The following is a 72,089-nucleotide window of genomic DNA, read 5'->3' as shown; positions in this document are numbered from 1 at the left end:
GAGTGAGAGGACTAGTTAGCTGACTCATAACTAATTGACGGATGAACGTGTGAGCGCCCGGATCGAAGCTGTTCCCGCAGACATGACTCTCATCCCGCCTATAATGAGAGCGGGGTTACCGTGGAGGAGGGGCGGGCTTTGCCTGGGAATATCATCATTCAGGCAGGACGTGCCGGCCGGTCGTGATTAGCCGCCAATTTATTCTGCCGGGCGCGATTGAGAGGAAGCGGCCCTGAAATGGTAATGTGTTTAAATGTCAGAGAAAAGGTAAGGTTCTCATCAACCTTTGGTCACCCGTCCGCTTTGAATATTCTTATTGCCATCATGTATTAGTAATGAGAGTTGAAAAGTAAGTAAAATTTAACCTTCGCTGTACCTGAGGAAACTATGAATATTAACGAGGCCTATTATGTGTACCTGATCTGAAAGAATTTTAACCCCGCTCCCAGCTGCCTCGCTGCCTCTTCTCTCGTCCTGCTTTCTCTCCGTGCCCCCGTCTCTGCTGTCCTTTTTCTCCATTTTCTCCCCTCTTCAGCCATCGCTCTGTCCCCGTCTTCCTCCTTCATCCACCCTCTCTCCCGTCCAATTATGTCCATCTTGCCTTCGTCTGTTTTGTCCTTTGTGCCTGTTGTTCCACCCACTTTTTATATCCATGCGCCTCTCTTCTGTCTTGTGTTGAATTAGGGAAAAACACCCCAGTAAAGGAAACACAACGATGTACCAGCATAAACAAGGTAACTTTGGCTTTATTTGTTCTTCAGCTGGACCAGGATCATTCTGAAACACCAAACTTGATTTCAACTAAAGCTGAATTCCATCATGGACTTTAAAAGGTGCTGTGGATTGACGCTTCTTCCATATTCTAACAAGCCGGGAGATCAATGCTCACATGCAAGATGCATTTACAGTATTGAACACTGCTGCCAATAAAAACTGTGGAAAACACAGTTAAATATACAACATGTGAGGTCAAGACGTCTCGCGGTCGCTCCACTCTTTCATCAGTCGCTTTTGAATCTGCTTCGAGGGAAAAAGCTGCCGATGGACGTTTTTCATGGAAAACACATAAAACAAGCATGAAAGAGATTTTAGAAAGCATCATTTTCTTTATTCTTTCCCATGTTTCAGTCTAAAAGCCGTTTTACACAGGTTAGGTCACGGATCTGGATCGGATCCGCAGCAGAAGCTACAAGCATAGATATAGAGATACTCCTGCTGGCATCAGCCCCCACTGTCATAAACAGCTTTATATCTGCTCCGGAGGTTTCCCATCTCCACCAGGTCAATATTCATTGTGCAGTGCAAGGGGGGAACTTTTATTTTGAAAAACAGGCATCCAGCCGTCATCTTTCGTCCGGTCCCCGGCGTGTCGGCAGCTCTGCTGCAGCTGCAGGGTGCGTCAAGCCACAAGCAGAAAACAGCCGTTTATTTCCATGCACATCCTATAGCGACCGCCGCAGCTTGTGACGCCAGCCTCCAGCGCTCGGTTTCTTTTTGAGGAAAACGCGCAGCTTTCTGGGAGTCTGTTCACACGACAATGGTACTCAGAATCACTGGAAATGCAACTTTTTGAAAATACTCCAACTCTGTGTCCTTCTCAGCAGAAGAGAATGAAAATGCAACTTTTTGAAAACTGCAGACAGACAGTGAGAACAATGTTTGCCTCCAGAGTATCGGGCCTCCCAGTCCAGATCCTCCTGGGACTTGGTGGTTTCACAGCTGACATTACACTCTCGCTCACTCTACATTCTCCACGGATTATCAGATTCTCATTCTGCAGAAAGGAATCGAAATGTGAAATGTTTTAAAGTTAATTGAAGGCGAATAAACACTCTTCTCTTGCTCATCTGCTGTCTTCCTGTGACAGTCGCTCCACACCATCCTCTAATTTCTCTCCGGCACGAGACGGGAGCGCGGGCTGTTTACCATGAGGAGATGGTGTTTGCATAGATCAGGCCGAACTGGGACGTGTGTGTGTGTGTGTGTGTGTGTGTGTGTGTGTGTGTGTGTTGTAGCGGGGGTGTTATTCCCAGGATTAAGGCTTGATCAAGGCACCATCAATGCACACACTCCCATTCACACTTCCCCCCCGAGAGTCTGGGTTTTTTTGGGAGGGGGAGCGGGGTCGACACATCTTTCTGCCTGCAATGGACAACAAAGACGGAGGATATGGCTGCAGAAAAAAACAAGACTCCTTCCATCCTCTCCCTCTCTCGGGCTGTCACTTGTAATCAGTACATGTTGCATCAGAGAGCTGAGATGACTGTGCCTCCTCACACACACACACACACACACACACACACACACACTGACACGTCCAATCATCTGTGTTTACTGCATGCACATGTGTGCACAGATGCAGCATTTCATGCACTGGTTCTGCATAATAACAGAAGTGGCGGGTTGTGTGCGCTGCGCTCATGTAAAAGCGGCTGTTGGACGATGTGAGGAGTCCTGCTCCGTCCAGCCGTCCCCCGAGTCTCTCTCACCTGGCGTACTGTCCGCCAGCCCGGCCCGTCCTCTGGAAAAGCCCCGCCCCTTGCGCCCGCTGTGATCTCGGGGTAAGCCGCTAACCGCCCGGCTCTTATTAGCTCTCTTTATTGATTTGGAAAAGGGATTCCGAGCTGAGCCGCTCTCATTAGCACTGGATAAAGTCATAATCCACCAGCCGACACTACCAGACTCGCTCTGATTTCTCCACCTCGACGCTCGGCCAGCTCCTCAATCACAGCTCTGAATTCACAATGAAGGAGCGGAGAGGAGCCACTCGGCTCCACTTGTTAAATGATAATGAAACATTTTCACAGTAACAATGATGAAACACAGAGTTTAGTCTGGATTGCTGAATGAATGGGCAGAAATCAGTTTGCAGAGCTGCTTCTTATAAAATGCAGCTTGCAAATGATCACCGGCTGATCAGAAAGACGGATAACAGCACCGCCGAATTTATTCCTGACGCCAGAACTGAACGTCTGGTGTCAGTCATGTTTCATTTCCGTCACTTCAGGTTGAAGTGTGTTTTATCTGAGCTCTCTGGAAGCGATTGAATCAGGTCAGCTGGACCAGGTCGTCAGTCCTGGACGATGTTTCGTCCTTCATCCAGACCCTCTGTCCTGCACTGAGATGTTTTAGTCGGACATAGAATTTAAATAACCTCAAGTAACTGTTGAAGTGGCATTAAAACAACACTCCTGGTTTTGTTTCCCAGAGCGTTTTGTCATGTGTCACACTGTTTTCTTCAGCTGGTGGTCTTGCAGTACTGGTTTTCACCACATGATGGTGTATTGAGTTACTCCACTCTGCAGAAGGAGGAGAGGAACAGCGAAAACGGAAATCTGTCCGAGCATTTTGAGGGTCTGCTTACATGACGACGGAGCTGCTGAAAACACAACTTTTTCAAAATAAGACGACTGTGTCTCCATGGAAACGGAGGAAAACGCAGCTCTTCTGAAAGGTTTCCGCTGGCCTGGTCTTTGTAAACGGTAGTTCTGCTCATGCTCAGTAGATGATCGATAGGAGCGACGTTTGCCTCCAGAGGGTGTTGTTCTCTGTGCGAACTGTAAACCTAATGAGAAGAATCAGAACTCTGAAAGTCACAGACAGGACGGCCTGGGCGACAGTGACTCAACACTGCCACCAAATGGACAACAGAGGCATGACTGAAAACCTCACAGTTCATTCAGACCATGAGAAAAGGGATTGAAGCGTAGCTGTACTTCATATTTCAGATGAATCGTCTAAAGTTGAGAGGAAATAGTTGAGGAACTGAATTGAGAGTTTCTGGAGGGCGGAGTCGTGGTTCATCATCCGTCTCCAAACACCAGACGGCCTTTTGAGACGCCATCTTGATTCACAAATGTGTTTCTGAACAATGCTGTATGTTGATTCTGTCAGGAAGAACTTTGACTGTTTTAGGCCCGTCAATCACTTCCTTTATGACTCTTCCTGAGGAAACCGTGCTCTCCTCCTCCTCCACTTCCTCCTCCTTCTCCTCGTCCTCCTCCCAGCTCTCCACAGCCGGCCCGCTCCGAGCTGGGAGTTATCGATCCGCCGGCGTGATAGAGGTGGGAGGTGCGTTCACAATGCAGCGGGGGTCTGGCTGCCCGGGCTGCATCTTTCAGAGGGCCAATCGATACCCACTGCTTTTCTCCCCTTCAAAGCCCCTCATTCATACAGACAAACAGAGAGAGCGAGACGTGAGGAGCAGGAGGAGAGTGACTGACGGGAGAGTCATTTTCTTCCCCGGCTTTCTTCTCTCCCCCTCGCCTCTCTTTTATCCTCTCTGGACTCGCTGCTTGGCCTCGGGGTCAAACCCGGGAGAGCGACGAGCCGAGGAAGGGGAGTCGAAAGAGAAGTGAGCGGGCAGGTGAAAGACATGAAAAGTCACACAGGAGGGAACAAAGACGAGCCTGCAGGAGGCGCCGTAAGACAGGCACTATTCTGTCAGTACATTCAAACGTGAAGTGCTCAGGTTCAGCTGTTGGGGAGAGACTTAATGTTCTACATGGGCACTCATCTGTGGAGGACATGATAATAGACGATAGATGGACGGAGGGACGGACAGCTCTGTTGTTTTGGTTGGTTTTGTCAGTTGGGCTGGAGATTAGTTTAAGTTCCGTTACATTACGTTACGTTATGCTAGGCTACATCGCGTCTTTTTTGTGGCGTAGCTTTGGGTAGCTCATGCCCTGTTTAAACGGCTCACTGACGATAAAGCTTTTCAAAAAGTGCTTCCAGAGTGTAATGTCTTTCCACGGCGCTCGTCTCCTTCGGTACGTAAACGGTGCCAGTCAGGAGCTTTTACTGCTGGTGTGATGGACGATAATGTTCTGGAACATTCAGAGTGTCTGTGCTGTTCTCTCGCTCGTTTCCTACATCCATATTCAACTCTATACGACCAAGAAAGACCAGATAAAGGATCATTCGCTCACAATCAGATGGCTTTGACTCCTGTTTCCGCCTCAACTGAGAAAAACACATTAAGATCAGACTTTATCCGTCCATCAACAATCCAAGGTTTTAGCCCACAAGTCCCTTTTTATGAGGTTTTCATTAAGTTGTAATAGTTTGGCTTTCTGTTATGTTTCCATTTACCCTGATTGGCAAATTATGTTTATCTTTATGTCAAACCAATGATCAAACCACCTGATTTCCACAGAAATGAGGAAACACCTGCCTCTTTTTCTAAGACCTGAAGTTAACTTTACTGCCAACTTGATTTCTTCCTCAGGCAGCATGCAGGGAGTTTTTCAGAGGTAAACAGAGCCGAGAGACCAAAGAGCTTCAAAGTGCTGCAAAGTTGGGAGCCGATTCTTTGTGATCAAACAGCTCTCAGACATCCCACGTGTGAGGCGGTGTTAACATGAAAAAACAACATCAACGACATTCATATTCTGGGTTTTCATCCTTCCTACAAAACCTGCTACGAAACTCTCAGAGAGCTGAATGCAGAGAATCCACCAGTCAACTTCACACTGAACACCACATTAATTAACTTATCGGTGAACTGTTTCAAAGGCTTCCAGTCTCAGTCAATTTAAGTCTTGCTGTGGTATCCATCTAGACTTGGTCCCAGTCCCTGAAAATCTTGGTCTGGTCTTGGTCTTGGGAAGCTCTTTTCTAGATCTTGGCCTCTTCAAGTCTTGGTCATGTCTTGGTTTTGAGATGCGTTGGTCTTGGTTTCCTAAAACCTTGGTCTGGTCTTGGTCTTGGGATGTTCTGTTCTTGGTCTTGACTTAATCTTGGCTCCTTAAAGTTTTGGTCAGGTCTTGGTCTGGAGATGCTCTGGTGTTGGTTTTGACTCCGTCTTGGCCCTGTTTTGGTCTGGTCTTGGTCCAGAGATGCTCTGGTCTTGGATGAGGTGGTCTAGACTACAACACTACCCAGTGGTCCTCTCTACCTGGTACTGACCTGTTGGTACAGGTATTCCTGGAGCTGTCAGTGGGGTCTCAGGGCTGCAGACTAAAAAGAGGGTCAAGTTTTGTTTTGTTCGGTGGAAATGGACCGAGAGATCCCTGAGCTCACCCACAGGAGGGGCCACGAGGTTCTGGTTGGCACATCTGAGTATCAAACAAGGTCTGACACACTTGGACAAAGTGTTGTGGAGGAGTTAGTGCACAGAGAAAAGGAATCAGATGCTTCATGATGAAATGCTTCATATGTTCTCATTCTCTTCAAATTCAATTTCAAAAAGTTACAAGTACCATCAATTATTCATGGTTCAGATCAGCTTCTCACTTTCTTCCTATCTAAATAAGGAAAACTACATTTCCACCCTGTATATGCGAGGTTGTGTGGAAGAAGAGAGAAGGACTGGGATTTGTAAGGTTAAATCCTCCCCATTAACAAACAGGAATAACAAAGCCTTGATTATTCAAACACAGACGCCACTGTAAGGCTCCTCTGGGACCGGGGATCCGGGCCATCAAAGACCCGCTCTGCTCGTCTGAAGACAACAACCGTCCTTCATCTCCTTCAATGGACGTCTTAAACTGTGACAGACGCTAAAACGACGAGACAGGATGAAGGAGAGCGGCTCACCTCGCCGAAGACAACGTCTGCCCAACATCAGGAAGTCTTCACACTGGGCGCTAAAACCACCAGTGTGTGTGTGTGTGTGTGTGTGTGTGTGTGTGTGTGTGTGTGTGTGTGTGTGTGTGTTTCCTTGAGAGCTTTTCCCGTGTCTCCGCTCGTAGCGTCCTCCGCGACTCGGGGCGTCAGAGACAATTACATTTTGGTGAAATCTCTTCCTTTCTTCGCCAGAGCTTCTCGCTAATTTGATGCTCTGGCGGAGGAAGATCGTTGGCTTTAATACAAATCATGTTTCAATCGTTACTTGAAGACCTTAAGCCCAACCCCGGATCTCCAGAGGACCACGGTAATGAGGCCTGCTGGGATTTCAATCATTTTTACATCTGTTGAAAAATAAGGAGAAAAGAGAAGAGGAAAATAACAGAGAAAAAAGAGAAAAATCAGCGTGCTCCCTCCCCTTTCCCTCCCCTCCCTTTGCTTCCCTCACTTCTTTCTCTGTGGAAAAAAAATGTTTGTTTTGGGGATTGATGAAAATTGAAGATATATATATGAAAGGCCTCTTTTTTCTCCACACTTCTGTTTCCTCATGTCTCCGGCCTTGGCTTTTCTCAGAGCAGCACCTCAATGCTTAAAGGAAAAAAAAGCCAACATTTTAAAGTCCTTTTCTCGCTTTTTCTTTGTCGGAAAATAAATAAATCCATGTGATATTTTATTTCAGACACCTCTTCCTCACATGATCTCAGTCCTCCTCCCATCATGCTCTCTGTTTCAGTGTCAGATGGTGTTTTTACATCAAAACAGACACACACCCAGTCCATCACATCCATTTACTTTTTGATTATTTTAGAACCAGAATCCAAGCTTCTCGTAGGAAAAGAACAATAGCTGAGCGGTTTTTATGGAGGACGCTCATTAACACGTTCTGCTGGATTCAACTCAGCAGCAGAAGTCAGAGCATGTTTACCAGACTAGAAGTTATTCAAACATCAGTTTTCTTTCACCTGATATAAGAAGCTATAAGAGGAATATTTTCTCAAAAACACCAAACAAGGATTCTGTTTATTTGTTTTAATGTACTTCTGCTTCCCTCCTTTTCTTCTCCTTCTTCTTCTCCTCTTGGTTTTGGAGTTGGTGGTGTTGTGTTGTGTTGTGCCGAGCGAACCAAGTTTTCCCAGTTTTTCCACCAGATGGAGCAACAGAACACCAGAGGGTCCATGCAGCCCAGTTCCGACCTGAGTGGTCAGACAGTAAATTAAAGGGTCTACATTTTCACAAAATCCAAAAGTTACTGCAGGAAACGACTCCAGTCTGCTGTCAGAACAGGAACTGTTCCATTATTCTACAACCACGATCAGGTAATCAGACAAATCTGTGATGGAATCAACAAAGGGACTAAAATTCAAATAACCAGTAGTTTTGATTACAAGCTAACAAACCGAGGGAGTAAAGGAAACATGAGGAACCAGGAGAACACGAGGAACAAGCAGAACATAAGGAACATTCGAAACAAGGAACAAGAAGAACATTTAGGGAAAAGAACTGGATGAGGAACCCCGGGGAGGAAGGTGAGGAACATGAGGAACCCAGACTGTAAACAGTGAAGCTGGTTCTGCTTCCTGGTTTTGACTCTTCAGGGGAGCAGAGGGAAGTTCAGTGAAGCCTCACTGCTTCTCCAGCTCCTCATCGTTACTCTGATACTCTGATACTGCCATCGTGTGGCCACTGTCGGAACTGCAGCTGTTTCCCTCCATTCAACGGTCTTTTCCTCTTTTGTTTCTGACCATCTCTCCCTCTTTACTGTACATTCTTCTTCATCTTCTTTTAAACCGTCTTCATCTGGTCATCACGATTCAACAATTCCAAGGCTTCAGGGCATAAAGATGAGAACATTTGACAGAGACTGACGTTTATACTAGGACCATTCAACGACATGGTGGTTTAGGGAATTTATTTCACAAATAATTAAAAAAGACTAACTTCAGAGTTCCCAGAAAAATAAAGAAAGAAAGAAAGAAAGAAATCAAGCATTTAACTGACCTATCACATTTAAAAAAAAATAAAACATTCTATAAATGTTGGTGAGATTTTCTTCACTTTTACATTATAATACTGAATTTATTAAAGGAATAATCTCAAATGCTATTCTTGATTATTTTAAAAAGTCCACAAGATGTAAAAATGTGTCAAAATATTCTTCTATAAAAATGCAGCAGCTGAAATGTTCATAGGTTTTAGTTGAGTTTTGGTGTGAAACAGAAATATAAATCATTTTTGCCCCCTTCAGTCCGTTGGATGTTTTATCACAAAAAATCTCACATGGAAGCCAGGAGACCAATCCAGTGCTACAACACTCTAAAAATGTTTGGACAAAATTTCACAAATTCTTAAAAATGTCACCTTACAAACAGCTCTACTCTTCACTTTGGAATAATCCGACCATTAAGGTTGGGGGTAAAATCATTGTTTGGGATTCCTGGCTGTCTAAGGGCATTACTAAAATAACAGATTTAGTTGATGATACAATGCTCAAATCGTATCAGGATCTTCAAAAACAGTTCAGCCTAAAAAAAACTGACTTCTGGAGATTTTTACAAATACAAAGTAGTTTGAGAAATGTCCTTAAGCAACTGCCTAAGCAGGACAATGTTGTGCAGACTTATTTTAAATTACCTAAAAAGTGTCAGTCAGCTTCTGTGTTTTATAAAATGGCATCTAGAGCAATGTCTGATAAAAGTGAGAGTTTGAGGCTTATTTGGCAAAAAGATCTAGAAGTGAACATAGAACAGGATTCTTGGTTTAAAATAATTTCCACTATGGGATGGTTTACTAGAGAAGCACGAGGAAAGCTCACACATTATAAAATACTTCACCAATTTTATTACACACCTTCACGTCTTTATAAAATGGGCATCCTTCAGAATAACCTTTGTTGGAAATGCAGTAGTCACGAAGGTACATTTCTTCATGCCATGTGGACTTGTCTGTAATTAAACCATCTTGGAAAAAAATAATCAAAACAATGGAACAATGGCTGGGAACATCTGTGCCAGAATCTGCACAGCTTTGTCTTTTAGGAGATAGATCATGTTTACACAATGTTTCAAAGGGTGCAGTGGCTTTGGCTTTAACGGGTTTCATCTTGGCTGCTCGAGTTATTCTTCATGTCTGGAGGAGTCAAGATGGACCTGAGTACCAAGAATGGGTGAAGTCCATGACTGATGTGACTTCCTATGAGTTATTGGTGGCAAAATTACAAAATCGGAGAGAGCAATATCTGGAGGTCTGGGATTTGTTTCGGTGTTATTTAAGGGGTCAAATGCATTAAGTCTTGTCTTTTATTCAATTTTTTTTTTTCTGACTGTCAGTGATTGTTGCAGTCTATAGTCGGTTTGTTTGGCCTGTGCTTTTCTTTTTCATTTCTTTTTCACTTTTGGTTCCTTTTTTTTTTGGGGGGGGGTGTTAGTTTAGATTAGTTTTGTTTTGTGAAAAATCAATAAAAAAAATTTTGAATAACAAAAAAGAAATATAAATCATTTTTATTAACTGTCATTTACTTAATAAAATGTGAAATTATGAATTTTCAGGAGCAATAGAAGATATTGTGTTGAATAGTCTTTGGCTTTATTGTGAATAACAAGTCAAATTCCAGAATTCTTCATTTCACACTGTTACCTTTAACCTTCAGTGAGTTTTATTGTCTGAAATCCAGCTTCTGTTCATGAAAATGGACATTATTACTGAACCGTTTTTTTATTGTTTCACCAAACATTTCTTCTTTAACATGATAGAGTTACATTTGTTTAAAAGAAAAAAAAACTTTTAGAGTTTGACACTTGAATGGACAGTTAATTTCTTTTTAATATGTTTAGAATGGCATTTTATGTCTCAGACATTTCTAATGAATTTATTCTAAAATGTAATAGAATGATTTTATTAAACATAGATGTTTTTAATGACATTAATTTAATAGAACGGAGTGATAATAACAATAAAATAATATATAACAACACTGTCACGTCAACAACAACACAACCTGACACACTAACAATAAGAAGAACACAACATGGTCCAGAGTCCTGCAGCTGATCGAACTGATCGACTTTATTCAATAGAAAAGTTTTCATACCAAGAACCGAGAGCCTGCAGGTTCTGCTCTGCTGCCTCATGTAGATCATTTCCTCCAGAGGCCAGTCTCTCCTCTGCTCAGTGTCGTTATGCGAGTGAACCACCAGGGGGCGCTACCAGCCCTCAGGACAAAACAAGGCTTTTGGTAAAACACTCAACTTTCTCCAGCACGAACCTGACATTAGGAGTGAAAATAGAATATTTTGGGGAGGAATGAATGAGTGAAGCTTTATTTCCAAACATGTAAAACCAAAATAAGCAGAAATGAAGAAAAGACAGAAAAAGAACGTGGAAATACATAAACAGTATAGAAGAGACAACACAGTCGTTTAGGTATAAAAATGTAGAATGACAGGCACATCTTCCAGCTGTCCGGCTCCGTCTCCTGATAACCAACCCTTCTCTCAGGAATAGACACACACATATTTCACTGGATAATCAGACCGATTGATACCCGGGAACATTTTCTCAGTGAAGCTGCTGCAGGTTTGGATCTCAGTGAAACCAGATTTCTACTGCAGGATTACTGACAGTGTTCCTGGTTTTAACAGTCAAAGACACAGAGATGGAACTGTTGTAAACGCCACAAAACAAATAAACTCAGCAGCAATGCCACGTTGGGTTTCCGGATGCTAAATGTATATTTTTTGCCAGTTTGTTGAGGTTATAAGTAGTTCTGGGCTTCCACAGCGATTCTCTCCTCTGCATGCATGTTACAAAGGACCAAGACTCAAATCTGTCAATCTGTCAATCTGTCTTCTACTAAATATCTAAATTAATCACAATTTGAAGATTTCTCATATATTAGCTCCAGACCTTGAGGGGAATTAAAGCTGTTTTACACTTTTTCTTTCAGTGGCTGCTGTTTTAAATGTCTCCTCAAAGTAAAATATGCAGTTTTAACTTTTACTGTCTGACTTTTGAGTTTATTGTGCTTAATAAATTATTTTAGGTGAATCTGTCGGTCCGTTTTAACGCTGTAAACTCTGCTAGCAGCCTGTAATCCATCCACACAGACACTGAAATGTTTTTCTTCCAACATTATTCCTTCCTAACTCACATGTTAATGCAGCGCCGCTGAGCCACCACACAAGTATTTCTGGATAAGAAGGAACTCGGAGCTCTTGAAGATGCAGTCTAATCTTAGTCTTTCCTGTAAACTCGCTTCTGTCACTTGTTTTTCATCGACGTCACGTTGACGGATGGCTCCTGCGATCCCATGCTTCCAACGCTCCCTCATTCCGATCCCGATGGACAGACCCCCTGGGGACGGCGTTCATAGATCTTCCTCAGACAGAGCCGTGTTTGTGTGTGTGTTTGCACTGCGACCCTTGCTTCCTGCGGCGGCGGTGGGCAGTCCGTTACCCAGAGTCCCCTGCGGGGCCAGCTGTCAGGGCCTCCGTCCAGCCGCTTCCAGCTCAGACTGTGGGAAAGCGGGAACCCCGGTTCGTCCCACAAGGCCCGCTAATATCTACCAGCCACCCTCCTTTCCCATCCGGCTTCCTGGACCGACGGGCTAAATATAAAGCCGGCGGCGCCGAGGACTTTCCCACTTCGAACCCAAATACCAGCTGACAGGCAGCCGTGCCCCCCCCCCCCCCCCCCCCCCCCAGTCTGTTCCCAAGCTGCTGCTCTCCGGCCGCTGATCCGGTCCGGACCGGATCCCTCCAGCGGCGCCGGCTCGGTCCGGGACGGGTGCAGCAGGGACTATATGTCCAACATCCAACCATCATCCATCTATCACCCATCCAACCAGCCATCATCCATCCAATCAGCCATAATCCATCCAACCAGCCATCATCCATCAACCAGCCATCATCCATCCAACCATCCAACCATCATCCATCTATCACCCATCCAACAAGCCATCATCCAATCAATCAGCCATCATCCATCCAACCTGCCATCATCCATCCAATCAGCCATCACCCATCCAACAAGCCATCATCCAATCAATCAGCCATCATCCATCCAACCAGCCATCATCCAATCAATCAGCCATCATCCATCCAACCTGCCATCATCCATCCAATCAGCCATCATCCATCCAACCATCCAACCATCATCCATCTATCACCCATCCAACCAGCCATCATCCGTCATCCATCCACCAATCCAACCATCATCCATCCACCAATCCAACCATCATCCATCCAACCATCATCCATCCAACCATCCATCATCCATCCAATCAGCCATCATCCATCCAACCATCCAACCATCATCCATCTATCACCCATCCAACCAGCCATCATCCGTCATCCATCCACCAATCCAACCATCATCCATCCACCAATCCAACCATCATCCATCCAACCATCATCCATCCAACCATCCATCCATCATCCATCCAACCAGCCATCATCCATCCAACCAGCCACCCATCATCCATCTATCACCCATCCAACCATCCATCTAACATCCAACCAACCATCATCCATCCAACCATCCATCATCCATCATCCATCCATCAATCCAACCATCATCCATCCAATCAGCCATCATCCATCCAACCATCTATCAACCATCATCCATCCATCAATCCAACCATCCATCATCCATCCAATCAGCCATCATCCATCATCCATCCATCAATCCAACCATCATCCATCCAATCAGCCATCATCCATCCAACCAGCCATCATCCATCAATCCAACCATCATCCATCCAACCATCCATCATCCGTCATCCATCCATCAATCCAACCATCATCCATCCAACCAGCCATCATCCATCCATCAATCCAACCATCATCCATCCATCATCCATCATCCATCCATCAATCCAACCATCCATCATCCATCCAACCATCCATCCAACCAGCCATCATCCATCATCCATTCATCAATCCAACCATCATCCATCCAATCAGTCATCATCTATCCAACCAGCTATCATCATCTAACCATCCATCCATCATCCAGCTATCACCCATCCAACCATCCATCTAACATCCAACCAACCATCATCGATCCAACTATCACCCATCCAACCAGCCATCTATCATCCAACCATCCATCATCCATCTCTCCATCATCCATCCAACCATCCAATATACAGCCATCCATCTATTATCCAGCCATCATCCATCATCCATCCATCCATCCATCCATCCACCCATCCACCCATCCACCCATCCATCAATCCAACCATCATCCATCTATTATCCAACCATCTCACAATACATCATCCATCCAACCATCTATCATTCAGCCAGCTGTCATTCATCCAACCATCCATCCATCTTACATGTCTCTATCATCCATCATCCATCATTCATCAATCCATCAAACCATCAAACCATCAAACCATCAAACCATCAAACCATCCATCATCCATCATCCATCATCCAACCATCCAACCATCCATCCATCTATCACTCCATCTATCTGTCCAAGCGATTCAGAGCGTTGCTCACACGGAGCGTCGAAGCGGCGCAGAGCGGTGCTCACTCGGAACATGGAGCGTCGGGGCACCCGGGGGGCCCGTGGGTTTTCATAACCCACCAACCCTACGTAAATTACGCCTGTGCCTTCCACCAAGTTCTGGGACTCCACCCAGGTAGACCAGGGACCCCAAGCTGGTCCTAATCCAAACCAGAGATCTAATCCCTGGAGCGAGTCCTGGGCTGAGTTTGATACCTCCACTCAGGTGGGGGCGCCTGGTAAACCATGGACTCAGATTTGAAGGCTCAGGTTATTTAATTCTGTAGCTACACGGGATGGGACGGGATCTCGTGTCACGAGATCTCGCGAGATCGAAATGCCACGAGATTTCTCGTCCACACTTTGAACGATATTGAGCACGTTCACATGCAGGCAATAACCCTTTCTGAACCGCAATATTGGCGGAATAAATCATTACATGGCGCACAGCCATGTAAGCACGTGCAAAACCCCGAATATTCATATTTAAAAACCCGGTCGAAAGGGACGTGAAATACTGTTCTGCGCATGTTCTATCCGCAAGGAATCTTGGTCTTTTGAGTACACAAACTACTTGTAATACAGTTTAATTGCTACAACGTAAATGAAATGTGCGGAAACGATCGTTCAGTTCTTCTCTTTTATTGAAAAAACGCTGCATCGAATCAATGAACATTTGACCACGTCTTACCGGCTCACACTGTTTTTCTAACAACATGCAGAGAGAGCCTGCAGCGGCCGTTCTTCCTCTGTGGTGTCTGTGTAAAATAAGGTTGAACATGCAAACAGCACACCTAGTGGCATGAAGTGAAAATGCAGTCATGGCGTCGTTTGTGCGAAGTGGATTGAATGGGGATCGTCAAAAATCTCGTCTTGTCTCGATCTCGTGGACTCAATCTTGTGAGACATCTCGTCTCATGGAATTTGTGTCTCGTCCCACTCCTAGTAGCTACACATGTTAGTGTGTGTGTCTGACTGTCCATCGCTCTGTCTGGAGTGGAGATTGCATGTTTTCTCACATAAAACATGTGAGTCCTGATCATGGTGAACCTAACCTTGCATCTTGTGTCATCTCCAATCCCCGTGACATTATCAAGAAAACATAATCAAACTGTTCAGCAGTACTGACTCCTTCCAAGGAGTGGAAAACTTTGAATATATTTGATAATTTCCCAGGTTCCATGCTTCACCCTGGTAAAGAAAGGCCACAGGATGGCTGGATGGACGGATGGATGACTGGCTGGTTGGCTGCGTGGCTCGCTGAGAACACACAGCACTTAACCCCATCGCTGAACACCACACCGCCATCAGCAGCAGGCCATTACTGTTCAGGAAATACGCTGAATTATTCAATCACTTCCTCCCTGCATTCTCCACAGGATGCAAAGTGTCACGAGAAAATCACTGAACGCGTGTGTGTGTGTGTGTGTGTGAGTGTGTGTGTGTGTATTCATGACCTACATTAGGTCTTGTGTTTCTATCAGAGTTACAGCAGAGTCAAACACAGAATCTGGTGAATATAAGTAAAAGTTAAACTGTGTGTCTATGTTATGTCTGTTTGTGTAAATGTTCTGCAGGGTGTGTATGAAAGACTAAACCTCTCATCAATACACCCTGAAGGCAAAGGAGTGAATATTTAGAGCTAGACTAGAGTCGTTCACTTGCAGGGATCTGACCCCCTCTCTGTAGACAGTCAGCCCTAAAAGGTTTGGGTTTACTGGATTAATTTGTGGAACTTAACATCATTTGTTATTTGGGAATTTCTACCATGTAATAGCTGAACCCTGGACTGGAGGGTCGCCTCACTGACAGCTTCATGCATCAGAACCGAGGAGACGAGTGAAAGTGGAGTGTGTTCTGTGCAGATGCAGCTGCTTTCCACCCACACACACCTGTGTTTCTGTGTGTCTGGGATCTTGAAGACACGTCGTGTTTCAGTATTTGTTTCACCGGACCAAACAAACAAAGACGAAAGTCTCAAACGTGTCTTCATAAAGTGGGTGGAAACACTAGCTGAATGGGACGGCTTGTCTCGAGCACAGCTGCGTTGATGAGCGGACTCCGCTGGGTCTTCAGCAAACATCTGGAAAACGAGCGAACGCCAGCTCTCCGCTGTCAGGCAGCGCTGGTCTGACTCCAGCTCCGATACCGCTCACTTTTCACACATCATGAACGTCTTCATCAGCGTGGCGGAGTCAGGATCGCACAGACTGATGAGAAATGTTGCTGCGACTGCAGGTTCAGGGAGAGGAGGCAGCGCCGGAACGGGGGATGAAAGAATGAGTGTGGGAGGAAGGGATGGATGTGAATTCCAGAGTTTGGTCATCCCAGCAGCAGAAACAGGAAGTGAGTTAAAACCTCTCTGCTGACCTGTTGACCGGTGCAGATAACATTCCCACCCTCCCCCGTCAGCGCAGCTGTGTGAAGCCCTCCCTCCGTCCAGACTCCTCACCATTCAGAGTCCGACGAAACACAACGAGAGCCTCGTCCCTTCAGGAACACACGATGTCCATTCAGACTGAGGGCTGTTCAAATTCAAAGAATCCAAAGAATACAGTTGCTAAAATGAAGAAAAGCACCAAACACTGAGCAGCCGATTGCCTGGAGTGTGATTATCTGAGCCGTCTCCCTTCACAGCGAGGCGGTGAACAGGACTGGAGACTGTCTGAGGACTCGTCTGAAGGACAACTCTCCAAGTGAGAAAGCACAGATTCAGAAAGGCTTCGTATTTACATGGCAACGCCTGGAAAAGGACGTCTGTTTCCACAGCAACAGCAGGAATGCCGAAAACAGTATAGTGTTCATGTTGGACCACTAGTTGGTGCTGTAGTTTGAAACCACACACACACACACACACACACACACACACACACACACACACACACACACACACGTACTGAAGCAGAGAACATATGAATAAACATGGATGGATGATGGATGGATGGATGAATAATAGTTGATGAATGATGCAATGGATCGATAATGGATGAGGAATGACGGATGGATGATTGATGGATGATTGATGGTTGGAGGATGGGTGGATGCATGATGGATGGATTGATGGATGATGGATGAATGGATGGATGATGGGTTGATGGATGGATTAGGGACGTTCACTTGCAGGGATGGTTGGATGATGATGATGGATGGATGGTTGGATGATGGTTGGATGGATGGGATGGGTGAGAGATGGATGGATGGTGGATGGATGAATGATGGATGGATGATGATGGATGATGGATGGACGGATAATGGATGGATGGATAGATGGATGAATGGATGGATGGATGGATGAGGGATGGACAGATGATGGATAGATGGTTGGATGATGGATGGATGGATGGATGGATGGATGGATGGATGGATGGATGATAGATGGTCAGATGGATGATGGGTGGATGGATGGATGAGGGATGGATGGTTGGATGACAAATGGATGGATGATGGATGCAATGATGGATGATGTATGGTTGGATGATTCATGATGGATGGATGGTTGGATGGATGGGTGAGAGATGGATGGATGATTGGTGGAGGAGGGATGGATGCTGGATGGATGGATGATGGATGCATGATGGATGATGTATGGTTGGATGATTCATGATGGATGGATGGTTGGATGGATGGGCGAGAGATGGATGGATGATGGATGGATGGATGATTGGTGGGGAGGGATGGATGCTGGATGGATGGATGATGGATGGATGGATGGATGATGGATGGATGGATGATGGATGGATGGACTCTCCGTATCTGAATTCAGCTCCATATGAAGGAGGATTTGACTCGGTGTCTCCTCCCTGTGAAGCAGTGCTGCAAAGATGCCTGCAGGACAGAGTCTCCTGGTGTCCCAGCAGCAGGACAGGACAGGACAGAGTCTCCTGGTGTCCCAGCAGCAGAACAGGACAGGACAGAGTCTCCTGGTGTCCCAGCAGGACAGGACAGAGTCTCCTGGTGTCCCAGCAGCAGGACAGGACAGGACAGGACAGAGTCTCCGGGTGTCCCAGCAGCAGGACAGGACAGGACAGAGTCTCCGGGTGTCCCAGCAGCAGGACAGGACAGGACAGAGTCTCCTGGTGTCCCAGCAGGACAGGACAGAGTCTCCGGGTGTCCCAGCAGCAGGACAGGACAGGACAGAGTCTCCTGGTGTCCCAGCAGCAGGACAGGACAGGACAGAGTCTCCTGGTGTCCCAGCAGCAGGACAGGACTGCCCAGATAGCGCTGCAGGATTCACTGAGAGTGAAACACCATCCTTCACTTTCTTCTGTCTTCATCTCTTCCTGTCTTTCACCCGGACAAGTCCCTGACTTCCTCCTCAAGCACTCTCTCGCACACACTCACACACACACACACACACACACACACACACACACACCCAGAAGAGCTCTGACCTCCTATCTGTAGCGCCCTGCCAGCTCCCGGCCCGCCGGGCGCCGTTGGCGTGTTGAGTGACTCCATCATGGATCCTGACAGTGATCAGACAGCGAGGGTTAAGTGGCGGCAAAGCGGCGGTGAAGCGGCGGTGAAGCGGCGGCGAAGCGGCGGCGCAGCAGCGCGGGACTCCAGTCCTCCTGGACCGTCTCCTGTGGCGGAGAGCGAGTCCGGCTCGGGATCGCTGGACCACCGCCTTCTTCAAAGAGTCACTGTGAGGTTGGAGAATGTCAGCAGCTTCTTAAGTGTCCTTGAAGAAGTGAGTGAACCCCCTCCAGGCCATCCTGACCTTTGACCCGCATTCATTCGCATCACTCCGCTCAGTGACAGCTACGAAGCGCAGCCCGGCGTCGGAGTGAGGTGCGGCGGCGGGGGCGTCCGTGTAAACAGTGAAGAATGGCCGGGCCGGTGATTGACGGCTGTATGGCGGCGTGACGGACAGGACGCTTTGTGGCCGGGGACACTCCCAGACTGCACCGGGGCAGGGACAACGAGGGCCACACTGGAGACGGGGCGAGGCGGGGGCGTCGGCAGGGGGGCGGGCCGCTCCTCACCTCTGGCCGCTTTACCAGCAGGGTCAGGAGTCAGGAGGGGAAGTGGCGTCACTCAGCAGCCGCCGTCAGGATCAGATCCTCCTGTCAGAAAACAGACCTGCGGCTGCAAACTGGGGTCATCCAGGAGTTTCTCTCTCTTCCTAACATCAGGAATTCCGTCAGCCCGTTTTCTTTAGTGAATAAGGCTGAAAGGCTTTATAAGAATTCAGATGAAGCGTTTCATATTTGAAGCTCTTTGAGCATCATTCATTACCAGGGCTGGGGAGTAATGGATTACATGTAACGGTGTTACGTAATTAGAATGAAAAAAAGTAACTGTAATCTGTTACAGTACATTAAAAAAAATGTAATCTCGTTACAGGAATATCTGATAAAAACACAGATTACTGAGCGGGACTGCTTTTGAAAATCAGACGGAATGTACCAGCATTATAACAGACACCTGCTGTACACACACAATGTGACACTTTACGGCACAAACCGCCACACCGCCATAGATCTATAAACAATAGACGCTGTAGATATATAAATGATAGACGCCGCATCGACCACGGTCTCGGAGCAGCCTCCCGCTCTTCTGTTATGTCTATCAGTGAATGAAAGGATTGGACTCCTGCTGCTGGAGTCACGGCTGCTCCAGAGAGGAACTCCTCCTCTGGATGGAAACTCAGACATCTTTTAGCATTTCAGTCAGATGAGAACAGAACTTCTCTGTACGATGTAAATTATTCCTCCAGCTGTGAAAATGGTCTCAACGTCCAGGGACTCATCATCAAAGCTGAAGACACATCCACAGGTATGAAACTCACCTGAACTCACAGTGAAGCTAAAGCTTTATTAGCCTGCTAGCCTGTCAGTAACCTGCTAACCTGCAGTAAGCTAACCTCAGACGGAACTGATCCTGAGTCAGAAAGAAAGAAAGTCAGCTTCTCAGCAGGTTAGAGGTTAAAGGTCATGATGTCGGTTTTAACTGGGGCTGAACGGAGTTCAGAACACTGAGAGCATTTAGTGCTAGCTGGTGTAGAGTCAATACGCTGTGAGGACGACACGCTGTGTAGTGGTTCAGCACGTCATTTAAATTCACCCCAAAACTACAAATACTGGAGTTATGGTCAAATCTGAAGACAGAAGAGTCAAGTTTGTCACACGATCAGCTGTTGATGCCTTGATTTCAGGCCTGTATCTGAATATTTCCCTTTCTGTCGTCCTGAAGCCTGAGCTGAGCCGCTGTGGTGTTCCTCTGTAATCCAGAGATAATCTGGATGAAACCTTCCCCTGAGTGCAGCGATACACACACTCTACACACACACACACACACCGAAACCTGGATCCCTGCTGCAGGTGAATGACAGCGGAGTGGAATCGAACCGGCAGCCGTCACGGTGGGGGGTCCCCGCGGTGTGTGTGGCTTCAGGGTCCAGACCGGCGCTCCAGAGCCCGGAGAGCACGGTGAACGGGTCTGTTGGTAAGAGCTGCTGGAGGGGAGTGTGCCTTCATCATTCATCTCCTCAATCACACTTTTATTACACACACACACACACACACACACACACACACACACACACACACACACACACACACACACACACACACGCACACACGTGTATTCACTGCTCTGGGAAGCCATTAGTGTGACCCAGCCTTGATTATTTATTTATGGGCCGAGCCGGGGGGGGGGGGGGGTTAGAGAAATGTTGTTTGACTTCAGCCACATCTTACCACAGATGATGTTATCATTTCCAACATCATCCATTCAGACAGATTTCAGATGGAGCCCAGACTGATTAATGAAGACGATGGAGTGATGCATGCTGGGGGATGAGCGCGTTCATTCTCACAACGCTGGAACACTGTTCAAGGCGGTTTGATGGGAATCATTAGGGATGCACCGATACCGCTTTAAGGACGGATACGAGTACCGACACCCAGTCCCGATCACTAGTATTTATCAAAATGATAAGTTACACTCTCCAGATGCAGAGGATTCCCGCTGCCACGTGTTCACGCCACGCTCACCTCCAACGCTCACCTGAAGCCTGATGTGTCCACATGCCGTCATTTCAGCAGCCACGCCCCCTCCATCAGAGGAGCAGGGCTGGAGGTGTGGTTCACAGAGAGGACTCACAGGCAGGAGGACGCCCCCCACAGGGGAGACGTGGCTCTGCTGGAGAACCTCTGGTCCCACACCAGCTCCAGGAAGTGGTCAGGCTTGAAACTCACCAGCTGCTTCGGGGCTGTTCAGCTCACGTCTCGTTTATGGATCATTTGCATGTTTATGTCACTTGTTCAAGAATGTTACTCACAATACACACAGTGCTGAACTTCAAATTCATTGTGTTTCCTTCAGCTGGTATCATACTGACCCTCACAGTCTCCAGACCACCTGTTCTGACCCCGATGAAGATCATTCAGACGAAAAACTGTGTTACGTCTTGATTCATGACCGGCGCCATTATCAGTGATCATGATTAAAAAACTGATTTCAGCTCATCAAAAGTTAGAAGTATTGTCAGAACCTCCATCCTGTAATGTAAAGACTATGACTAGCTCATTAAATATCTTCCAATATTTATGAGTTTTTGAAGTGTCTGGGTCAGTCCAGTGCATTTAGATGATTTTGATTTTTTTTTAAACGATTCAAGTATATTACTAAATATTTCGATCGCATTAAGCATGACTCCGCTGTATTGATTACTGGCTGCAGCAATGGAAATAAACCAGAAACTGTCCGTCCTGTGTCTGAATGTGTCTCTGTTATCTATAGGTGAGTGTTAAAGTCTGCATCAGGGGGGTAAAGATAGGGCCCGCAGACCAAAAAATGGCCTTTGGACATCAATGCAGCACTGAGGCGGCGCTACGAAAGCTAGCTAGCTAGCTAGTATTAGCCTCAAAGCCATGCTGTCAGGAGGGCGAGGAGTGAAAGCAGGAACCAGCTGGAGCAGAGGGTTTCTGCTCGCTCTCAATAAGGCGGCAGACGCGTCGGCTGTTTGGAAACTCCTTTTTATTGGTTCATCTTTAGCCAGGAGGGCAGCAGCAGCCACACCACACCGAGGGGAACAACGAAACCAACAGAAAAAGGACAAACCGCAACAACCGGGGTGAACGCCTGCTCTCCTCTGATCCCTGTAAAATAAATACCTGTCCCCGCCGTCCGCCCCGCCATCCTCTCCTCCGCCGCTGCAACAAATAAATACCCATGAAGCAGTAACCGCCATGAAACAGAACCTGTGTGTGAAATGCTTATTGTTCCATATATAATATATTCATTTTAGATAGATTTCTATACATATTTGTTCCATATACTCTCCTTAAATTCTTTTATAACATACAAGATGCCAATTTGTATTGAAAGCGATGCTTGCTAAGACACGAGAGGGGGAGTGTGGTTATAGTGGCAGCCTGCGTACGTACAGCGTCCTGACGGAGGGGCGGGCACACACACACACACACCACACACACACACACACACACACACACCACACACACACACACACACACACACGGCGTCGTCACGGAGGTGAGGCGCAAAGAAAGCGAGGGCGAGCCACGGCGAGGAGGAGTCCTGCCGACTGATGGCTGTGTCCTGAAGGGAACGAACCGTGAGACTGAGGAGTGTTAATGCTCCGTCTCCATGGAAACGCACGAAAACGGGACATTTTGAAAACTCTCCGGCTCCGTCTATGTGTGAACAGAAACAGCGAACGCCATCGCTTTCAGTGTTTCTGCTGTTTCCATGGAAACGCATCATTTTCAAAACGTCGTTGTGTGAAGGCGACGCTTTCCTGAAACGAACACGCGTTTGAAAACCCTGTCACTTCAACAAGCAGGCCAGATTTTAAATAATGTGGAAGTGCGAGGCTCTCTGAGCCACGAGCTCCTCTGGATGGGATCATCAAAGCATCCCGCTCACTTCCTGTTTCCTCACGGCGAAGTGAAGCCGGAGCCGATGGATGGATGAACTGCAGCATTGGTTCTACACTGCTGCTGTAAAGCGGAGTGTGTGTAGCGAGCAGAAAGCCCGTCTGGAGGAACCCGGTCCGGACGTGCGAGTGCAGGTCTGGGGACGAGCTTCTGGCGGTCGCTGTTTGCACCTCCTCCTCTGTGAGTGTCTGCATCTGCCAAACACTTCCGGGAGGATGTTAAAGCTACTCTGAACATAAACGTTCAAAACCAAATCTCAACACTGTCCTGCTCAGGTTAAAAATAAAAAAAAAAGAAAAGAAACGACCCCCCCATCCCCCCATCCCAGAAATAAATGCTCCTAAAGTCATCTCCACGAGCACCAGGAGCCGACCGAGCGGGTTCAGTCAGTCCGGAGGAGACGGCGTGCGCCATGTGAGGCCTCGTCCTCGCCCACGCCGCTGCACCAGGCCCCCCGGTGCTGCTATGCACCTCCGTAGCGTGGTCATTCCCAGCAGAGCTGCATGCAGGGTAGATACCAGACCGGACCTGGAGAGAAAGCCGAGGGGCCGGCGTCGGCGTGCACGGCGGGGTTTTGGTCGTCAGTGCTGCCGAGCATCAGCCATCACGTCGTGGGAAACGCCGCGGCGTTACAAAACAAGGCAGTGCGTCCTCCACACTGCCCAGAACCACGCCGCGATCGCAGAAACGTTTGGGGCAACGATCGCACAAGATCAACGGTCACGGTGCAGTGGATAGCACTCTCCCCTCACATTAGGAAGAGCTGGGTTTGACTCCAGGCCTGGGGGCCTTCACCTCAGTCTGCATCAAAGCATTTTGAGCATCGGTTCTTCAGCTCAGCCTTTACAGCCGCATAACTTAAAAATAAATGAAACTAATCCTGATTTCGTTGAAAGCTACTTTTTTACACGTTGCTCCAAAGTTGAGCGGTTCCAACATAAAGGATGCAGGGATGAATTAAAACTTAAATCTGAGTCCGCATTGCCCCAAAAGTTCCTGAATTGATCGCAAGTGGACAATAAATAGGTAAATGTTCACGATAATGAAAAAAACCACAGTGGTACTAATCTCATCATCTCATTAGAAAGAAAATAAAGCAGAATAAAAATAGTTATACAGTTAATAACAGCCCATATTTACATATAAAAATATAGCAAAGTAATGCAGAACTTGTCAGGTCAGTGTGTGTGTGTGTGTGCATACTGACACACTTCCACATGTATGCACACACTCCAAAAAGCCCATGTGCACCCAAACTAAACACACACACACACAGTGAGTGCTGTTTCTGTCCCCTCAGTGTCGCTCCGTTCATGTTGGACTTGACTTGTCTGCTTCCCTTTGATCTGTCTCTCCGTCGGGCCTCTCTCCTTCCCCTCATCCACCCTTCTCTGCCTCCCTCCACCCCTGGCCTGCCTCCGATGCCGTCCATCTGCCGCACACCGCAGCCCCGCTCATCCTTCCCTCCCACACTCCATTCTTCTCGGGCCCATTAAGAGCTATCATGAAGCTAATTGCCTGTTTGATCAACTCTCTGCGGACCGGAGCTGGAGGCTTTTAGCCGTCTGAGCGAAAGAGGAGAGAGGGATGAGGAAGGAGGGAGGTACAGTATGGGCGTGTGGGGAGAATACGCTGCTTTTCGGGTAGCTCAGTCAGGTTCTTCCTGTTTGTTTCAGGCCGATTTGAAAGAAGGGGCTAGAAAGAAGCTTCTGAGGAGGCGTAAAGTAACGCTGCAGGAAGATTCCTGGTGGCCGGAGAAACCTACGTCTCACCGGTTCTTCTGTTTTCACGGGCTAGCTCCTCATGCATGCTGCCATCTGTGCTCAACAACTTTTACTGCACCAACAGTAATCAGCTCAAACTGACAGAGAACTGTAACGCTGAGTCTCAAGCAAATTTTCCTTTAGAATTAACTTATTTTTTAATTTCTGGAAAAAAAAATGCTTTTGACACTGTTTCAGAGTGTCGAGTTTTAATGATTGTTCTTCTTGCTGTTGTTAAAGGTGCTGAATATATAATGATGTATAATTACAAAAGCTTAAAAAAAACTTGGATAATAATGGATAGATGATGATGGGTGGATGGATGGATGGATGGACAGATTAGTGAAATTCCAAACAAAACCTCAGCTTTGGACGAAGCAAACTACTTCTGTCTGGTTTTGGATTCATCATAAACTAATTCCAGCTACCGTTTGTTTCTTAGATCCTCTTGGATCAGTCGCATGACGGGTACGAAGAGCTGATGGTTCAGTGCAAACAGCCTTTGATTGGAGGATGGGAGGAGTGGAGCATGTGGGATGGCGGCCGGGTGGATGGCATGGGCGGGGCTGTAAAGGAGGTCGGTCAGAGGAGGAGGAGGAGGAGGAGGAGGAGGAGGAGGAGGCTGGCGACAGACTGACTTCGGGAGGAAACCCAACCAGACCCTCAGAGCTCTGCCGAAGCAGCGCAGCTAAAAATAAGACAAGGGAGGCTTCTTCTGCTGACAAAACAGCACACACACACACACACACACACACACACACACACACACACACACACACACACACACACACACACAGGCTATACATAACACAGGTTGTTGTACAGTAGGAGAACACACACATACAGACACACACGCTCGCTGCCCAGTCACAATGGATGCACCCTCCCTCTGGTTAAATAATCCCCCATTCAGCTCTTGGCCGGGGAAACATTGTCCATCTACCTCACAGTGCTTCTCTTCTCTTACAAATGAGCTCCACAGCTTGGAAATTCGCTCGGTTCGTACAGTGCATGGTCCCTTTTTGGTGCTGAACTGTTCTTGCTTGTGTTGCCTTGATTTTGTTCCCACTTGAAGCCATTGTACTTTGCTGAGACCCAGTCTGGGTTCCTCATTCATTCATCTGGAACATTTTGTGCTGTTTTTTTTTTTTTTTTGTTTTAACCTCAGTCTCTCCTTCGGAGCTTCTTTCCATAGAAAGGCTGTTGGCAAAGACCCTCCGCTTTGCCACGGGCATCTTTCCTCCCTGATTTGGTCCATTGCCCCTCTCTGTGCAAAGGGCGGGAAGGAAGGAGGTGAAACAATAAATAAATAGATCCCAACACGCCCAGACTACACCACAGAATGTGGAGAGAGGTGATTTCTTTTCTAGAAGTCTTGTTTAAGGTCGAAGGGCAGTCCAGCAAAGCATGACAGGGTCTTCTTCAAGATGACTTCAGTTCTTTGTGGTTGTTTTTTCAGGCATGAAGTCTTCAACATGAACAGGCACAGTAAAGCTTTGGTCCCTCCTGAGCTGGAGAAGAAGAAAATTCAAGGTACATTAGGTGAACAACACTTAACGGTCAGTCGGTGGTGGGTTGGTTGGTTGGGTGGTGGGTTGGTTGGTTGGTTGGTTGGGTGGTGGGTTGGTTGGTTGGTTGGGTGGTAAGTTGGTTAGTTGGTTGGTTGGGTGGTGGGTTGGTTGGTTGGTTGGTTGGTTGGTTGGTTGGTTGGTTGGTTGGTTTGTCGTGTGTAGGTAGGTGGGTCACGATGGCACTGTCGTCACGTCAGCTGTGGCACTGTGAACTGGCGACAGCGTTGCTTTGGCCACGGCTAAGAGGAAGGCGGCTTCACCTGGCCCTGGTCCAAGCCTGTCATAAGGGCTTCTCCAGGGCTTTGCTGCGGAGCGAGGGGGGGCCGGGGTTGGGATTGGAGGCGGAGATCTTGCGGCACACAGTGTTGGTGTTGCTGCACCTGCAGCCGGGCCGCGTGGCCCGATCGTGGGTGCACTGGCACAGGGCAAGGCACAGCCTGGCAGGGGGGTAGCAGCAGAGGCAGGGCAGACACAGCGCCAGCAGCCCCATGGTGCCCCACCGGGCACAGGCGTGGGCCGGGGCGCAGGAGCACGGCCTGTCGGCGCAGTTATCCTCGTCGTCCTGGGCCGAGCAGTGATAGAACAGGCCTTTAACGCAGCACAGGCACGTGCCGTACTCCACGGCGCTCTCCGCTGAGCACAGGCAGCGCTGTCCACAGGCCCAGCAGGAGGGCAGGCGGCGGGGGGCGCAGCACTCCTGACACTTGCAGCGACCGCACCGCTCGCAGATGAACTGGTGGAGGCCCAGCTCCGCCTCGCCTTCCGCCAGCCGTTTACCCAGCGAGGCGTCGGGCTTCAGCTCCCCTTTGGGCTGAGAGTGGACCACCGATCCCAGACCGGAGTGAGACGGCGTCAAGCCCGCCAGAAGCCGCTGATCCGAGGTGGCACTGGTCCGAGACATGGAAGAGCTTATCGTACTGGAGCGGCTCAGGTGGGACAGGTGAGCGTGCTGCTGCTGACTTTGGCTGCGGGACAGGGCGGAGGGAAAGGACGGCTGCGGGTGGTGGGAGTACACTCCGTGAGGGTATCGGTCATCGTGGGCATAAAAAAATCCAGACTGGGTTGCGGGTTCCAGCGCCACGGGCCTGTCCACATAGTCATTGTTGGCCCGGATGGCACGTATCTGGTCAAGCGACAGCACGGAGTCCAGCTCCATCCTCAGGGAGTGAGTCGGGTCCATCCTGGTGACGCTGGACGGCACCGGGGCTGGAGGCCGGGGCGGGGTCAGGGTGCTCACGGCACATCAGATAAACCTGCACAACAGACATAAAGGAGTGTGATTAGTAATGGAGGCGGTAACTTTGAACCCTCCACATGTTCAGCCATGAAGTCGACTTTAAGTAAACAAGAAAATGCACAGTTTGCAGGAGCGATTCTCAGAAGACAGCATGGCATGAAATACAGGACAGTCTCCATCATGGACGGGTTTGGCTGCAGAGCCGCCATCAGCCACGACCGCCGTGGCTCTCCTCCGTCAGGATAACACTGTTATTATCCTGCCACAAGCGGAGAGATGGGAGCGGGACGTCCACACTGTAATTTAGCATCTGTTGAACTCAGCAGCTGCTGTTGCCGCCATGGAGGAATCCCACCTGCACACAGTTTGAGTCTGAAGCTGACTGTTTGTCCGCATGCATGGCGAACTCGTTTCCAATGAATGAGCATACTGAAAATCAGAAAGAAGCTGTTTCAGTCAGGAAACCAGCTCAGTCAGACACAAGAACTAAAGATGTCAACCTGTTTTCAACTCGTCACTTCCTGTTAGCTAAAATCCTTTCAACGCTACAAATGGCAAACAATGAAAAAGTTTCACTTTCACTTTTGATTCAGTTATTCTCGGGTTGAATGTGTGTATTTGTGACGCTTCGAACAAAAATGGAGTGTTTTCATGTTTTCGTTTCAGAAAAGATTCAGAAAACAGTGGAAACAGTGAAAGTAACGTAGCTACCTGGGCTTTACTAGGGCCGGGGTGCGCATGCACAGTTGCAATATCAGAAAAGTTGCATTCTCCCCTGTTTCCATGGAAATGGAGTTGGACCATTTTTCTAAAAGTTGCGTTCTCAGTTGCTCCGAGCGCCATTGTTGTGTAGACAGACACTCTACAGGTGACAAAACTTTTCATTCTCACTTGAAAATGTCCTTAAAGTATTTGTGATTGGATTAAGAAAGAAAAAACTGTAGTCATTGCAACAAACCTATATTTGGAACGCAATACATTTTATTAATTTATTTTTTGGTAATACTAATTTTTTCTTGGTGTTTTTAAAGTCCTGATGAATACAAATTTAAGCTCGCATCGTAGTTTTTGTGTGTTTTTCCTAAATCTGTTGAGGTTAAAAACGAAACAAAAAATAAATCCAATGACCCTACACTATCAAATCTGCTCTCATTCAGCCAAGTCATCTGAGGATTCCTGCTGCAGCAACACATCCTCAGTCAGGTGAAATGGACCTGTCTCACCACGGTCTGAACCTGCTCTCATTGAAAATGTCACTTTCTGAGTTCAAACGCGACGGACACACTGCGGGCGCTTCAAGTCCGCTGACATCTGGATTCATGTGCAGCTGGTTTGGTTTGAGATGAAATCGGATGAAAAATGTATCCTTCTGTTATATTTCAATGTGTGATAATGACAGCATACACACACCCACACACACACACACAGCCCTGCCAAGTGGCCGAGGGGGGGCGGCTGGCTCGGTCCTCACGTGGGGCCGGTCCACCCGGAGTAATGAGGCCAAATGGAAATGCGTTTAAAGCAGCTCAGATCAGGAGATTAGATGGAGGAGGGAGGTAAGAGAGAAAACAGCAGCCAGTTTCCATCTTCAGCCACAGCTACAGGAGTCCAGACTCATTCACAAAAAAGAGGACAAGAAACCAGGCTGCGTCTGGTTATTCTGCATGGTTCTGTTTCAATATTCATTTTTGTATTTTGAACTTTTTGTTCTGCACATTCTAATATTGCATTATAAACAGTGAATTAATATTTTAATATACCAGACAGAATTCAGTGTTGCTCTACATTCCTGTGTGTTTTAACCCTTCTTCCTTTGGTTTCCAAGCTGTTGCAGCTTACTGTTCCAAACATGAATGGAAAGAGTCTAGGTATCAATAAAATGCAAAACAGGCTAGCTCTTTCTTCTTCTTGAGCACTTAATATGTTCAGCCGTTCAGTGCTTGATTAGTCCATATTTGTCTGTATTTGCTTACATGTCGTTTTGTGACCACGATGTTCCACCAGCTGACTTCGTTCGGGGTAATCAGAAACCCAGAGGGCAGAATTCATCATTTCCACCACAACCTGGGAATATAGTTCCTGCATGTAAAGCTGAGCAGTGCGTTGTGTGGACGGTTTGTCTTTCATAGTGAGTGAGAACTGAAGTAATTCTACGATAAAACTATGATCAGAGAAAATGAGAATTAGCAGCACAATGGGAGGAAGGCCGGTTTGGCAGACACACAGTTCAGTTTTTCTGAGAAACGTGCCCATGTGAGGAAACTACGGTGGCCTAGAAGGGTCAACGCCACAACAGCAGCAAAAAGCCACAGAGTGCAGCAGGCCGTTTCTGGGGGAAGATATTTTCTGACGGACTTTTTTTGATTACAGGAGAGTTCAACAAAGCTGAAGTGAAACGCTGCTGTTTGCTGATTGAGACCAATGTCGTCATGTTTTTGCAGAAGTCACCAATCTTGAAATGGTCAAACAGCTTGTACGTGGTATGTGTTCTGCTGTTCCGTCAGAAAAGGTTGTCCCCCCTGAAACAGAGACTGATTTTAGAGTGGCTGTCCATCTTCTGCGCTGCGACAGGCTGCCGTTAAACTGCGTCCAGTGTGAATACAGCCGTTCATTACCATGGCGGCTAACGCTAACGGCTGCTGCTGCAGGATGCGACGTTGCCCCCTCACTATGAAAACTCTTCCAGGCCACCGTAGGACACCACAGCGGCAGCCACCAGCTCCAGCAGACTTCAGAACGTCCCTCATCAGACTTTTCCCAGAACTGATCGAACTGCAGACAGATCTCTCCCCCAATGCCGGATCAGCCTGCATGTTTCACACCCTGTTCACAAGACGCTTCGAGTCACCACGGGAAACTTTGATTGCATTTTCATGTTTGTTTACATGACAGCAGCAATGCCAGAAACCAGTTAAACTGGAGGAGCCTAATTTTCCTGAGGTTTTTCCATCACGTCAGGTGGAATCAGCTGCTTCTCCCGTTTAATCCTAACATCAAAAAATGGCTGATTTCATCACTACCTCAGTGATGAATAGACAAAGATTTCAAGCAAGCACTGTTTGAACGAGAACAACAACCATCCTCAAGGAGAAAGTTTGGGATGAACAGAAAGGTGTGGAGCGCCGCGACTTCCCAGAGACGCAGAGGTCCGGCCATAAAGCAGCAGCAGCAGCCGCAGATAAGGAGGCCAGGTTGGTTAGATGAGGATGCATTTTCAAATTAGTCTGAGGAGAGAGGAGTGGTCCTGGTGACTAATCGCATCAGGCTGAGCGGTGGCTGCGGCTCACTTGTACTCTGCTCTCCTATCGGCCCATCTAATTGTTAAAAAGAAGAGGCCTGCCGTCCATTTCCATGACCTCATATTTACTTACTGTTACTGGAGGGCCGGGCTCCGCCCCGCCCCGACACCAGCACACTGCAAGTCATGTGGGAAGTTCAGACACTGTCCAACAACTCACACACCCTGGAGATCAACCGTTAACTCACACACCCTGGAGATGATGCTACATTCTGAAAATGATGCCAGTTTACACGGAAACGGCAGAAATGCTCAAAACTATGTAGTTTTCATGTTGGTCCAGTGACTGGTGCCACACACACACACACACGCGCACGCACGCATGCATGCACCCAGACACACACACACACACACACACACACACACACACACACACACGCTGCAGACACTAAACATTAACAGTGGAAAACACAGACACTGGTATGGACAGAGGACGGACTAATTGGATTGTTACTATGGTAACAGTCGACTCTAAAACTACCAGGACCAGGAGAATCTGCACTGGAACCAGAACCTGGACCAGGAGCATCTGGACTGGAACCAGAACCTGGACCAGGAGCATCTGGACTGGAACCAGAACCTGGACCAGGAGCATCTGGACTGGAATCAGAACCTGGACCAGGAGCATCTGGACTGGAACCAGAACCTGGACCAGGAGCATCTGGACTGGAACCAGAACCTGGACCAGGAGAATCTGGACTGGGGGCCATGACCCTCGGAGGACGATGTTTTCCTTATTGTTCATGGTCTGTTTACCACCAGCGTGATGCCAGCAGAAAAAGCAGCTTTTCAGAAAAGGAGCCTTTTCCCATTTCTCAGAAATCGACACAAGGTTGGAGCATTTTCAAAAAGTTGTTTTCACCATTTCCACAGTGACAGAGTGAAGCTTTGTCAAACGCTGCATTTAGAGTTGCTCTGAGTGCCGTCATGCTGTAAACAGACCCTCAAAATGCATTTTCTTTCATTCACTAGTTTTTTTTAGCTTTTCTTTCTTTTCCCACATAAAAAATAATTCATAAACAAACAATCAAACAAAAAAAAAAATCACAAAACTATCCAAATCCAAAGACAAGGGAGCACTGTCAGTTTTGTTGTGCTGGCTGTATATTTTTCATTTTGAACCTTTCTAGATGAGGTCAGGCCTATAAAGCATTTAAACATGGACACTAATCAGTTGCTGTGCCAGGCTACAGATCCTCACAAGTCCAGGCTACAGATCCTCACAAGTCCAGGCTACAGATCCAAGCGGTCAGATCTACTCAAAAATATTAATCCTGAACTGCATTCAAATAGGCAAAATATTTCTATCTGGCGCTTCATAATTTTTGGGATTATGGAGTTTCGGACCCTGGAGTCAGCGGTGACACTTTGGTTGAAAAATGTGATTAACATTCACATCAGCCCAGTTTCCATGCTTTTGTAGCACCAATTTTGTTTCCGCAAATCCACTGAAAAGCTTGAAACGCAGACTGGGGAGCACCTGAACGCATCGCGAGGCAAAGAAGCGAGAACAAGCATCATTTAAAGGACTCAGATTCTAGCACGTCTTATTAGGAACTTTTCAGGCATCATGCAGAGCTGTTGGAAGCGATTCTGAATGTGTTTTGTAAATGCATGAAAAGTCATGGAGGGCCGTTCCTTCCATGTTTTCCTCGAAGCCACTCGTCAGATTGAGTCTCAGGAAGGCTGCGGACCTCCTCAGGATCTGATTTGAACAAACAGCGCCGTGCCTCGTCCCCACCGTGACCACAACATGCCAAGTCCCTCTCATTTTGACATCAGTTCTTGGAATCTTGAGGCAACGACAACAAACGAGAACAAATAACACGTCTGTCTCGAGATTCCCGAAATCACCGTCCACATGTGACTGAGTGAGCTTCACTGATTGGCTGCAGCGGGCGAGACTGTGACGCTCCGTCTGGCTCTGCTGCTGTCTGTTATCAATCCTGTGTGTGTGTGTGTGTGTGTGTGTGTGTGTGTGTGTGTGTGTGTGTGTGTGTGTGTGTGTGTGTGTGTGTGTGCGTGTGTGTGTGTTCTGATGTGGATACACACAAACAGTTCCTGTCAGTCACTTGTGAAGTAGTTTACATTTTTTATGAGAAAGGTGTGATGGATGGATGGATGGATGTATTTAACGATGAATGGATGGACATAGATGATGGATCGATGGATAGATGATGGATGGATGAACGGATGGATGGTTGGATGGATGGATGGTTGGATGAGGGATGGATGAATGATGGAAAAGGACTGGATGGATGATGGATGGATGGACGGATGATGGATGGTTGGATGGATAATGGATGGATGGATGTCAGTCAGTTGTGATGCAGTTTACATTTTTTTTGAGAAACGTGTGATGGATGGGTGGATTATGGATGGATGGATGATGGATGGATGGATTATGAATTGATTGATGGATGATGGATGGCTTATGGATGGGTGGATGATGGATGAAATGTGATTGAGGGTGAAAGTCGAATGTGCGTGGTTTCCTTCCGTTGCTCACAGTCAGAAGCGTTTCTCTCCACATTTACGTCGAACTCTGAAAAACGTGTAAAAAGTGTCTTTTATTGAGAAAAATGAAGAAAGAAAGACGTGAATGAAGCAAAACAAACGGAGAGCAGGACAGAGAGCGGCTGCTGCCAGAGGCAGCAGCTGTAACCTGAGGACGGCTCGCTGTGCCCGGGGAGTATCACTGACGAACACACACACACACACACACACACACACACACACACACACACACACACACACACACACAGTCTCCACTGGTCAGTCGTCACTGCATAAACTGGTGCTTCTTTTGTTTCACTTGACTTTTGAACTATTTGTGTGTTTCTGAGTCATTTATTTATTTATTTATTTATTTATTTATGTTTTTGCATTTGAACAGATATTTTCAGGGAATTTACCGGTTTATCTGCAGAAGGTTTTTTTATTTTAGGAGCCACAGTGGAGTCAAGTGGAGCAGTAGAACAGAAGCTCTTATTGTAAACTTGGCAGTATTCCTTTGTTGTGTCGCACTTTGTGGAACCAAATTGTATATTTTAATTAACTGAACTTATTACTGTTGAAAATGATTACAATATGAGCATAAAACCAATTTTAGCTATGTGAAAAACATTGACATGACCAGCAAACTTCTCATTTCTCCTCTGGCTGTTGCATTGTGGGTGTTTCATAAACCCCCCCTGACAGCATGGCTAATGCTAGTTAGCTAGCTTTCATGGCAGCATTGCTGCTCTCTGAGCTCAGGGTTCTTCTACTCTAAAGTGTGTTTTTCTTTTCTAAGAAGCTCTTCTTTTAGATTTCAGTTTGTCTGGAGCTCTGGCCGGTTAGGAGCCTCTTCCGGCCGGTTTGGTCCTCTCACCAGCATTTCATAATAATTGTAGCGTAGCGGGGGACAGTAGCTGAACCTGCAGCCTGTCCGGGTGAGAATGTTCACTTCCTGTGTTCGTAACAGACTGTGTGATCTAAAGAAACGAGTTGGGCGATGGTACTTTGCTCTCATATGGAATCAAGGGAAGTTTCTCTTTCTCATCCAGCCGATCACACCCAGGCTCCTCCAGCCTCACTCTGATCACTCGAGCTTTCTAAACATTGATAAAGACGGAGAAAAGAGAAGGAAGGACTCACTCATTCACCTTTCTCTCTTCAACAGAATGATGTTCATGAATTTCCCACAGCAACAATTTTAAGAGAAAAAGCAAAAGTCCAGTTGTGTTTTGGGGTCAAGGTTCACTCAGAGCCACTGAAAATGGAACTTCATGAAAACTCTGTCACCATGGAAACGGGGCAACAGTTTGAAAACATTCCAATTCTGTCTCCATGGAAACGGTAACAATGTGTCTCTTAAATTGAGCTTTTTTTTTTTTTATCTGCATGAAAAAACTAAAAATGTAATTTTGTTCAATTTATAGATGAAGCTCCAGAGCTCGAGGACTACGTGTTTGGTAGATTCGGTAGACGTTTTCTCACGCCTCTCTGAGAAACGTTTTTATGGGGAACAAACAATTTCCAAAACGTAATGCTGTCATTGGAAAGTCCTGTGCAGGACCCGGGTTTGAGTCCAGAAAGGTCGTCCAGGATCACATCCAGTCCAGGCTGTGGTATAAGTTGCCATGGTGACCAGGTAACGGGGACAGTCTGTAGAATTCACCCTTCTGTCCATTCACCCGTCATCTCTTCCTGTTTCCTCTCCATCTTTATGGCCCAGCTGTGGCTGAGCTGGTAGACTGGCTGTCTTTCATTTGAAGTGTTGCAGGTTTGATTCCACATGTCGAAGTATCTTTGAGCAAGACTGAACCCCAAACTGCTTCCATTGGACGGACAATACGCCTTACATGTGGCAGCCACATTCATATTTCACAGATGAACGATACCAGTAGTGTAACCGAAGAGAAACTGTTAGTTAGTCTTATATTTCTACACACGATGCTTAAGTCCTGCCAATACTGAGTGTCTGAATATGTATTTCCTGTAAATTTGCCTGAACTTTCCTGATATACACATTCTGCAGTTGTTTCTGTGAGGAAGTCGCAGCTCATCTTCATTAAATCTTCCTAAAGACGAGAGAGGACTTTTGTTCTGATGTGTCACATAACTGGAGTGGCTCATGGGCAATGTCGGATTCAAACACATTCACGGGATTCCACACTGATCACTGCTGTACTGGTCTGACTTCGTGTGAAGGTCTCGTCCGGACTGTTATGGGAGGAGGGCCGTCCTCCTGAGCGGGCCGGGTTCAAGTGGTGACCTGGGAGGTAAAGCGTGCGGCGGCGTTCGCCCCGGGCTCTAAGACCCAGGGGCCTCCCTGCTGACGCCCTCCGGGAGCTCGGCGGGATCGAATGACAATAAACTGGACGAGATACCGGATGTGCCGAATCTGAGCCCAACGGAAAGACTGAAATAGACACTGCAAGTCCAGGAGGATGGGGGGGGGGGGGACTGGGGGGGACAGAACAGGAAGGGACAACGGGTGAGGAAAGGACAGCTGGGGGGGGGGGGGCAATTCCACACTGCTGGAGCAAAGCGTCTCACACTGTCCGTCACATTCACACATTCACACACACACTCACACTCCATCCGTCTGCCATGCAAGGCGCTGGCAGACGGATGGAGTCTGACAGCAGGGCAGGAGAAGGTGGGAAATCAAACCAACAACATTCCAATTGCCAGAAGACCACTTTCAGTAGTTTAAAACAGACAGGCCTGATTTTCCAACTGCTTCCTCACACACACACACACGCTCAGTCTTGTATTTCTATCCTTGTGGGGACCGTCCATTGACTCCCATTCATGTCTAGCCCCTAACCCTGACCCTTAACCTAACCCTAACCCACACCACAACAAAGCCTAACCCTAAAGAAATGTTTTTGCACTTTTACTTTTTTCAGTAACAACAACATGGTCAAGAAAACACTGTTTCTCCTACTTAGGACCGGAAAAAGGTCCCCACAAGGCACGTCGTTCCACGTTTTGCTATCCTTGTGGGGACATTTGGCCCCTACAAGGATAGAAATACAAGAACACACACACACACACACACACACACACACACACACACACAGGAAGAGGAAGTGAAGACGACAACTTGTGAGAGAATGGAAATCTGAAGAGTGACGCCTCTGTTGAACTATGAAGTAGTGACTCCAGATTTTCAAAATAATAGGGGTGCATGATATATTAACACTGATATCGGTTTTGATCGATACCAGTCATTTTTTAACATATCCAGCATTTCCCTTCTCCGTTTGTGAGCTTTCCTCTGAACGAGATGCTGATGACACCTGACTCTTCTGTCCTGAACGTCACTTACTCTTTTTGGTAGAATAAAATTGGAAAAGTTGGAAAAAAACTCATCATCGTAACGTAAAACATGAACTATGATGTAGATTCTGGGTCTTGATGACAGAAAGAGTCTTATTAAGCTTTTCTTCAACCTATTTTGGCCTCGGTATCTAAAGTCATTTGAAGCTTCGTTGGCCCAAACACATCCAGATGTGTTCCACTGGTTTTCCTCACCAGTGAAGGGGATCTGGCTCTGCCTCTGGTTCTGGACTCCTTGACCCCCTGCTGTTTGGCCTGGGCCTGAGTGTGTGATTGTTGGACGAAAACATGAAACTTTTAGAATCAGTGTTTTCTCCTGGCGCGTTGTCGTGTGAAGGCGGATGATTCCAGGATGCCCTGAGGAGTCTGGGAAACCCGCCCTGGGAACCGCTGCTCTGTGTTTTGAGGACTCTCGGGTCATTCCGTCTGAACCCAGGACTGTGTGACGGCTCACAGCTGCACCGATGCCCCTGATCCCACGGCCTCTTCTCATCTCCCTGGGTTGGGGTTCGATTCCCTGGCTCCCTGGCTCCCCGGCAGCTCTGCTCCGTCTTCAGCCCGCCGCCCTCTGCCTCCACCCGGCATCACACACATCTCCAAATCCAGCTTCAGTCTGTCAGAAGTCCATCCTCAACAGGCCAGTCTGTTTTTCCCCATTGGAGCTCCTTCCTCCAGACTGAGGACATCTAGTGGCCGGTTCGGGCTCTACACCTCCAGCTCCGCAGCCTGGACGCTCACACTGACTTTTATCTGCATTTGATGGTCCCATGTAGTTTTTTCTTGTTGTTTTCAGCTCATGTCAGCAGTCATCCAGCTACATTACAGATATTTCTCTCACTGATGAAAGAGTAGAAAGCGTTTCCTTGAATCTGCGTCCCTCTCCACTTGCGGCCGTCGTGCATTAGTCAGTGCATTAGCTCGTCCGCTGTGGGATAAAATCACTCCATTCACCCCCCTCCCCCCCCCCCCCCACCCCCCACCCCCACCCCATCAGCACATCATGTGTTCATCTATCCGCTGTTCTCACACGCTGCCCCCCCTTCCTCTCAACCCATTCACGTTTTTCTCTTCCTCCCTCCCTCCTCCCTCCATCCGCCCCTCCAGTCCCACCCCAGCGGAGATGGGTATTGACATTCTGCATCCGACCTTGAGGAGAATCAATCCCAACCCCACATGTCCCCATCGGAACCACACACACACTCACACACACACACACACACACACACACACACCCACACACACATACACACACACACACACACACACACACACACACACACACACACACGCACGCACGCACTAGGCCTGATGTTAGCATGTGTCCTGTCATAACCGAGTCAAAGTGTTTAAAAGTTGGTAAGAAGTCAGGATTCAGGCGAACTCCTCTCCAAGACGTCCGGCGTCTCCATGCAGTGGAAACATGGAGTCCCGGAGGGTTCCCGTCTCTCCGGGACTCCATGTTTCCACTGAAGACCGGGTCTTTCTGAGTGAATTCGCACAATTCCACACATCAAATCAAACTACAGGGTATTGATGAGGCTGAGGGACGCTTCAACACCAAGTTGAGAAGCAACTAAAGAGAAACTGCTGATTACTCTGCAGGAGACAGTTAGAGTCTTAAAACCTCCACAGCACCACAGGGTTGATGTGGAGCCCGTCTCTGCAGATCCCCAGCCACTCTGGGAGGATGAACTCCTCCACCTCCGTCCTGAGAGCTGTGCACGTCTAGAACTGGGGCGATCGGACGGACGCCTACAAAAGCCTCCTGAATTATTTCTGCTTTCATCAGGAACCCTAATGGAGCCCGGCCGTCCCAAGGTCATGCAGATCATCAATAGTTCATCAGCAGATCGGATGAATTCATGCTCACCTCTGATTGGTGGGAGATCCATTCTGCAGCGCGGTCTGGGCCGTCCCGGGTCTCGCTCTCCGGTCGCAGATATCCCCGGACGAGTCAACCTCGGCCCCTTTTAGAGTCTCAGTCTGTTTGTTTTGATCAGATTTCTGAAGTCCTGTTGCTTCAGGGTGGAGGATGCTCTTCCTCAGTGGGACGCGCCCTCCTCCTCCTCCTCCTCTTCCTCCTCCTCCTCTTCCCTTCCCGGAGCTCGGGGATGTGAGGCCGGTCCTCCTGAGGTCACCTGAACTCTGAACGGCAGCCAGAGGTCTGGAGAGAGACGAGACCGGGGAGAAGAGTCTGAGCAGCACCACAGGTTTCAGCCGGAGGAGCAGCGAGGAGGAGAGGAGCTGGAGAGGAGGTGAAGGAGAGGAGGAGCTGGAGAGGAGCTGCTCTGAGAGGCGTCCAGACTCAAACACCGACTGGAGAAGTTCATTTGTCCTATAAAAAAAGACAGAAGCTTCTTGCCCTCTCCTGCTGTAGTTTCCTCTCCTCCCTCTGAGAGATGAATGACTGAGAGCTGCGTGCACTTTCTCCCTCGCTCACTCTCACGCCCTCCCACACACACACACACACACACACACACACTGGGTACGCCTCCTTCTCCTCCCTCTCTTTAACTCCTCCCTCTGCCATCGTTGAATTCACTTCAGTTCAGAGCTGTATTAACATGACAGAGCAGAACTGTGTGTGTGTGTGTGTGTGTGTGTGTGTGTGTGTGTGTGTGTGTGTGTGTGTGTGTGTGTGTGAGAGCCAGTTCATCCATATCATAACAGCTGACTGTAACGTGTCTGTCATGCTTTCACTCTGTTACTTTTATTTGATTAACATTTATTTAATCAGAATTAAAATTGTTTTCTTGTTGTTCCGGGAGATTTTCCTCATGTCTTCAGTGGTCTGTGCTCGCTGATTCCTGCTTTCTGCTGGTTTTAGCTGGCCTGATGGAGACAGGAGTGTTCTCAGTGGTCTCAGTCCGGTCTGTCCTGGTCTGACGCGGTTCATGCTGGTGTACGTGAGTCCGCTGGTCCTGCTCGCTGGTCTGAGCTGATTGTTCATGGAGTTACTGCTGCTTCTACACAAACATTGTTTTAATTTGTAAATCAACTGTGGCTGAAAAACAGGTCCGGATGCTTCAGACGGTTTCGGTTTTACCGCCTTTACATCTTCATGCATCCAAAGACTTTACTTCTTTCATTCAGTCTCTTGCTCCGTGAGGACGGCCCACGTCTCTTCACTGTAATCTGAACTCTGGGTTTTGTGTGCATGTGAGGATGCTCATGCATGTTTTTTTTTATGTCCTGTGTCCTTACTCAGCAAGATCTGGACTATTGCAAGATACACTGTGCAGGCATACGAGCACACACACACACACACACACACACACACACACACATTAAGGTAACCGGACACTGGTCCCTAATGGGGGTGGGGGGTGGAGGAGCTCTGTTTCCTGTGGAGGAAAGTATCCGAGATGAAACAAACTGCTGATAGACACTGAGGAGGGATCAAGACAAAGGCAATGAGATTAGCTCAACATAAACCAGAACGAGCTTCGATTGCTTTTTCTTTCCAAAGGAGACGAAGCAGAACAACATGTTTTAAAACTGAAGTCACAGGAAATCAGACGGGAAGCCGTGAAGATGTACGGCGAGCTGCAGATTCCACCTTTATTCTTTCCTCCGTCAGAATCCTGCATGGAGCTGAACTCCGATCACATGACATCCATCAGACCCGAGGAGCGGCTGGATGAGAGGGATGCAGCTCTCCTCTGGCCCGCAGCTTTGTGCCGTTTGGAAGGAAGTCACTGAAAAAATAAAGACGAGAATTTAACACTCGTTTACACAACGACGCTCAGAGTGACTGAAAACACAACACTTCCAACCTGTCTCTGTGGAAACAGGGGAAACTACTGATCTGTAGTGTGTGTGTGTGTGTGTGTGTGTGTGTGTGTGTGTGTGTGTGTGTGTGTGTGTGTGACAGAGAGATGGGGAGATGTTCTGGGTCAGGCAGGGATCAATGTCAAATGGCCTGGTTAACAGCTGACAAAGTCATTCATTTCTGCCGGCTCTCTGCTCTGGATGCACTCTTTCTGCAAACGTGTGTGTGTGTGTGTGTGTGTGTGTGTGTGTGTGTGTGTGTGTGTGTGTGTGTGTGCGTGCCTGCTTGTTTATGCATATCTTTGTGCAACGCTGTGTGTCATTGTGCTGCAAACCAACAAACGAGTGCATGATGCAGCGGAGGCGTCCCACCCATGGAGCGCACGGTGTCAGTTTACACAACACACACACACACACACACACACACACACACACAGGGTGCTTTTATCTGGAGTGCCTGAACAGGAAGTGAGGGCAGCGTTGTGGTGTCCGCGCCGTGCTGACGACAGGTTGGATGAATGGCCGTTCCAGTGGTTTAGCTTGACGTCTTTTCTGTGTGTTAAAGGTGAAATCGCTCGGCCTGGACTGAACCGCTGCCCGGTGGCTCCCCGAGCGGTGCCTGAAGCAGGTTAAGGTTTGGGTTCACCACTGACCAGAAGCCTAAATGTAGGTTGAAAGGAAGGAAACTGGGAGGCGATGAGACGCCACCGGAGTAAAGTCTGTGTATCATCACATTAAGGCCGAATCCCATTTCTCTCTCTAGCCCTCCCCTTGGCCCTCCCCTTTTGAAACGGAGTGCTAACGGGTAGGGCTGAAAGTAAACCCCTCCAAATTGGAACACCCCTTCGAAAATCGCGTACGTCATCAGTAGTAATTTTAAATTTTATTAATCGACAAAATACTTATATCTATGAACTTCTTTTGTTGCGGACGCCGCCATCTTGTCGATCTTGGAAGACTTTCTGGGAAATCTGTCATCCAGTGGTGGCCGGTGGAGAGGGGCGCTTGTTTTGTCCGCCTACACCATTAGTTGCGGGCGGGGTTAGTTCACTTCCGCATTGGCGGGAGCGCTCGTTTCCCACCGGCGCATTCCAGGTGGGCAGTGTTGAAGAAACCAGTTTATTGAAAATAATCGTCTATCTGTTGTGTTTGGAATGCGCCTGGAAAGAGCGCTCTCGCCAATGCAGTAGTGAACTATCCCCGCCTGCCACTAATGGTGTAGGCGGACAAAACAAGTGCCCCTCTCCACCGGCCGCCACTGGATCATACCCCTCCGTTTGAAGGGTGCCTCAGGAGAATCTCCTTTTGGAGGGGTGAATAGCCCTCCCCCTTGGCCCTACCCCTACGTCATAATGACACATGGACGAGCAAACGGAGGGTGGGGCCAAGGGGAGGGCTTAAGGGGTGAAATAGGATTCAGCGTAAATGAAATGGAGCGAAGACCAAGAAGATTTGCTTCTGGCCACAAAGTATTTTCTACTTCTTTGTTAAATATATTTGTTGGTCCTCTGTGAAAGGGTGATGCTTCTATTTCAGCGGCTTCAGTGTGTGGTACTGCTTACAGGTTTGACTGTGATTGGCAGCTTTGTGAAGCAGCAGCAGACGTCAGAAGACATCTTGTTGAAAGAGCTGTTCAGCAGACAGAAGCTGAACAGCATGAAGACCGTTCTGGAACGTAAAGTCTTTTCAGTTAGCCTGACTCAGGCCCGGCTCCGTTAGCCGACTTCCTCCAGTCGGACTGCCGGAGCTTCAGAGGAGTTTCCATGATAGAAGTCTAACGTCCACATCAACAGTGCAGAAGACTTTATAAGACTTTGACACACAAAACCAAAAAAAATCCAAATGAAAATTTCCACACCGATCTGAAAACTACAGTTTCAAGGTCTTGGTCTTGACTTGGTCTCGGCCCCTGAAGTCTCAGTCTGGGCTTGGTCTTGGGATGCTCTGGTCTCTGGCTTGACTCGGTCTTGGCTCTAGGATGTCTTGGTTTGGGGAAGCTCTGGTCTTGGTCTGGACCTCATCACTCCCAGAAGCAGGGAAGAAGACGTGTCTGTTTGCTGTCGAATCACTGTCCTCCTCGTCCTCTCATCAGCAGCAGATTTGATCTTCCTCTCTATGGACTCGCCTCAGTGTGTTCATCACTGAAACACTGGATTTCATTCATGAAAGTATTTAAAACTACTCTGAAGTTTATAAACTGTGTTGCTAACTGAGCTTTTGCATTTAAGTTTTTTTTTCATTTTCACACAATAATCCAAACATTATTCCTTGAAAATCTAACCCTCTTTGCTTGGTTTTAGGCGGCAGTTCGCTTCGCCTGACGGAAAGCTCAGACCCCGATGACCTCCCCCTCCCACACCTCCTAATTGCTGCTGATATTTGGGTGTAGAGCGGAGCAGAGCCACCGATCCATTAAGCGAGCAGGCCCGGCTTGATTGGCTCCGGACGAAGCCCTGAAATAGCCGGATTGGCTGTCGGCCAAGCGCCCATTTCCTGTGTGTCTGAGAGGAGCTGCAGCCACTGGGGCTCAGATGCATTTCCTGACTGTGTATAAAACTTTTATTAATGACCAGCAGGAGTGCATCAGCGGCTGAGCGGGCTGCGCTCGCCACACTCATTCACCCGCTCATCGGAGGGAAGAGGAGCTGCAACGAGACACCACGTGATGGGGGGCTGCGATGAACGGATGGATGGATGGATGGATGGATGGATGGATGGATGGAGATAGGAGGAAGCAACACACACCCGATGGTTGAGATTTTAGTGACTGTCCTGACATTTGTTTGCAGTTTTCATCGTCTGTGAAAGTCTTCATGTTTTTTCTCTCTTTACATGAGGTTCTCTGTTCTCCCACTCTCTCTGTATGATTCAGGACCTGGGAGCAGTCGTCTCTGTTCCTGAGGTGAGAGCGGCGAGAGAGCGGCGGTGCGAGGCCTGGAACCTGACTGGAGAGCTTCCAGCGAGCATCGGACCGCTAATCACATCAAACTGGTGAAAGATGAGAGCTGTCAACGCTTTCCTGGCAGGGTGGAGAGACGGAGGCGTAGGCGGAGGAAGAGCGAGAGGCCCCGGGAGCGCTGGCGGCCATTGACGGAGGTGGAGGAGAGGAAGAGGAAGAGGCCCGGGAGCACTGGCGGCCATGACGGAGGTGGAGGCGGGGGAAGAGCGAGAGGCCCAGGAGCGCTGGCGGCCATGACGGAGGGGGAGGAGGAGGAAGAGGAAGAGGCCCGAGAGCACTGGCGGCCATGACGGAGGTGGAGCGAAGAGCGTGAGGCCCGACAACGCTGGTGGCCATGATGAAGGTGGAGGAAGAGCGAGAGGCCTGAGCACTGGCGGCCATGTTGGAGGTGGAGGCGGAGGAAGAGCGAGAGGCCCAGGAGCGCTGGCGGCCATGACGGAGGTGGAGGAGGAGGAAGAGCGAGAGGCCCAGGAGTGCTGGCGGCCATGATGGAGGTGGAGGAGGAGGAAGAGGAAGAGGCCCGAGAGCACTGGCGGCCATGACGGAGGTGGAGCGAAGAGCGTGAGGCCCGACAACGCTGGTGGCCATGATGAAGGTGGAGGAAGAGCGAGAGGCCTGAGAGCACTGGCGGCCATGTTGGAGGTGGAGCGAAGAGCGTGAGAGTGCTGGCAGCCGTGATGGAGGCGGAGGAGGAGGAAGAGCGTTAGAGCGGTGGTGGCCATGATGGGGGCGGAGGCTCCTGGTGAGCTGGAGGCTCCACACCGCTCCGGGGCGGCCTGGACGTGGAGGGAGCGTGGCACTCGGGTCCACTCGTGCAAGTCAGCCATCTTGGATTATGCAATCGTCCCTTCAGTACATGTTGAAGGAACAGACTCTGATTGAAGCCCCCCTCTGGGGCGGGGCGTTGTCATGTGGACTGAGTGCCACCACACACATGCACACGCTTCCCAACTCCAGGGCCCAGCAGGGGGTCTTTGGCGGGCCGCTGACCCCGGGTGTGAGGCCTGGTCCCTCAATACGCCACCGAGACCAGATCCACACGTCTGTTGATCTGAGTGGAGGTTACGGTCGGGAGCATTGATTTCCTGGGCATGATTTAGTCCCCGCCCCCTGACATGAACCACGGTTTGAATCTCTCCCCTGCTGACTTCTACTGGAGGAGCACAGGGAGTTCAGAAGTCCAATGTAATGTTAAAACTAGATCTGTTTAATGATCATTATTAAGATGATTGAAGTTTGATTTTCATTACTGAAATTATGTCAAATAAACTGAAATAAAAAGTTCAAACATCACATTTCAAACAAATCAAATATGTTTAAAATGAACCGTTTGCAATCAGTTATATTAAGAAGTGACATCGTGATCAGAAAAAATACAGAAATATTCATTATGATTTACTAAAACTTACAGACTTTTTAATAGAAGTAGAAACAGAGAGAGGGAGGGAGAGAGAGAGAGAGAGGATAGAGGGAGATGAGAGAGAGAGAGAGAAGAGGAGGAGAGAGAGTGGCTGACTGGAGTGTGTAATGGGGAAGAATTGATTATAGCTGATAACTCTGCTCTTTGATGTGGATAATGCAGTCTCTCTCTTCCTGCCTGCACACTCTAAAACCCCCGGGCCTCAGAGGATATTGGGTTTACAGTGCGTGTGTGTGTGTGTGTGTGTGTGTGTGTGTGTGTGTGTGTGTGTGTGTGTACTATTAAAAAAGTGCCAAGCGTTATATATGTGTGTGCAAAATTCAATCGGAGAGAAAACGTGAGATTGATAAAATGATAAAATGATGACTAATAGAACAAATGTCTGTTTTGACTGGTTTTATCACTTTACAATCTGCAATATTAGGAAAAAATCAGTTTGATGTTTAAACTTTCTTTAAAAGAATATAAACTCTCATAATCCTGGTTTCCGTTTTGATGCTTGAATATGTGAAAGTGTTTGAAGAGGCAAACATATAAATGTAAAGCTGAAATACGGAGAACATAAACCTGATTACTGATGGATAAAAACAAGAATAAATTCCTATTTACAAGTTTGTCTTAAACATCAGAGAATTAAAACTGATTAAGAGAACAGCAGAGCAGATTCTGATGAAACAGAATTCACTCAGTCACACTGAGAATCCCTGAAGGAGAAACAGGAATATTCTGAAAACACAGAGAAAACCTTGAGGAGCTCTCCGCTCGACCCGACAGATGGTGAGTTTACTTCCTGTTCAGGCCACAGTTCCTGGAAAAGAGCAGGATGTGGTCCAGGAACTCCACACCTCGGCTGGATGCTCCGTTCAAACTGTAGACATCAGATCAAATGAGGAGACACACACACACACACTCACACACACACGTACGCACACACACACGGCCGCATCCAGGTTTCCATAACATGTAGTTGTTTTTTCTCTCTGTATCTCCTCATATTAAATTCATGAGGCCTACATAGAAAGGCCTGCATAATCGATTCAGTGAAGAAATGTGTCAGAGAGGAGAGGAGAGGAGCCGGCCTCAGCGCCAGGCTCAGCAGGCTCAGCCCAGTGTGTGTGTGTGTGTGTGTGTGTGTGTTCATGAAGAGCAAGCAGGGAACAGTCCTGGAATCAAGCACAATTCCCCTCTGGAGTGCAGAAGCAGCAGGCGGGAAGGCTCCATGTAATCCCAGCATGTAATCAGTTACTTCCTGATGGAAGAGCTCTCTGAGTGGAACCACGTGGTTTCAGACCAGCAGCCAACCGAGCTGAGCCCTACAGAACCGAGGTGACCCCATTCTGCTCCGCCTGTGCAGCTGCGCCCCCTGCTGGACGCACTCGTCCTCACACCGGGGTATCGGTGAAACGCCTCCAGGCCCTGCTGTCAGGAGGTTTGGAAAAACATGCAGAAATCTCTTTTGGATATATTGTGGGACATTTCACTGTATTTCAGTCCCGAAGGTTTCATTAAAAGTGTCTTCATGTTGAAACTGTCACTTTCTGTTGTTACGGTTCAGTTTTTGTGTTGTGCCACAGCAAAGAAGAGCTTAAAAGTTTAAATTTAAAGTTTATTATAGCTCTATTTCACCGGTCCAGAACACTCAAGATGAAACAGGAAGAGCAAGTTAGAGAACACTGATTTAAAAAAACTTATCCTGGAGGCCTCCTTCAATGTATGGCAAGTGTATTTTTAAATGTTTAATTCATTTATCGTGGTAATATATAAAGTTTACAGACTCTGAGAAAGAAAAACACAACAGCTGCATCTCTGCAAAGATATATTACTGACTTAATCACAATCTATCAGAGGGCCGAGGCTCCTCACACACTAGAAAATCCATAGGAAAATATATTTAGAAATATCTATCTGCATATTAGCTCCAGGTGAGTTAATTTAGCTGAACGCACATTAATCTTCTCACAGAGATCAAGAGAAAAGACGGAGGTGACGAGGGACGTTCAGCAGGATTCTCACGCCGAGCCGACTCGGTAAACTCTTCAACCTGCGAGCTGGGTGTCCACTGGGGAGCGAGCCGTTCACACACTCTACCTATCCTTATCCTTCTTTCCTTTACATTATCTGGAACCTAAAGCTTGATAAAACCGTTATGAAGTAAATAGTGTGTGTTCCACACCTTATCTCCTGCGTTATTCTGGTTTTGTTTTGTTATGACTGAAGACAGATCATGTTTGTTGGGGAGAGGGGTTTAAGTGGAGGATATTCTGCTGTAAGACCATAAAAAACATCTCTGACAGTGCATCAGAACCATAATTCACCCCAAACTGGATTAGAATGAAATCTGCATGAACAGGATTAATGCAGACATGCAGACATGCATTTTACTTATTTCATATTTTCTGAAAGACTTATGCTTGATTTATTTTCTATTTTTATGCTTTCCTCTAAAGTACATTTAGATTTCAAATTCAGATTGTTATGGCCAGCAACACCATTTTCATCCTTCATCTTTTATTTACTGCAATTTAAATATTTCATCTTTTAATATTACGTTATGACGTTACACGATGTTGATTCACTCCTCCCCAGCTGGACTTTGCTGCTGCTGTGAACTGGTTTTTGTCATAATGGTGAAACATTTGGTTGTTATTGGATGCCTCACGCTGTGTGAGCGCCCCCCAGTGGACACAAAGCCTCCCACATGTTCTGATTGTGCAGGAACAGAGACCAGCCTACAGTTTACAGTGTTGTGCTTTAAAAAAAAAAAAAAGAAAATAAAAAACCTTCCACCGTCAAAACCCCGATAAAAACCATGCTTCAGTTTCTATACACCCACCCTTTAATCCACCTATACGGAACAACACCACCCATTTCTGCTGGTGACGGCTGACACACAACACACACACACACACCACACCACACACACACACACCGGAGTGATTCAACTGGAGCGAAGCGGACGGCCTGGCTGAACATTTCTCTCTCTCAGATGTTGCAGTTACACTGGGTGAACGGCCGTGGAATGAATGAACACATGAATATTTACATGCAGGCTGACGGGAGCAGTGGCGCATCCACGTCCCCGTCCCCCCGTGGGCAGCTGGGTGGCGCTCCGGAGCACTGCACGCTGCACCAGGTGACAACTGGAAGCTGAGCCAGAGCCCTATGACACCTTACACACCCCCCCCCCCTTCGAACGCAGGACAGGAAGTGAGCCGGACTGCTGGGAGGAACTCACCCCGGGCCTGATGGCGTTCAGCCAGGAGTCGCTATGAAACACTGCCAGTGGGGACTGAAGTCATTTCACGCAATTTACATTATTTTCTATGCAGTTTGTTCTTCTTCTGCAGTCTAGAGTGTCAAGCATTACACAGAGTCCAATTTAATCTAAAAAAAAGTGTCAACAGACCTTTTGTTTGGCACTCATGGTTTAAGCATTCCTCTGGAATATTTACTTTAAAAGTTGCTTAAACTTTTTGTCAGTCGGAGGAAGGCAACAAAACTCACCAGGCGCATCTTTATATACTTCTGCTCCTTCTGTCTGCTGCTGCTGTGCGCCGCTATATCCTTCCGCGGAGCACTGCGCATGCGCAGGTCTGTGTATCAAAACGTTATTTTAACGGATTGAAAACACTTCTTTTAAAATGTTTTATAACCATTCGGTTTTACTTCACGTGCTAATACGCCGTCCCCTGGACCACTGGAAGGAGGATTTTGTCCACTTTCGTCAGTCCGGCTCTGTCTCCTCTTCACCTCCAGCAATTGAGCTAAGCTAACTACAATGCTAACAGCTGGGAGCCGGCCACTGGACGCACAGACACAAAAAAGGTATGTTTGAGCTTGTCTGACTTTGTCAATGATGGGGAAAGGGCGTGGGTCCAAAATGGTCAGAGTGTTCCTTTAAATGCTGTGATTAAACTGCAGCGAACACGCCTGGCTAAACTCTGGCCCTGCTGGGATTCACTGCTCGGTTCTCTCTAATGGCTCCGCAGGAAAGCAGGCAAAAATCACTCTCAATCCATCCGTTCTCTTCTTTTTGTACCAAGTAGTTTTTATAGACGGAAAGTGAGAACATTTTATTGTCGACATGTCCCTGTAGGGAAGTGGAACATGCATTTGTGGGATGAGCAGCGGGGCTGCTGGGGACAGAGGACGGGTCTGTGGAAGACGCTGACTCAGAGAGAGGCTGGGATGTGAATCTGAGTCCTGGCTTCAGACGTTCCTCGTCCAGCACAAACCGTCAGATCTGCTGAGGACAAAACCATCCGTCTCACTCCGACTCCGTCCACAAGGTCCAGATCTGAGCGTCTGCACCTGCAGGGGGGGGCGGGAGCTCGGGAGCAGGGGAAGCGCCAGCGGGGAAAAGCTATCGGCATGCGGCTCATCCCACAAATGCAGCGTTCAGAATTAAAGAGCCTGGCTGATGCGCTCCGGGCAGCGTCCGGCTGCTGTGGACGCCGCTCCGTCTTCAGGGGACGATTCATTCAGAAACACCGGGAGGTGAGGGGCGGGGGGGACAGCGTCCAGGCGGAGCGGTCCTGCACGGCAGGGATGGGACGGTGATATATCACAACACCAATCCTTGACCCTGAGAGTTTATAAAGTGGGAATGAAGAGACAAGCTTTTGAGCCAATTTGTGTCACAGAGGATTGTTGTGCAGTATATCACAGAATCACCGCATCGGAGATTCTGCACAGAGAAGAGCACAGGTCCCATTCCGACCACGCCTCTCAGTCACATCGCTATGGCAGGGGTTGTCAAACATGAGGCTCGTGGGCCAAAATGAGCCAAGACTCCAAGCAAATTGTAAGATTTTTCAAGAAGGATAGATTTTTTTTGTGTGTGACAATTTTCTGAATAGAAACAGACACACTGAGATATCAGTCCTGTGATGCTGGGAAAGATAGCTAACTAGCATTAGCCTTAATCCATGCTGTCAGGGGGAGTTTGGGAAAAACATTAACATTTCACTGCATTGTGAGCATGACAAATGGAATCATACTTGGTTGTGTACTTGTTTTGGGGGTTTTTTCAAATATATAAACATTTCATCATCTGCATAAAGACAACTTGAAAGTTAGTTTCTCACTATTTTAGCCTCTCAAGATGAATTTACTGTCCTGTTTCGACACTGACCGGGTCTCCAGTACATTATTCCATGCCCTTGGTGTTCCTGTATGTGGCCCCTGAACTAAAAACCAGCGTTTTGACACCCCTGATCTCCTGTCATCCCTGGAGAACCTGAAAAGGACGATGCACATTTACAGCTGGGATGTTTTCCATATAAAACTGACTTTATTCTTCTGCCCCAGTTCCCAGTTGTCACGGCTGAAATCCAGACCTGGCTGCCAGCGCCGCCTCCACACGTCTGATTCATCGTTTGATTGACACAAACAGGAAAGCCCCCCCCAAAAAAACAACGGCAGCATCCCAATTTGGCTCAAAGCAAGGGCCCCAAATTTAATGGCGGGGAGGGGGGCGGGGAGAAAGGGGGGAGAGGGGGCAATTTACCCACCACCAACCCTGGAGAGCCCTGGGGGGAGGGGGAGGAGCATGCAGGGGGAAGGGAGGGGGCGTTGGCTCCGCTTGCTGGAGGGTCATTCCTGTCGGAGAGAAGCATTGTGCGTCTTTAAGGAGTTAGAATGATTTCCTGTGTTGGGATGAAACACAGGTCACAGGTTAAAATGTGCATTTCGACAGACACAAACCAAGAAAACAACAACTTCCTCTTTATTCTGAAGGAAACGTCTCATCTGCAGTGGATAGTGTGGTTGATCAGCCTAATTTCAGTAATAACTGCACCGCAAGTCATTATATTTCTGAGGAATAAATCAATCAAAAAACATCCGATAGATGGAAAAGATCTACATCCTGAATTACTTAGAGTTAATTAAATTTTGAAGTTATTGTTTTAAAATAAATATTTTGTGATGTAAAATATTTATACTAATTTTTCATAATTACAATATTCATTTATACCTTTATATAGGAATAATAACATATCAATTCTAATATTTTTTATACATTCATTGATAATATTGTGTAAATTTAAAACTTATTTTTATAGAAACTCAGAAAAGTTTAATATTCATTGATGAATAAAGAGCCGTTAAGGTTTTTCTCTATTGTAATCTTTAAATATTAATTTATCCGCAGTTGAGGGAATACCACTGTTTGAACTGGAACCTTGATAAGTACAGTTTCAGACCCAGATTACACGACAGCGTTTCAAGTGAAAACATCGTTTCTGTGTTTCTGTTTCAGGAAACGTTTGTGTTTACACGGCAACATGTTAGAACCGGCGTCAGTCAGTTCACTCGGTGACGGCAGAAAGACTGAAAACCATGTAGTGAGAATGTTTGACCACGAGATGGTCCGGTTAATGAAACCACACACAGACACACACACACACACACACACACACACACACACACACACGCACGCGCCTGCTGCAGAGAACGATCTATTACAAACATCACTGTTTTAGCTGTTTCCGTGACGACAGAGCCGGAGCGTTGTTAAAAAGTTTGACCTCATATAAATGCAGAGTTTTCTGTTTTCACTTGAAATCGATGCCTTTTTCAAACCCTGACTCCGCCCCTCCTCACCTGCTTGATCATCTCTCCGGTCCTCTCGATGACGATGGTCTTGTCCTCCTTGATGGGCGAGGTGAACTGGTAGTCGTCGCTGAGCAGACCCAGGATGGGGTACTGGTTCCTGTACCTGAACACCAACAGTCATCAGTGAAGGGAACCTGATCCCCTCCAAGTCCGGCCCCTCCCACCTCATTAGGAGATCAGCTCCACCTGCTGGCCCCTCCCACCTCGTTAGGAGATCAGCTCCACCTGCTGGCCCCTCCCACCTCATTAGGAGATCAGCTCCACCTGCTGGCCCCTCCCACCTCGTTAGGGGATCAGCTCCACCTGCTGGCCCCTCCCACCTCATTAGGAGATCAGCTCCACCTGCTGGCCCCTCCCACCTCATTAGGGGATCAGCTCCACCTGCTGGCCCCTCCACCTCATTAGGAGATCAGCTCCACCTGCTGGCCCTCCCACCTCGTTAGGGGATCAGCTCCACCTGCTGGCCCCTCCCACCTCAATAGGGATCAGCTTCACCTGCTGGCCCCTCCCACCTTATTAGGAGATCAGCTCCACCTGCTGGCCCCTCCCACCTCGTTAGGGGATCAGCTCCACCTGCTGGCCCCTCCACCTTTTAGGGGATCAGCTCATCTGCTGGCCCTTCCCACCTCGTTAGAGGATCAGCTTCACCTGCTGGCCCCTCCCACCTTATTAGGACCTGAGCTCACCTGCTGGGCCCCTCCCACCTCGTTAGGAGATCAGCTTCACCTGATGGCCCCTCCCACCTCGTTAGGAGATCAGCTTCACCTGATGGCCCCTCCCACCTCATTAGGACCTGAGCTCCACCTGCTGGCCCCTCCCACCTAGTTAGGAGATCAGCTTCACCTGATGGCCCCTCCCACCTCATTAGGATCTGAGCTCCACCTGCTGGCCCTTCTTCGTTTTTGTCCCATTTCAGTTATTGTCCCTCCTTTTTCTAAGGCTTTTAATCTTATTCTAGAGATAAAGTCATTTTGAAAAAGATTCTGGTGTGTAAATAAAATAAAAGGAAGACTTAAAGTTTACTTATTCATAATTTATCATTTTAGCTTTCTGCTGAAAGACGATGAAATGCTGCCGTACCTCTTGGTGATGACTGTCTTGGTGACGCTCTTGGAGCTGTCGCTGCTCTTCTCCTGCATCAGCCGCCTGATCTCCTGAGGGCCACGAGGGGTCAGAGGTCAACATGTTAACATGCACTACAGTGGTACCAGAGCTGCACGGTGGGGGATCAAACAGCGGCTCAGCACTGGAATAATTCAACTGAAGTGGTTCAGATTCCAGCTTCTGTTAGAAACTGTTTCATCCAGCATACCGGGAATGTATGGAACAGGATTTAAACACAGAATTAATGACTTTTAAAACTTTAAAACGCAACTACAAGACAAAAATATGACTGAAATCCAGTGTTTTGCTGCACACTTTAAATAGAAGATGTGAATTATTTGTGGGTTCAGTGAATGTTTAAAGGGACTAAAGGCAACTTTTCAAAATTTACCTCAGTGCTGCCGCGATAGGTGCTGCGGGTAACTGCAGCCACCAGCCAAGGCGGCACGGGAGCGCGCACAAACATTTTACAGAATGTCTGACGTCGCGGATTACTGCAAGACCACAGTGCATATTATGTGATTTTTGTCAGCATCCGTTTTCACTCCCAAATGCAGCTGAAGTTCCCTCCATGAATCAAACGCATATCCAATATTTATTCGGGTGCCTGCCCGGCTTCGGTCATATTTTTATTTTTATTTTTTTTAATTTTTTTTTTTTGACTCACGAGATAACGCTGATAATAGGGCTGCGTTAAACGATTATTTTTGTAATCGATTAATCTAGGAAATAGTTCTTCGATGCATCGATTAATCTAACGATTCATTTTTAAATCCGTCGCGGAGCTCCTCTCCGCCTCCATGTTTATGCGTGTTTTGCTACACTTCTGCACAAAAGAAAAATGCCCTCAAAAACCAATTGGACCTGGAGAAGACAATTAGAGAACTAGAGGTGGAATTTAAAAAGTCCCCTTCAAGCACTATTGGAAAAAAATTAGATGCTTCTCGCTCTGCCCTAAACGAGTGACTATCCAGGCAGGCAGAATCCTCCAGATTTTTTGCAAGACACAGGCTTTATGAATCCGGCAACAAACCAGGTCGGCTTTTGGCCCGTCTGGCTAAGGGGAGTAGGGGGCTTGCCTCAATATCTGCGCTCCTGGATACAAATGGAGTTAGGTGTCATAAATCCTCGGAAATAAATCATATTATGAGAGCTTACTACCAAAACCTGTATTCATCAGATGGTCTTGCTTCTGTGGAAACCAGAAAAAGATTTTTTGGAAAGATAAATTTACCATCTGTATCAGATGAACAAAAGGAAGACCTCATCAGACAAATCTCAGAAAAAGAGGTTTTGGAAACCATTAAGGTTCTGAAGGGGGGCAAAGCAGCCGGGCCTGATGGTTTCTGCCCAGAGTTTTATAAAAAATTAGGAGACATCATAGTGCGCCCTTTGGCAAACATGTATAGAGACTCTTTTGAGAAAGCTCAACTACCCACTTCTCTGAATTTAGCTAATATCTCCCTCATCTTGAAAAAGGGCAAACAGTACGAATTATGTAGTTCCTATAGGCCTATTAGTATTATTCCAGTAGAAAATAAACTTCTTGCTAAATTACTTGCTAGGAGATTGGAGCTGCTTCTCCCCTCTATTATTAACAATGACCAAACAGGGTTTATTTGTGGCCGGCATTCATTTACTAATGTAAGAAGACTGTTGAACATTGTCCAGTTTACAAACCAATTTAACTATAAAGCAATTGCCATTTCCTTAGATGCTGAAAAGGCCTTTGATAGAGTCGAGTGGTCTTATCTGTATGACACACTTGAGCGGTTTGGGTTAGGAGGAGATTTTCTTAAATGGATCAAAACAATTTACCATTCTCCCTCAGCGTCTGTCATCACCAATGGCATTTGCTCAGCCCCCTTCCCCCTAGAAAGGTCCACACGTCAGGGACGCCCTTTGAATCCTTTGCTCTTTGCCGTTGCCCTTGAACCTTTGGCAGAGGCCATCAGAGCCCATACTGATGTTAGTGGTGTGGTTGTCGGGAGTGTCACTCATAAAATTGCGTTATACGCAGATGACATTCTTATTTTCCTCTCCTCACCTGAGATTTCCACCCCAGCTGTGCTCACAATTTTAAAGGAATTTAGTTCTATTTCTGGATACAAAATTAATTATGGCAAATCTGAGGCTATGCCCTTAGGTGGCTTTGATAAATCCAAGTTATCTGAAAATGTTCCTTCTAAGTGGTCTATCACCGGTTTCACATACCTTGGTTTAAAAATCTCTCCAAATATACAGGAACTTTGGAACCTTAATTTTGCCCCTGTACTCTCCAGTGTGAAACAAGACCTGATTAGATGGCATGACCTCCCACTCTCTCTTATTGGTCACATCAGTTTGGTAAAAATGAATATCTTTCCTCGTCTCCTGTACCCTCTTCAAATGCTGCCTCTGTGCATTACTAAAAAGTCAATAATGACATAGAAAGGTCCTTTTCAAAATTTATCTGGCATGGCAAACGACCTAGACAGCGGCTCAGCTCTTTGCAGCTCCCAAAGGAAAGAGGAGGTCTTGCAGTTCCCAATTTGCTTTTTACAACTGGGCCTGTCATATTCGCATTATTTGGACTTGTCTACATTCTCATCTTAACTCTGAATTGTGTGTGGAGTCATGGCCGTGTTCCTCAGAGTCTCTTTGGAGCTTGGTGACCTGCAAACCTGACAAAATTAAACTGGATATTAGAAATAACCCGTTGACCGTGAACTCTGTCAAGGTGTGGCAGGAGGTTACAGCATATCTGGACAGAAAGGGCACAAAATCCACGTTGTCTCCCATCCGCAACAACCTGGAGTTTCCTCCTGGATTGAGTCCCTCTCTGTTCGACTTTTGGCATAACAAAGGGATCCATGTAGTAGGGGATATTCTTGAAAATAATAACCTTATGTCCTTTGAGCAGATTTGAGAAAAATATAACCTTATGAATGAACACTTTTTTGGTTATCTACAGCTGAGGCATTACATCACCTCACCTGCTACACCTGCAGAAGATACACCCATCTATAGTGATGCAGAGAAATTTATCATTGAATTAGAAAACTTAAATCATGTAATATCCCGTTTTTACTCTGTACTCTATTCTTATGACAAATCTGACACAAGTAAATTCTCAAGAAAATGGGAGGTCGCCCTTAATAACCAACATATTGAAGATGATTGGCGGGAGGCGGTGCACCTTACACTCAACTTTTACTTGTAATAGGCTCGTGGAAATCCAATACAAAATACTACATAGGCTCCATATAGCTCCTGCTGCCCTCCATAAAATGTCTCAAACCTTTTCTCCCATTTGTGGAAAGTGTGGAACTGACCTCGGGACTCATTACCACTACTTTTGGGATTGTAATAAGATTTCTAAATTTTGGAATAACATAGCTCAGGAACTAAGTGGGATCTTTAAGACAGTAATAAGGAAAGATCCAGGTTTGTTTTTACTAGGATTGCCCTCTAAGGAACTAGCACTTCCTGCTGTTCAATTTAAATTGTTGGATAAGCTGCTGCTTCTTGCTCGCAAATGTGTCCTTTTAAAATGGGTCCATGACACTCCAGCAACAGTGACATTATGGTATAGAGAAGCATTCAGTGTTATGCCTCATGAAAGAATCAGTGCAGTCCTTAAGGGCAACGAAAACCTATTTCTTAAAATGTGGAATCCTGTCCTGGTGTATTTACCCTCAGATCTCAAATGTACTCTGTTAAAGGGACAGCTTCAGTGAGACTGGAAAAAGACCCATCCTGCTGCAGTGTAAGGCGTGAGTTTGAGGTCCTTCAAGGACTACATGTATAGATGCCCACATATATGGTTTTTACCTCATTTTATTTTTGTGTGCTTACATATAAGGTTGTTGGCCTATACCTGTTGGTTTTTGATGGCAACCCCCCCCCCCTTTATTTTTTTTTTTTTTTACTTTATTTACTTTATTTATTTATTTATTTTTGTTATTTTAATTTTTGTTGTTTCTCTCAAGTTGTATAGCTGATTACTATTTGCTGTAAATAATTTTGCTTACATCTGTGCATGCCTAATCTGTATTGTTCTGTGAGCCTCTTGTTTCATTCTGTATGTACTTAAAATAAAGAGTTATAAAAAAAAAAAATCTTTATCAGCAAAGATAAAGTTAAGATTTCGGTGACAACCTGTGTGTGTGTGTGTGTGTGTGTGTGTGTGTGTGTGTGTGTGTGTGTGTGTGTGTGTGTGTGCGTGCACCTCCTCCTGCCGGCTGATGGTGGTCTGCCGCTGCTCCAGCAGGGCGAGCAGCTCGGAGATCTTCAGCTGGAGGCTCTTCTCGGAGGACGAGCGGTCCGTGGTGATCTCCGTGGTGATCTTGGTGATCTGGGTCTGGGATCAGAAACCGGGTTAGTCCTCCTGGATGTGGGGGGGTGGGGTGGAGGACGGGAGGGGGGGAGGGGCGTCGGTACCCTCAGCCGCTGGATCTCCTGGTCCTTCTCCTGCCTCATGGCGGCCAGCTGGTCCTGGTACTGCCGGGACAGCTCCTCCGTCTTGATGTGGAGGGTGGAGTTGCTCATCTGCCCGGACAGCTGACGGAGCAGACGGCGGAGTACTCAGATTACTCCGGTTTCCCGCCGACCGGCGAGGCGAGACGGAGAGTGCGTACCTTCTGCCGCAGCATCTCGTTCTCCTTCTCCAGCGCTCGCATGCGGCCCTCCAGCTCCTTGATCTTGAACTCCCGGCCCGAGTCGTTGCTCCTGCTGCTGCTGAGCTGAGACTCCAGAGAGCGCTGGGCGGCGCTCGTCTCCTTCAGGGACAGCTGCGCAGGCGGCCCGTCTTTAGAAACACTGATCGACACACGCACACACACTCACACACACACACACACACACACACACACACACACACACACCGGGCATACAGTACCTGCAGCTGCCTGTTGTTCTCCCTCACGGCCTCCAGGAGGCAGTCGTACTGTTTGGCCTGGTCGGCCTTGAAGCTCAGATCTCTCTCCAGAGCCTCCTTCTCGCTCTCCAGACGCTGTCAATACACACACACACACACACACACACACCTCACTCAGTGACGCCCTCCACGCAGGAAAACACACCCCGCGCTTCACAACTGGAGAGCAGGTCGAACGCAACGCTTCTGCTTCCTCGGGTTGAAATCGTTTCGGTAGGAATGCAGGAGCCGTAAAGCTGCCAATAAAAAGCAGCTCGCCGCCTGAAGGCTGCTGGGTCCTCTGGAACACAGCCGTTAAAGGGACTCTCACACACACACACACACACCTGTGTGAGGATGTTCAGAACCTGGCCGTGGCAGGAGGCTGGGAACTGTGTCTCATCAGGGTCATGAAGGTCAAACTCATGGTGACACTGGCAGCCTGAGCGCTGTGTGGACGGGTCCTCTGCTCGCTGAACTCTCCACTCATCAGATCAATACTTTCAGGGATGAACAATGAGCTAACTCAATTAATAAGCTGATTCCTGGATCTTCTTGTCTTGGTTTTAAACTTAAAAAAAACCAAAGCAAAACTCCGATTTAGCAGATTTAACTTGAAAATTGATTTACGTTCTAAACTTTGCTATAAAACCTTGTTAAAATAGTTGAGAAAACATCTTGAAGCTGTAAAGTTTCGCTGAGAAGCTTCTGGAAGTCTGACTTTAGCGAGGCTGAGCTGGCGATGCCGGCTGAACGTACGAAACGATAACGACGGGACTAACGATGGACTGAACCACCAAGGGCTCCGGCCGCAGACGGCGGAGGACAGGCCGCGGCTCACCGTCATTACCGGAGAAAACATTTCTGAAGACGCCTCAGGTAATAACTCCCATCCTGCTCACCAGTGGAACGGGTTCCGTTTACACGACAAGGAAAACGCAACTTTTCTGAAACGCCGCAGCTGGAGATGGACTTCTGGAAATCTTAGTGGTGTGAGCGGAGTTTAAACCTGCTGTGGTCAGACTGGAGGGACATTTATCATCTTCAGAGGAAGTTTTACCCTCAGGTCCTCCGACATGTGGAGCAGCTCCTCCCTCAGGCTGCTGAAGGTGGACAGCAGCAGGCGCATGCTCTTGTCCGCAGTGAGACGAGTCTGAGACAGGAGACAGGAGACAGGAGTGAGCAGCGGGCCGGGGAGAGTGTGTGAGAGTGTGAGAGTGTGTGAGAGTGTGAGAGTGTGTGAGAGTGTGTGAGAGTGTGTGAGAGTGTGTGAGAGTGTGTGAGAGTGTGAGAGTGTGTGAGAGTGTGAGAGTGTGAGTGTGTGAGAGTGTGAGAGTGGGAGAGTGTGTGAGAGTGAGAGTGTGTGAGAGTGTGTGAGAGTGTGTGAGAGTGTGAGAGTGTGCGAGAGTGCGAGAGTGTGAGAGTGTGTGAGAGTGTGAGAGTGTGCGAGAGAGTGTGAGAGTGTGCGAGGCCACCGACCTGCAGCAGGTAGCGGATCTGCTGTCTGGTCAGCTCCGTGGCTCCTTTGGGGAGCAGAGCCTCCACCTCCTCTTTCTCCACCTAGATCACACAGGAGGCAGGTTTGAATTCTGCTGTTTAAACCTGCAGCGGGAACAAGCTCTGGACGTGTTCCGTCTTTCATGAAGCCGCCGCTCGGACTCAATCAGAGAGATGAGGGCGAGACGCCGCCGCCTCACAGGAACAGATCCAGCCTTCCCCAGAGAACAGAAAAGAAAGGGAAACCGTTTGTTTCTCACCTTGTAGTCGATGCTGGGATCCAGTAGGTGCTTCCTGCAACACACACAGGAAACACACACAATGACGGTAGTGCTACGTGTGTGTGTGTGTGTGTGTGTGTGTGTGTGTGTGTGTGTCCTGAAGTTTCTCAATAATCCAGGTTTTTCCAGAATCCCAATAACAATCAGAGGTAAGGAACCCGTTTAAAGTCCAGGGATTATCATCACCCTTTGAATCATTCCTTGTCCCTGTCCATACGTCCTGCTGGGAGGCGGTGGACTTACTGTCCCCGGATCTTGGACACGTGCTCGGAGATGCAGGAGTGGATGTCGCAGTTCTTCCTGTAGACGTCGGCCAGCAGCTCTCCGAAGTAGCGCGTGTCCAGCTTGGTGGGCTCGGGGATCTCCCGCAGCGTGGTCTTCACCTCCGTCCGGGAGATCTTCTCGATGGCCGGCGGGGGCTTCTGCTGGACCACGTTGACGATCTCCACCTCCTCCACCTCCACCACCTCCTCCTCCTCCTCCTCCTCTTCCTCCTGCAAGTCATTCCGTGTCACACGTCAGCTTCCTTCAGCTCAGATTCCTGAAAGCAGACCAGTCACTGCCGCTCTGAGGCTTCTGTCTGAGCAGATCATGCAGATGGATGGCTAACGTCAGAAAGCTCCAGAGCAGGGGGGTCAAACATAGGGCCCGTGGGCCAAAACCGAACCGCAAGAGGCTCAAATCCGGCCAAACCACTGAGAAAATGGTGAACATTTCAAAGAAAAGATTGAGCTGAGAGCTGAGCTGAGATATCGGTGACGCTGCTGAGAAAGTTAGCTCCTCGTTACTAAACATTTGTTTTAAGACCGAAGTCATTTTCTGCAGTCGTTGTTTGGTTTTGAGACAAGAAAGACAAACTTTAACGTTTAAATTCAAAGGTTATCATGTCTCTATTTCACTCCAGATGAAACGAAGCGGCATGTGGAGCCTGAACTGAAATGTTTGACAGCTCTGCCGCCTCGTGAACGCTCAGTGGAAATAAAATCACAAAACACGACATGAACTGCAATCAGAAAGCATTACGTGGGACACACCCACTGGCTGCTCTGTCTGCAGGTAGAGACACGGGCGAGTCGGGCAGGTGTTGCATAACAGGTTATATAAGGAGCTGAGAGCTCCTCAACAGAGAGCAGCAGACGCAACGCGCCACTGTTTCAGCCTCATGCCTCACTTATGCCTCTTTTTGTCTATTTTTAGGCTTTCTGTGTCCGACACACCCGCCAGGCGCAGAGGTCTTTCTGCAGGATCAGGGCAAGCTTTACGTCTCTTCAGCCGAGTCATAAATATTAAAAACCCGACAACAAATGAAGTGCATTCTTTGAGCCGAGCGTTCAAACGCAGGGCGTTTACGTCCCAGCATGCATCTGCCTGGAGAGAAGGAGTGGGAGTCAGGCTTCATTTCCCATGTCGTACAAACTGGTTCCATCTTCAGGCTGCTAAGCTAACAGAGCCGGCGCTCTTCGTCCCTGCTGTGGCTGAGCCGAGCGGCCGAGCCGGATTCCTCAGGTCTGAAGGGAGACTTTCCCACCGGCTGAGTTTCACCCTGCAGTACCACTGGACGACCACCAGGGCCTGGACGCCGCGTTTCAGACGCCGCTGGTGTCTGCTGGAGATTTATTAATGGCCCAGAGCGATCAACAGCTCTGCAGTCAGGACCAGCGTCCCACAAACCCAGCAGGTGAATAACGAAGCACGGCTTCGCCGCTCGCAGTCCTGAACTGACTTGATTCTGTGGCTCATCTTCAGACGTCTTCAATAAACCTGGCACGTCCGGAACCCCGCCCACGCCTGTTCAGAACCCATTCTAATATAAAGCTCATTTCTATTCACGGGTTGTTTTACGACTTGTTTTATGACGTTCCTGCGTTTTGATGTTTGCCGAGTTCATGATGTCTCCGTAGTGAAGTGTGTTCCTGTCGCGCTGCCTCAGCATGTCGGTTTATCACAGCCACACACTGCACAGCTCGTACCGGCTGATTGTTTCTTCTTCCTAATTGGAAAAGATGGGACTTTTCTCACTCTTGCGACGGGCCCTGAACGCACCACGCGGCCCGGCTGCAGCGGCGATGAGGGAGGACTGTACGGCGGCGGAATCTCCGGCGGAGCGGAGCTTCAGCAGATTCCACAGTGATGAGGACGTTAGAATAGCTCAGAGATTACAGGTCGAATTCCCCGCCTGGAGCACAACCGGCGCAGGGATGACGACAACGACAACAACAACAACAACAACAACAACAACAACAACAACAACACACAGGTGTGAATGTCACCTGGTCTGAGGAGTTAAAATTCATCTGAACACTGCAGGTCTCTGCACCAGTCCAGGACTGAAAGTAGAACTGCCATAAAAAGAAATGATTAACAGTGAATAAAAAGAGATATTTCACACAGCGTGACACACACACACCCGTGAAGGGCTTCAGTGACACACACCTCTGCTATCGCACAGAGATCAAAGGTCGCAGCCCTTCCAGATGTGTCTGCCGGCCTCGCCGTGGATCTGAAGGCGAACGGAAGGCGAGCAGGAGGAGCGGCGGAGGGAGGTATGTGGGCATGGCGTGGGGTGGGTGTGTCGGGGCTGTGGCCGCCACATTAACGTGCCTGCCATTCCTCCAGCGAAACGGAGAGCGAGCACGAGGCCTCACACACCGTCAGCACAGAGATAAGATCATCTCATCAGTTTATCGCCTCCCCACGGTCACATGGGACTCAAACTTCAGGAGACGAAAGAAGGAGACTAAGAGAGACAGGACTGGCCATAAAACACAGGACAGAACCAACGGGAGAATTTAGACGGTTTCAGCTGAAAACACAAACTTCCCTCTCTGTTTGGGAGTTTGGTCAATTCCTGCTGCGTGTTAATGAAACAAATCAGAACTGAAGGAAGTTACTGTGAGCTTCTTGTTTGGTTTAAATCACATCAGAAAGCCTGTGTCTTCCTGTCCTCGTGGACGTGGAGCGGCTGTCTCTGCTGCTGAGGGACAGCAGGACGTTAACACACTACGTGTGTGTTTTCAGAGAAGGAGAGTATTCAGGTCACAGTTTGGCTTTAGGGCTTCTTTTTTACAGGAAAACCATCCTGAAAGGCTGTAAAGCAGTGACCTCGGACACCCTGGAGCCCTGCCGAGGCCTGACTGCACACAGGGAGCAGCCTCAGGTGGCCTCCAGCAGATTCATGAACAACAGAAACAGACACTGAGCACAGGCCGCTGAGTGGTGGGCTGGGTTAGGACGAAGGGTTCGTGTGTTATATGTGTGTGTGAGTGTGTGTGTACACTGACCCAGAAACAGGTGAAAACACTGAAACCCTGAATCACAGGAAGGCATTTCCCTCCCTCCGGCCATTTTAACTCACTCCCACAGCTGGAAATGAGACTTTCACGAGAAAAACCATCACTCTGAAACATTCAGCAGGGTGTTCGGTGTGGTGTGTGCTGTTGTGCAGCAGGTGGCAGTAGTGAGTCTGTTGTGTGTTGTGCAGCAGGTGGCAGTAGTGAGTCTGTTGTGTGTTGTGCAGCAGGTGGCAGTAGTGAGTCTGTTGTGTGCTGTTGTGCAGCAGGTGGCAGTAGTGAGTCTGTTGTGTGCTGTTGTGCAGCAGGTGGCAGTAGTGAGTCTGTTGTGTGTTGTGCAGCAGGTGGCAGTAGTGAGTTTGCTTCTGGAGCGAGATGGACTCGCTGCACCGCCTCATGGCACAGCGCAGTACTGCAGGTAGGCTAGCTTCATAGCTTCTTATTAAATTCCCCGTTAACTCATGGTGATGATTTAACTGGATTTTGATATTTTCACGAATCGATGTACCAGACTCAGTCATTTTAAAAAGATAAGCTCCTATAGTTCTGTTTTTGACACACCGGTACATCTCATTTGAGATGTTGCTGAAGTGTATTTCCATCCTCTTATTTCTACTTCTTGTCTGAGTGTTGTGGTGTATGATGCATGTCTCGCATCGTGACTCATGTTAATTTCGCTCGGTCTGAACTAGCTTCCTTTCCTCTCACGCGTTTCTCGTTCCGTCGTGGAATCGATCCGGTATGAAGACGATTTTGTGGGCTGACTGGTGTTTCTGCTTCTCTGGTGGTTTTCTATTTCAGCGATGCAGGCACCAGAATCGGTCAGATATAAACCTGTCGGTGCGTTTAAAAAGCCAGTGAGCAGTCTGAGAACGCCGGAATGCGACGTCCAGCCCGCCGTCTGCAGGTGGACCTGTGGATGTAGGTCAGTGTGTGGCGGGTAACTCGAGAGGCCGTTACTGGAGAGAGCAGAGTCGCCTTACCACACTGCCTCTTTGTGTGTGTGCTCTGAAAACCGCCAGTGTGTCAGCGCACAGGGACAATTCCAGCTCCCCGTTTCACACCGTTCAGAGGAATGTTAATGCCTTTCCTGGAATAAAGACTCAATTTCCCGGCTTTATTCATTTTTACAGTGAGAAACTTTTGTCTCAAAGGAAAGACTGACGTTATAAAACACACCAGTGGTAATCTGGTTAGCCGGTTTGGTTTGACATGCTCCAGTCCTCTCTGATCGTCCATTTAAACCCAGAAGAGAGTCTTTCAGTGTGGAGGGAAGCACCTCGGCGCAGGTCTGTACCGAGTCTCCCTGAATCGTTCCCAGCATCAACTTTCCAGGAATTGGCAGGAAGAGCCGGGGCGGGAGTGTCTGCAGCTGCACGGCTTTATGGGAAACTGACAGGAACGGGTCGTCAGGAGCCAGTTTAGAGGCTTTCAGTCAGTTTGAAGCAGATTTACGAAGTGAGCAACACATTAAATTGGAGCAGGTTCACCTCCTGAACACATCTGGGTGAGATCCTCAGATCTCCCAGAGTTCCTGATCCAGCAGTTTAGGAGGGAACTCCGGGTGAAGTGTCAGCCCTCATGTGTTTGCCGCCGGAGGAGATTGACATGTTTGCAGACGATCAGATGCTTTTAGCAAACAGAAACATTTCCTGGTAGAGCAGGGGACGCGCTGCCTCGTTCCTGCTCCTCCTGCACATGTTTTATGAGCTGCTGAACCATGTTCACACAGCCAGAGGCAGAGAGCTCGGGTTCAAGCACAAATCACACGTCAGCCACCCTGAGCTGCAGGTTCCTGGTTTGGAAAGGCCTGGATCTACTCGGCCGTGCTCCCCTCAGGTGAAACTGCTTCTGGGTATGCGAGTCAAGTTCAATCAGAGGTAATTAGTGAGGAATGCCATCTGTTTATTGAGCTCATCTCATCCAACCACAAAACACTGATATGTCAGAAAGACAGTAAATAATCCAAGAGGCTGCGCTCATCAACGAAGCAGGACTTTCACAAAGATACAGTCAGACATTTTCTGAGAGGAAACAGTAGAAAAACAAAGACTGGGGGGATTATTCAAGTTCCTTCAAGAATTCAACACAACAAGAGCGTCAGTCTGCATGTAAGATGAACTGAGAAGGAACCGCAGGAGAAACCAGTAAAACTCAGTATCAGTCTTCTGTGTTAGAGCAGAGGAGGGTTAGCACCGCTACAGCACACCAGTAGGGTGAAGCTCAAGGGCTCTGTGACACGTGGAGATGGGAAACCAAACCTGCAACCTTCTGACTGAGGCGACGAGCCGAGACACTGCCGCCCAAACTGCTGATGTTTTCACAGAGTGACTACAGTCTCCACGTGAAGCCAATTTTACCGAGCAAAATACCATGAAATGTCCAAAAATCTCCTCTCACTCTGCATGTTTTTAACAATGTCAGAGTAGCAGCATGGCTTTGAGGCTAATGCTAGTCCGCTAGCGGTCATGGCAGCTTCACTGATAGCTAGCTCAGAGCTCAGTGTGGCCGGACCGGAGCCTCTAGTGGCTCCACACTCCAGTCCAGGCTGACTTCATGAGTGAGGATAATCTGTTCACACTCCGTGATCAGTGCAGTAACTGCTCACACACATCAAATCAGGGAAACGTCGGCCGGTTCACTGAAAGACACTGCATCCTCCGCTGCTGCGTGGCTATCCGGCCGTCGTCTGGTTTCAGGGAAGAGCCCACGTCGTCGGTTCACACAGAGAGAACTGCAACCAGCTGACGCTGCAAACCCAGCCGACTGTACGCCAGCAGCTCCTCCGACACGTTCAGCCCATCAAGGCGCTTTAATCCAACTGGAACTGATCTTACCAGTTCACAAAACGCTGCGTTTGTAGTGTTGTCATGGAAACGGACGCTCAAAACACTGTCGTGTCAACGGTTGTTTCTGTTTCTTTACATGTGAATCCATTCAAATAGAGCCACAGCCGCCTTCCTCGCTCCAGTGAGATGAACGCCGTCAGTTATCCGGATGCAGATTAACGTATAAAAAGTAGATTTTCATGTTCATCCAACACGAAGAACCAGAAGGTCTTCCGCAGCGCAGGACGTGAGCTGTTAGATCAAGCCGCCGTCGTTGGCCTTAAGCCTTAGAACACACGAGTGTGTGCAGTCACGGCTCAGGAATAATGATTCACTGTACATAAATATGAGCAGCTGCGTGGAACGTGCACAGACCTGTGGAGACGGGGCGTCTGACCAGCCCCTCTGCAGCCCAGTCCTCTAAACAACTTCACAGCTGAGACAGAGCAGAGCCGCTGTGTTTGCTCCAGGACATCCAGCCTCTGCTGGCTCTTCTTTCCACTGATCCATCCGTCTGAGGGACGTCAGTCCTGTGCTCGGCCTCACAACGGCTGGCGTCTGTCCATCGGTTAATCACGTCAGACGCCACGCCCTCATTCCTGACGCCCACGGTGCGTCGGCCGGCAACGCTCCACGCGCTCCAGAGAGGACAGAGGACTTCCTGGACAGCTTGAGTCTGAACAGGACGGATGAGGAAGACACTCTGATCACTGAAGCCTTCTCAAAATGGTGAAGAGAGAAGGAAATATCCAAACAACCCTGGTTTCTTTATGAAAAATAACAGTGACTTTCTGCATTATCATCCGTTAACACTTCATCCATTATTCAGTAATGAATCATTTCATCCTCACACCTCAGTTTCAGCATGAAAACCTGAAAAAAAAATCTAATCTCTGAAGCTGAAATCACAAGATTTGAAAGAATTTTTTTTTTTAAAGAAACTGAATTGCTCATCGAAAAGATAGAAAAGAACTCATCTGCAGAGAAGTGAAGCAGGCAGGAGGAGAGGTGAAGCTGTGATGAGTTCAGGTGCCTAGCTTCAACCTCTGACCTCTGTGGCGACCCTGGAGGACGGCTTAGTTCAGTCTGAGCATGAGGTGAGTGTGGCAGTGGATCTGGTTTTCCCTCTTTAATCTGCCATGATTTTTATTTTTTCAAGTATTCTTTAATTGAAAATGTGTTATTTTATTATCATTATTATTATTGTTTGCTTGTTGATGTATGGAGGAGGAGGAAGAGGAGGAGGAGGAGGAGGAGGAGGAGGAGGAGGAGGAAGAGGAGGAGGAGGAGAAAGACGAGGAGGAAGAGGAGGAGGAGGAGGAGGAGGAGGAGGAGGAGGAGGAAGAGGAGGAGGAAGAGGAGGAGGAGGAGGAGGAGGAAGAGGAGGAGGAAGAGGAGGAGGAGGAGAAAGAGGAGGAGGAAGAGGAGGAGGAGGAGGAGGAGGAGGAGGAAGAGGAGGAGGAGGAGGAGGAGGAGGAAGAGGAGGAGGAAGAGGAGGAGGAGGAGAAAGAGGAGGAGGAAGAGGAGGAGGAGGAGAAAGAGGAGGAGGAGGAGGAGGAGGAGGAGGAGGAGGAGGAGGAAGAGGAGGAGGAGGAGGAGGAGGAGGAGGAAGAGGAGGAGGAGGAGGAGGAGGAAGAGGAAGAGGAGGAGGAGGAGGAGGAGGAGGAGGAGGAAGAGGAGGAGGAGGAGGAGGAGGAGGAGGAGGAGGAGGAGGAGGAAGAGGAGGAGGAAGAGGAGGAGGAGGAGAAAGAGGAGGAGGAAGAGGAGGAGGAGGAAGAGGAGGAGGAAGAGGAGGAGGAGAAAGAGGAGGAGGAGGAGGAGGAGGAGGAGGAGGAGGAGGAGGAAGAGGAGGAGGAGGAGGAGGAGGAGGAGGAGGAGGAGGAGGAAGAGGAGGAGGAAGAGGAGGAGGAGGAGAAAGAGGAGGAGGAAGAGGAGGAGGAGGAGGAAGAGGAGGAGGAAGAGGAGGAGGAAGAGGAGGAGGAGGAAGAGGAGGAGGAAGAGGAGGAGGAGGAGGAGGAAGAGGAGGAGGAAGAGGAGGAGGAGGAGGAAGAGGAGGAGGAGGAGGAGGAGGAGGAGGAGGAGGAGGAGGAGGAGGAGGAGGAGGAGGAGGAGGAGGAGCGTTCAGGTGTCTGGAGAACTTTTCTGATAATGAAACCTCTTCGTGGTCGAAGAAGACGGAAACAGATTAAGGAGAAGGAAAACATGGACAATGAGGATGAAAGAGATGAAAAACAGGATGAAGAACAGGAAAGAATACGGACAAGAAAAAGAAGATTACTTAAAATAACTAGAGGAAGTGAAGGAAGAGTGAAGAGTGGAGGTTAAATGAGGATAAAGCAGCGTTCAGAGTGTTTACATGGGACTTTTTGTTCCTGTTTAAATCTGAATAAAGATTAATTCTGTTCTAACACGATCATGGAAACACCAGAAAACTTTGTTTGAAATTTAGTTTAAATCCAAATAATCTGCCCAGTTTATTCTCCTTTGGGAGCAGAATTATATGTAAATTAGACGACTTTATTCCAGCCGTTCTGCTCGTCCGTCGCCATGATGCGATATTCCAAGATGGCGGCTGGCAGTTCCATTCGTACGGAGACGATTTAACGGAGGTTTAGAGGAAATGGATATAATGAAAAGAGCAGAACAATGAGGACATTTTCAAAGCTGCAGCATCAAAGTTAATCCAGATAGAAAGAGAGAAAAATGGCCGCCAGCATGCTTTGTTTACTTCCTGGAGACGTCGCTACATCCCGTCCAATCAGAACGCTTCACAGCCCCGAGCGTCAACGAGGAGTTAATCCTTCATTTTTCCCAGGTAAACACTGAGATCAGGAATAGAATTCATAATAAACCGACTGAACTAAAACCACCGTGTGGCACTGAGAGGAGGATGGAGGCGTCCCCGTCGCTGCGCTGCGGCGTCTCCGTGTTGATAACGAGGCCCACACGCTGAGAAACACCTCTGAGACGAACGGCGGCGAGCAGATAAACCGGCCGGGAGGAGGGCGGGGAAACGCCTCGCACGACGCCGCGGCTTCAAAAGGGCCAGAGGAATGCACCCAGGTGCAGCAAGGCATTGTGGGAGAGGCCGGACACGCCCAGCCGCGACAGTTTAAGGTCCTGTGATCATGAACAGAGCGCTGTTGTAACAGTGTGACTGTAGGAGCAGGGCGTGGCCACACACACTCACACTCACACTCACACACACACACACACACACAGAGACAGAGTGCCGATCCACCACACACACCTGGAGTTGCGGCTTCAGAAAACACCCTGTGCAGCCGCTGGGCGGGCTCGGCTGAGGCTCAGTCTGATGGACCGGCTGGAACACACACTCCGTCTCTGCCTTATCGCTTCATCTCACATGAAGAGTGTTTGATGAGGCCGCCCCGGTTCCACCGGCTCCGCCGCTTCTCTCGATTATTCTCATGAACCTAAACGATGTTTACACTCGTCGCCCTCAACCTGCTGCAACAGGCGCCGCCTTCCACCAAACACGGCGCGGCGGCGAGCGGCGGTGGAAAGTCTCGACTTGTATTCCTTCACCGACGATCCTGATGAAACTCTGACTCCTTCTGCATCAGCTAGCTCCTTTTAAACTGGCAGAGTGTGTTGTTCTGTGCGTGTGTGTGTGTGTGTGTGTGTGTCCTCGCCTCCTCCTCCTCCTCCTCCTCCTCCTCCGTGCAGGGCTCAGGACTCTTCACCGGACTGGACAGCTGGCTGAAGACGGACGATGACTGGTTGCTGTTGCTCTGAAAGGAGAAGACGTTCTGCATTCAGGCTCTGCTCGTCACAGGAAACACACTCCGGATTCAGAACCCAAACACAAACATGATGGATTTTCACTTCAAATGTTGGCCATATCTGAAATACCTACATGTATCAACACGTCAGCAGTTTAAGATGTCAGTGCTGTAACGGCCTGGTGTGTAATAATGAAACGTTTCCAGTCACTACAGAAACACTTTTCACTCTTTGTTCTGGAGAAAATCCTGATTTTTTTCCTTTAATCTTCAATTTCAGCCCCACAAATACAGATGTACTTAAACTACTTTTCCAACATTTCCAAACAAAACTCACATTTATCCAGATTAAACAGGCTGGAGTGAAGCTTTAGGTGTTAATATCAGAGCTTCTAACTGGACATAATGAGCGTCCATTTCATCAGATGAAAGTAAAACTCACTGATGTTTTACTAAACGTAGCAGCACCAGACGCCGCTGCAGCCGAGGCGTCACTTTCACCACAGAGCAGCCGCTTTGTCTTTTAATGACAGAGTAGAGACCGTGATGAGCAAACCTGCCACTGCTGACGCCTCGCACCGCCGCCGAGTGTGTGTGAGTGTGTGTGTGTGTGTGTGTGTGTGTGTGTGTGTCAGAGGCATTCTGGGTGTGGCTGGACTTCACTGTCAAGCATGTTTTTTGAGGTAAAGCAGCAGAGAAAATCTTCAGGAGAAGCAAAGCGTGAGAAGTTTTCATCCATTCATCCATTCATTCATTCATTCATTCACTCATTCATTCAGCCTCAGCAGCCTTCCAGGCGCGGAGCTTGGCGTATGAGGAAGTGATTGAAGCGATCAGGTCAGAAACCGCGGTGAGCAACACCTGGCTTCACTGGAGAAACTTGAAAAAGCAGAAAAGTGGGCGTGGCCACCAAGGCGGGGTCACGGCGACTTTCTGAAAGTCTGTGATTCAACCGAAATGAGAGTCCACCTCTGACAAGTCTGAAGCACGGAGGCGTCCAGGCAGACAACACACACTGTGAAGACAGCAGTGAGGCGAGGCAGTGTGTGTGTGTGTGTGTGTGTGTGTGTGTGTGTGTGTGTGTGTGTGTGTGTGTGTGTGTGTGTGTGTTGGACAGCAACAGGCCGATGGGCGTGTCCCGGCTGCAGGATTTTCAGCGTCAATAAACACGTTAACAGAAAAGCTTTTGTTTAAACTGAACAGTTCTGTTTCCCCTCATTCAGTCGCCGCCGCCGCCGCCGCTGCCGCCGCTGCCGCCGCTGCCGCCGCCGCCGCCGCTAAATAATCTCAAGTGTGAGACCAAAAATAGACAATAGGCAGTAATATCGTCCTGGAACCTGGAGCGAACCACTGCAGCACCGCGCCGACCTGCCGCTACAGACAGCAAACACCCGATGAGCAGGTCAGCTGGGGGTCAGGACGAGAACCCAGCCACAGGAGCATCGCCACTTTTATCTTTAAATCGCTTTTTCAGTTCATAAATCCATTTTTTTTTCACCTTAAAAAAAACTTCAAATGCTTCATTTTAGCTTAATGTTTGGAAGCCGGGTTGAAAACACTTCAGGTCACTTTGAGGTATCTCAGTTTAACAGTAATAAACGTTAGCTACTTCAGTTTAAGACCCTGCTGTTTGGGCAGTTTAAATGCAGCAGTAAGCAGACATGAGGCTGGGACTGAAGGAAAACACATTTTTAAAGCTTTGATTTTCACTCGTTTCCTCCACGGGCAAAGCCTTTTAAAAGTTCAGAAGATTTGACTCGATCCGGTCCTGAGCCACAGTTCCAGTGAAAACACACCGTTTTGCACTTTTGGTTAAAAGGTTTCATGTTTACAGGGTTTCTTTCTGTTTCCATGGAAACCATGCAGCAGGCCGGGCCTCCGTTTGGCGCCAACACAGTGTTTTAAAAAGTTCCCTTTTCCTCCGTTTCCATGGAAACATGTTGGAGATTAGAGTTCTCATAAAGTTGTACCCTGGAAGCCGTTTTCAAAACGTTCCATGTTCAGAGGCCCGGAGCGCCGTGGTGGTGTAAACAAGCACGTTGCTATGGTAACGGGGTTTTGGGGACTGATGTTTAAACTGATCTGTGGATTCATTCTGCCAGGCGTCACATGACGGGGCCGCGGGCCAGGCGTTGCCCACCAGGTGCTGCTCCATCAAGCTGTCCTGCTTATTTGGGAAGGCGGAGTGTGAAATGTCCGAGCGCAGTGTGAGAAACGCTGAGCTGCTGCCCCAGCAGCCCCCCCCCTCCCCCGGCGCTGACTGACACGCTAATAAAGCATGTGCTCCAGCACGACCCCGGCGTGACGCACAGGTCAGAGGTCAGCCTCGTGCAGAATGAGCTGAAGAAGCAGAACTCTGGTGATGAACCAGGAGAAGCCATCGGGTCTGTCCAGCAGCGTCTCACTAACAGCTCATCGTCCACAGAAACTCAAAGCACAGAGCAGCGCTCCATCCAGCTGTGAGGTGACAGGGCGAACCACTGCACCACACACCACGAGGCACCACAGGACAGAAAACCTGGATGGAGGACAGGAAACCTGCAGCCAGAGGAACCGGCTGTCCATGGAAGCATCCAGTACTGTAATAAGCTTTACTTTAAACTTTTACTTACCGTTTCAACTGCTTAACTTCTCCACAGTCTTTAAATTTAATCTATTTTTAATGGAACATGCCCAAAAACTAAACTCATCCAACATTTCTATCAGTGTTCATTATCATTGTTATTATTGTCTATTATCTTTTCTTTTTCTTTTAGATCATATTTATTTCTCATTGAAACACTTAAAGTTATGCTCCTGTTAAATGAAATGGAACACCTGCCACTGACATGGTTTGGAATATGAAATTAAATGTTTTTTTTAAGAGGTCTTGAATCAATGTGGTTCAGTTTTTTAAGGCAGCAGGTCACTTTCACCAGGAATGGAGTGAATAAAGGATTCCAGGATGGATAAATATTCTCTACACTTAAAATAAAAGCAACTGCTGGCT

General features: G+C 48.0%; 2 protein-coding genes across 2 annotated transcripts; both read right to left on the bottom strand.

The window, feature by feature from the left end:
- Positions 1-25,555: 25,555 nt before the first annotated feature.
- On the bottom strand, positions 25,556-48,497 carry LOC115395835 (protein sprouty homolog 3). Its single transcript, XM_030101501.1, has 3 exons — positions 47,754-48,497; positions 38,560-39,170; positions 25,556-27,575 (listed from the first exon to the last, which is right to left on the bottom strand). The coding sequence occupies exon 3, from the start codon at positions 27,500-27,502 to the stop codon at positions 26,603-26,605; it is 900 nt and encodes a 299-aa protein (XP_029957361.1). The 5' UTR covers positions 27,503-27,575; positions 38,560-39,170; positions 47,754-48,497; the 3' UTR covers positions 25,556-26,602.
- Positions 48,498-48,542: 45 nt separating this feature from the next.
- LOC115395014 (protein POF1B-like) lies at positions 48,543-63,095 on the bottom strand. The gene is made up of 13 exons (XM_030100350.1): positions 63,088-63,095; positions 61,670-61,736; positions 59,480-59,730; positions 59,216-59,249; positions 58,938-59,018; positions 58,519-58,611; positions 57,441-57,554; positions 57,181-57,333; positions 56,984-57,103; positions 56,772-56,903; positions 52,538-52,611; positions 51,446-51,560; positions 48,543-50,487 (listed from the first exon to the last, which is right to left on the bottom strand). The coding sequence occupies exons 1-13, from the start codon at positions 63,093-63,095 to the stop codon at positions 50,467-50,469; spliced, it is 1,263 nt and encodes a 420-aa protein (XP_029956210.1). The 3' UTR covers positions 48,543-50,466.
- Positions 63,096-72,089: the final 8,994 nt, after the last annotated feature.

This window comes from Salarias fasciatus, chromosome 10 (assembly GCF_902148845.1).
Source record: "Salarias fasciatus chromosome 10, fSalaFa1.1, whole genome shotgun sequence".
Lineage (NCBI taxonomy): Eukaryota > Metazoa > Chordata > Actinopteri > Blenniiformes > Blenniidae > Salarias > Salarias fasciatus.
Note: the sequence above shows the minus strand (reverse complement) of the source record. Positions and strands in the feature narration are given on the sequence as shown.

What these genes read in the sequence shown, in the direction of transcription:
- LOC115395835 (XM_030101501.1), bottom strand. Translation starts at nt 27,502, where the DNA reads ATGGACCCGACTCACTCCCTGAGGATGGAGCTGGACTCCGTGCTGTCG.
- LOC115395014 (XM_030100350.1), bottom strand. An exon ending in AAGACAGTCATCACCAAGAG is followed by an intron (nt 51,561 to 52,537) that starts GTACGGCAGCAT and finishes GTTGGTGTTCAG; the next exon opens with GTACAGGAACCAGTACCCCA. An exon ending in CCGGAGAGATGATCAAGCAG is followed by an intron (nt 50,488 to 51,445) that starts GTGAGGAGGGGC and finishes ATCCCAACACAG; the next exon opens with GAAATCATTCTAACTCCTTA.